The sequence below is a fragment of the Vipera berus genome (genome assembly GCF_964194415.1).
Source record: "Vipera berus genome assembly, chromosome: 9".
Taxonomy (NCBI): domain Eukaryota; kingdom Metazoa; phylum Chordata; class Lepidosauria; order Squamata; family Viperidae; genus Vipera; species Vipera berus.
The window spans coordinates 1050063-1119328 of NC_138212.1; the positions used below are offsets into that span (position 1 = coordinate 1050063).

Sequence of the window (69266 nt, forward strand, 5' to 3'; positions counted from 1 at the left end):
TGAAGCTAAACTTAGCCTCCCAATTAAGTGGCTGTGGGAACACAACCGCAGCCTGCTGGTCAACAAGACGTGTCTTTGTGCAGCAGGGAAAACTCGGAAACGTGACGCCTTCGGAAAGTCCCGGGTGTCCAGGGATTACGGGTAGGGAAAGGGGGCGAGGGGAGCCAAACGGGCAGAATTTCCCGGCTGGGTCGGGAGGAGGCAGATGCGGCTGCTTTCAATGGCCTCTCCCTCCTCATCCCGTCAGAATTTGGGGGGAGGGGGTGGTTTTGGGGCGGGGTTGTCTTTGGCTGCATATTTCCCCCTTGGCTGCAGCAGAAAGCCTTTTCCACGGGGACCCCTGCTCCCTGGCCAATTTGGGGAGAGGGCGAGACCTTTACAGGATCGATAGCCGCTGCCTCCAAAGGAGGGTCTGGGGGCTTGGCTTTGGCGGAGGGGCAGAGCTGAGCCCTCCCAGGGCTGGAAGACCCCCGGGGCGGCGTCCCGTTGACGGGCTGCTCTCCCGCCTGGCTAGAGCCGCCTGCCCCTCCCGCGGGGGACCAAGCCAGCAGGGCAAATTGGGGAGGGGGAGGCAAGGATGGGCGCCTGCGTGTCAGGGAGGAGCCCCCTCTTCGGTTAGCTCGCGTCCTTCTGGGCTCTTCACACGTGTCCCGAGCCGAGGCTGCGCTGCCGGGCGAGGCCGGCGGGGGAGCCCCTCCTTCGGGGCGGGGGGCGCAGCTTGGGCCGAGGTCACCGCCGAAGAGCCCCGCGTCTCCCGGCACCGAGCGGCGAGCCTTCCCCGCCTGCACGAGGCGGGCCCTCCTCCCGGCCTCCCGTTCGGACGACCCGGCCTTCCAGAGCCACCAGCCCGAGTGCCTCTCAGCGCCCACAGCAGCCGTCGTTTATTGGGTTTGCGTGCCGCGCGGCTCCCAGGGAGAGCTGGAGGGGCTGCGAAGGGCGGCGGGTCCCTTTTTGCCCTCCGGAGAAGGAGAGAAGAGGCGGCCTTCGCCTTCCAGCGTCGCCCTTTGCTGGCTCCGTTTCCTGTGGATGAGGGAATTGAATTCCGAATTTCCACTTCTTGTTCTCCTTCCGTTTTAATTCTCCCGCTTGAGCAGAGGCTGGACTAGAAGACCTCCAAGGTCCCTTCCGACTCAGCCGCTCTTTTAAAAACCGGATCCGTGCCTCACGTGGCATCACAAAGCCGACCCCGAAGCACGGTCGCAACTCCTGTTGGCATCTGGAGCCTCTGCCTTCTCCCTGTGGAGCTTCCCGGGCCTTTGTCCAGCAGCCAGTCTTCACAACAATCTTGTACGGTAGGTCAAAGCAAGGCTGACTTAACTTCCCCTGCCCAGGTCCAGCTGCAGCCCCTCCCCCGCCCGGCAGACACGTCCAGCGGCCTGTGGCCGGGCCTGGAGAACAGGAGCTGGCAGGAGCAGGCGGCATACGAGGCCGGGCACTGCCAGGCGCTCCCTCGCTTTCCCGCCCGGCGCGCTGCGGTCAGTCGTGGGTCAGCTCGAACTTGGGGAGGGGGCGCTGCTTGGGTTTCCAGACCGGGCCCAGGCGCAGGCGCAGGGTGGGGGCGACGACCAGCCTCTCGAGCAGGAGGGCCCCCACGAACCAGAGCAGGCCGTGCTCCAGGGCCACCAGGCCCATGAAGTTGTAGCGCAGGTGGCCGTGGTCCCAGGGACAGGCGCCCAGGCAGCAGCGCAGCAGGTAGCCGGTGGCGAACTGCCAGAGGTAGATGCAGCCGGTGTAGAGGACACAGCGGGTCAGCAGGCAGCAGTCCCCCCGCAGCTGCAGGTAGATGGCCTCCATGCCCAGCCCGCAGCTCCCGTAGGCCAGGAGGGAGCAGGCGCTGAGGGGCCCCCGGAAGACCCAGTCCTGGTCCAGGATAAGCACCACGAAAAGGATCTCGCACAGGTAGCCATGGATGGCGTAGATGTAGGAGCGGCAGAGCAGGCTCAGCGGTTCCCCGGCGCCCTCCATGGCGGGTGAGCTGCAGGCCGGGAGAAAAGAGCAGGTGGGAATTGGCACCTCCAGGGGAAAAACACACACACACACACACACACACACACACACACACAAACACAAACACACACACAAACACACACACAGTCTGCCAAGTTGGCTGGGGAATTCTGGGAGTTGAAGTCCAGTGGTCTTAAAGTAGCCACAGTTGGACAGCCCTGCACCGAATGCTTAGCCGATGTTCCTAACTTTGGACAGGGAGATGGGCGACATGTCAATGTGAGGGCCACAGTTCTCTGGTCTGCTGAGGTTCACCAGCCTTCATGAGGACTAGGCGCTTACCCTTATTTTTCCTTCTGGTGAAAAACAGGTCTTGCCAGCAGAAGGAAGGGAGAGAAGACCAGGCAAATATATTGTCCCCGCCCCCGTAACCTTCTCTTCCTTCCCTTTACTCCTTGCATGCTTTCAAATTCACGTTTGTTTGCATCTTGAGGGCTAGAAGCGTGGATCTTTTTTTGTTTTGAAACCATGACAAAATTCTTGGGAGGTGAGGTGAAGGAGCGAGATAAGAGGTCTGCAGATCCCCTGTGGGTTGGTTTTACCAGCTAAGGCTGCGGTGCAGCTCAGACCGCTCAGACCGGTTCCTCCACCTTCTGCAGCGAAGCAAAAGATTGCAAGCTTAATCTGGCCCCAAATTTGCCTTTTGCAATTTTGTTCCTCACAACAGCCCATTTGGACCCCGCAGGGCAGTATTCCCCCTGCGGGAAGAAAGGTCTCATGGTAGAGAGCCCCTGTACACAGAGGCTCCACCAGCTCCTTTAAAACCCCTTACAGTGGCAGCAAAGTTATTACTATCCCATTACTTCTGGTGGTATCTCTGTCCACCACTGCCTTTTCTCCAGCTGTTGAAGGTGGCATGCAGGGGTTAGGCTGGGTTGAGGGAGAGTGACCGGATCCAATGTCATCACTAAGGGGGTGGGGGGGCTTGAACCCAGTAGAGCGCTGCCACCCCCCACACTGTCCCCATTGTCGAAATGACCTCCTTGCCCAGATTTACAACTGCCTTAAAAACAGGCAGAGGACTTTGCGTTTCCATATCTGATGCTTTGATGCTTATATTGTAAACCTTCGGAGCGATAAGTGGCCGGAGCCTCCGGGATTCAGAAGGGGGGGCTCTGCGTGGGCAGCACAATCATTCCATCATCCTCAGCCGGGATGGGATGGCCATAGGAAAGGGAGAGCCTGGGGAACTGCAGCTGAACCCTACCAGCACCCCCCCCCCTGCCCCTGTGCTTCCCCTGCCCTCCAGCCTCTCCCTCCCTCTCTATTCTCTCCCTCCCCTTTCCTTTCCTTTCCTTTCCTTTCCTTTCCTTTCCTTTCCTTTCCTTTCCTTTCCTTTCCTTTCCTTCCCTTCCCTTCCCTTCCCTCTCTCTCTCTCTTCTAGGCCTGCCAGTGGCACCCAGCAGCCTGGCACCTAAACTGCCTTTCTAAGGGGAAAGCTGGGGGGCTGAGTCAGGTGCCAGGCTTGCTCCCCCCCCCCGTGTCAGCAGCAGTGTGAGCGACTTACCCTCCTAACGGTGCCTGTTCGGTGCCCAGGCTGCCCTCCACGGCTGGCGCTTTGGAAAGATTGGGCCAGCAAGCCGGGAAGCACCTCCAGCAGCCTCTATCCCCATCGGGAGGGGAAGGATGCCTAGTGGTTGGAGCCACAAACAAGGGAACTCCTATTTACACCCCCAGCTTAGTAGGTGAGTCACTTCCTCTTGCTGAGGCCTCAGTTTCTCCATTGTTGTGGCAGGTTAGTTAGAGCCGTGGCTCTCCTTTGAAGTCAAGCGGAAGAGGAGGAGGAGGAGGAGGGGGTCTCCTTGCGCAGTTTGGATCCACAGCGTCCTCCAGAAATACAGGTGGTCCTCAACGTACCACCACAATTGAGCCCAAAATGTATGTGGCTAAGTGAGACATTACGACCTTTCTTACCACGGTTGCTAACTGAATCACTTCAGCTGTTAAATTAGGAAGTCAGTTGTTAAGCACCGGGCCCGTTTACATGACCTTCAACACGGACAAAAGTGCCAGGAATGTAGCCCTCTTCCCCGCTGGATCCCATCTCTCCCAACCTAGCTTGTCCATCTGCCCTTCCCACACCGGCTCCCCCTTCCCGGCCAGTTTCCCCTTCCTGGCAGTGGCTCTCCTGCCATCTGGCATGCAGTGCCCCGGAGGGGCCAGGAATAAAGAGGCTTGGAGCATGTGCAGAGTAGATTCCTCTCCATTCCATGCACAATCACTCTGAGCAAGGAGGTTTTTGGGGGAGGTCAGGCTGAAAGCAGCCCCCACCCCAGGAGGAATTGAGCCAACTCAAACTGTCCACCGAGGAGGAGGAGGGGGGGAACGCCCCCACGTTAAACTGTGGATCCCTTCTCTGGATGCCTCTTGGCCAGCACTCCCACAGAGAGATCGCTCCATCCTTCTTTGCAGATCGCCCACACATCTGGGTCAGGCTCAAGTGAGCCAATTGAAGGCTTTATGATTATCCACGGCTGACACCCACTGGAACGTCCGGTTAATACAGCAGCTTCCAATCTGATTTCATCCAATCAAAGTTTTATTACAGGGCTGCAGTCTGCTTCCCCCCCCCCACACACACACACACTGTGTCCAGAAGAGATAAAGGTGAAAAGCTAAGACGCTAAAAGAGAACCAGGACAACTTTTCAGAAGCAAGGAGAGGGAATGTTGAGAAGCACAGAATTGTGCAGTCCAGAAAGATCTACAGATAGTCCTCGAGTTACAGCAGTTTGTTTAGCGACCATTGGTAGTTACAACAGCACTGAAAAAGGTGACTTATGACTGCTTTTCACACTTACGACTGTTGCAGCATCCTTGTGGTCACGTGATCAAAATTCAGACATGTGGCGACTGACTCATATTTATGACGGTCGCAGTGTCCCAGGGTGAGGTGATCCCCTTTTGCGACCTTCTGACTAGCAAAGTCAATGGGGAAGCCGGATTCACTTAACGACCATGTTACCAGGTGCCTTTCTCCTGTTCCATGGAAGGGGGGGAGGCTCCGCGGGTCTCTTGGGCAGGGATGGGGGGTTCTTTCCTGGATAGGAAGAGGACGTGGGTCTTCTGGGAAGAAATGGGGTGGTGTCCCCCAGGCAGAAACAGGGAGGGTCTCCTGGGCAGGAGCAAAGATTGGGTCCCCCAGGCAGAAACGGGGAGGGGTCTCTTGGGCAGAAATTTATTTAGTTTTGGGACTTATATGCCGCCCTATCTCCCGAAGGACTCAGGGTGGCTGACAACAATAAAATACAATAATACGAATGTTAAAAAAGATTAAACTAACAAGCCCCAATGATAAAATGATAAAATATTAAAAATATTCTACTTAAAAATCCCTATCGTCAGTCTAGGTCAGCCTGATGGAAGAGAAATGTTCTAAGGCCGCGGCGAAAGGACCGGAGATCCGGGGCCATCCGGAGCTCAAGGGGAAGTTGATTCCACAGGGCCGGCGCTCCCACAGAGAAGGCCCTCCCCCTGGGGGTCGCCAGCCGACATTGTCTGGCGGACGGCACCCTGAGGAGGCCCTCTCTGTGTGAGCGCACCGGGCGATGGGAGGTCGTTCCTGGCAGCAGACGGTCCTGCAAATATCCCGGGCCTAGGCCATGTAGGGCTTTGAAGGTAAGTACCAACACCTTAAATCTCACCCAGAGGACAACTGGTAACCAATGCAGCTCAATGGGGTGCAACTGGTGCACCAGGCGAACCTGGGCAAATGCCCCCCTGGCCACAACTCCTATATGATCTTCAAAACTGAGTCGTGTTTCCAGGAGGACGCCTAAGTTGCGCGCCCTATCAACGGGAGGTAACACCTCTCCTCCCATAACCAAAGATGGAACCTCTTGGACTAAACGAGATGCCGGTACGTAAAGCCACTCTTGGCCGGGTTGAGCTGGAGACTGTTCTTCCCCATCCAGATTCGTACTGCTTCCAGGCAGCGGGACATCACATCGAGGGCATCACTGGGTTGGTTCGGGGTGGAGATGAAAAGCTGGGTATCATCAGCATATTGATGATACCTCACCCCGAAACCACGGATGATCTCACCCAGCGGCTTCACATAGATGTTGAACAGGAGGGGGCGAGGGTACCGACCCCTGAGGCACCCCACAACTAAGGGGCCTAGGGGCTGACCTCTGCCCCCCTGCTAACACCGTCTGCGAACGAACGGCCCAAGAGGTAGGAGGAGAACCACCGTAAAACGGTGCCTCCCACTCCCAACCCCCCAAGATGTCGCAGCAAGATACCATGGTCGATGGTATCAAAAGCCGCTGAGAGATCTAATAGGACCAGGACAGAGGAATAACCCCTATCCTGGGCCCGCCAGAGATCATCCACCAGTGCGACCAATGCCGTCTCCGTGCTGTACCCGGGCCTGAAACCCAATTGGTACGGATCCAGATACTCAGTTTCCTCCAGGACCAAAGGGAGCTGCCGTGCCACCACACTCTCAACAACCTTCGCAAGAAAGCGAAGGTTGGAGACAGGACGAAAATTATTTAAAATAGCTGGATCCAAGGCAGGTTTCTTGAGGAGGGGCCTCACCACCGCCTCCTTCAAGGCGGCAGGGAAGCACCCCTCACTCAAGGAAGCATTGATAACTGCCAGGCTCTCCCCCCTCCTCATCTCAGTCCTCTTTAAGCGCAAAGGCGGGGCGGACCCAGTGGGGCTTCCCCGCACCCTCCACCCGGAGCCGGAGCACGTTGCGGATGACGAGGGTCTCCAGCAGTATCGAGCCCAGGTACCAGAAGCCCCCGTACTCCAGCGTGACCAGCCCCAGCAGGTTGTAGCGGAAGTGGCTGTAGTCCCAGGGACAGGCGCCCGCCCGGTGCAGCAGGTAGCCCGTGGCGAACTCCCACAGGTAGATGATGGCGGTGTAGAGGGCGGCGCGGGCGGGCAGGCGGCAGCGGTCCCGCAGGCGCAGGTAGAGGCGCTCCAGGGCCAGCCCGCAAGTGCCATAGATGAGGGGCGCCCACAGGCTGCTCCCCCCACGGAGGCGCCAGTCCTGGGCCAGCGCAAAGTCCCAGGCGGCCGTGAACAGCATCTCCGCCAGGTAGCCGTGCAGCGCGTACAGGTACCAGCGGCCCAGCCCGCTCAGCGGCTCCGCGGGGCTCCCCATGGCTCCTGCAGAGGGGGGAGGGGAGAAGAAGGACAGGGGTGAGGCGTTTCCGCAACTTCCCACCATACAGGGAGACCTCGAGGTACGACCACAACTGAACAAAGGAATTCTGTCGTTAAGCCAGGCGGCTTTTAAGCAAGTTTTGCCTCATTTTACGACCTTTCTCGCCTTACTGGTTAAAGTTGCAGTTACTGCAGTTGGGAACGTGGCTGTTAAGTGAATCCGGCTTCCCTGTTGAGTTGGCTTGTCGGAGGGTCGCGAAAGGGGATCACATGACCCCAGGAGACGCTGTGACCGTCATAAGTAGGAGTCCGCTGCCAACCGTCTAAATTTTGATCACGTGACCGTGGGGAGGCTGCAGTGGTCGTAAGTGTGAGAAAAACAGCCATAAGTCACGTTTTTCTGGGCCGTTGTAATTTTGAACGGTCACTAAGCAAACTGTTGTAAGTCGAGGACTCATTTGTTTAGTGGCCAAAGTTACAACCGCATTGAAAAAGTGATTAATGACCCTTTTCACATTTTGCATAGTCAGAATTCAGGCACTTGGCAACTGGCTCGTATTTGCGACCTTCCCAGCTGGCTTCCGACGAGCAAAGTCAGTGAGGGAAGATGGGTTCACTTAATGACCATGAGGCTCAGTGGACAACTGGAGTGATTCGCTTAACAACTGTGGCAAAAATGGAGCAAAACTCATTCAGCAACCGCCTGGCTTAGCAACAGAATTTTGGGGTTCAGTTCTGGTCATAAGTTGAGGACTGCTGTAGTTCATTAATCAGACCCGCTCAGGGGTGCCGAGCGACGGACCAGGTTTGCCCTTTCGCCCCTTTCTTTTCACCTGCACAACAACACAGCAAGGTAGGCTCAGCTCAGAGTGCTGGTTGGACCCCTGCCCTGTTTGTGAGCTGGGATTCATTTTTTTGGGGGGGCTGCTTCTAAACCACCCCAAACCTTTGTAGAGAGGGCAGGATTCAGCAGGGACTGTCCGTCAGCTGTGCTTTTTTATTATTTATTTAGATAATCTTTATTGTCATTTTTTACTGTGGGACAATGGCACAGATTAAAAATGAAATGTAGTTGCTTGCTCTCAAAAGTGTATTCATACATAACACACATTTATACATACTACATACAACATATGTATAGACCTACACCCTTCCATATTTATTAAATTTATATGTCGCTCATGGCTGTATCGGGGACCCTGGGAGACTTACAGCGTGATAAAAACAAGACTATAAAACGGGGTGTCCAACCTCGCCCCCTTTAAGATCTGTGGACCAGCTCCCAGAATTCCCCAGTCCACAGAGACCGCCCGTTACAAAACATTGAAACGATAAGTACAACATTAGAATTAACAGAAAATTAGCTGAGATGGAGCCAGTACACAACGGGGTGGGCCATAAACACCGCCAGAATGGTGCTTCCCCAATCCCCATCTGGGCCCCAGACTGCTTCTTCAGACCTTCCTGGGAGGGTCTCCATCATCCTGCCCCCTCCCACCCACCCCTCCTCAGGAGTTAGCATCTGGAGACTCGGCCTTCAGCAGGTTTTTTCCCCCCGGAAATTGTTCTCACCCTTCACAAACCACCTGAGCCAGGCCTGTTCAGGCATCTTGTGGCAGGGAGTTCCATCTGCCCACTAGGGCTCCTGGTCAGCTTCTTCCCAGGAGCAGCCAAAGAGCCAAACAGCCTCCAGCCCCACAACCTGCTCTCTCTTCTGCGCCTCCAACCGTACAAATTCCTTACCTCCCAGGGATGCTACAGTCTCTGGTTGTGTTGACAGACCCGCAAACGACTCAGGAGTCTGAAAAGGAGGACCGCCACACTGCCACCGCCCTGGAATGAGAGGTCTTCCTGTGAGTAAAGCAGCAACCAGCTTTGTTTTGGGGCGGAGAGGTCTCCGGAGCCTCCCTGGTCCCACAGAGCCGGTCCTATACCCTGCTTGGTGGGTGAGTCATCTCGTTGGGGCCTCCGTTTCTCCATCCCTGAAGACACGACAGTCACCTGAAGCTCACCTGGTGAGGCTGGGCTGGCTCAGCCGGATGCAGGAAGCATCCGTCTTGCCTTTCATCTCAGGCTGGTAACCTCCAGGGATGGAGCACCCACAAATAGTTGTAGACCGATTTGCAAATAATTTGGCAAAGCCACCGAGTGTCCTGCTTAAAGCCCAGCTCGCCGAGCACGGTGCCACAGAAGTCCTGGTGCTATTTGGCATGTCCTGGCGGGGTGAGCACCCGCCTGGTCCGCTGCCCTCCCCTGCCTCGGGCCTCTGACTTTCTGTGCCAGCCCTCCAGGCTTCTCTGGGGCAGCTGGCCGGGCACCCGCTCGGCTTTTGGATCTCCCCAGCCAGGCTGGTAAACAGGAAGGCGAACCCCAATCCTAACCCTAACCTTTACCCCGGCCACTCTGTGGGCTTCCTGCTTATAGGCAGTCCTCGACTTATGACACAATTCAGCCCAAACTTTCTGTTGCTAAGCGAGACTCTTGTTAAGTGAGTTTTGCTCCGTTTTACGACCTTCCTTGCTCCAGCTGTTAAGTGAATCACTGACGTTGTGAAGGTAGGAAGATGGTTGCTAAGTGAATCTGCCTTCCCCATTGACTTTGCTTGTCAGAAGGTCAAAAGGGGATCAGGTGACAACCCCCCCCCCCGATACTGCGACCATTATAAATACGAGTCAGTTGCCAAGCGGGCCAATTTTGATCATGTGACCGTGGGCGTGCTGCAACGGTCATAAGTGTAAAAAGTGGTCATAAGTCATTTTTTTCAGTGCCATTGTAACTTTAAATGGTCACTAAATGAACTTTTGTTAAGTTGAGGACTCTGGAGAGCTAGATGTCTAAGTTGCGAGGTGTAGATGTGGAGGGGCGGGAGGAGCAGTTGGGCAGGTGTGACTGGTCAAAGCGGGCTGGAGAGGACAGGTAAGCCTGGGGGCAGATGAGGAAGACTTCCTCACCTGGCAGCTTGCTAGTTTGGCATGTGCAGTGCTGGATTTTGTTTCACAAAAGGCCCAGAGGAGAGGCTGGGAGGTGCGGGGAACGTGGCCTGTGGGAAACGTGGCCGATGGGGATCAGCTGCCTCCTTTTGAAATTTCACATTTTTCCCTTCTCTATGCAATCACGCCTAAGGGAAGGGGATCCCCATAAGGGCTGGGGGTGTCTTTTAGGGCCCTGTGGTCAGGGAGAGAAAAGGGGGCTTTGGGACCCTTGTCAGCCCTTCGAGGTAGGCCAAGGCCGGAAATGCTGGCTCTGAAGCAGCCAGCCCAGATTTCTCCCTCCAGGCAGAAATGGCCGGGCTCACCTCGTCCTCCTTCCGACACGTGATGTGAAGACACGTCTCTCTGGAGGAGGCTGTGACGGAAGGATGGAGGCGGAGGAGGAGGAGGCTAGAATTGCTGAAGGATCCATCAAACATGAGTCAGTTGCCCAGCACCTGAATTTTAATCTCGTGACCGTGGGGACGCAGCAACAGTCAGAAGCCGGAGAACCAGTCATTTTTTTGGGTGCTATTTGAACGGTCACTAAACAAACTGTTATAAGTCGAGGATTATAAGTCGATGTATGACTTTAACGCTAATATCACCCGTCCCAACCAATTTCCAATTCATCTGCAGTCCTTTTAAATTGACTCAACCAGGCGCCACCCTCAACCGTCAAATAGTTTTCGGGTTATTAAACAGACATTTCATTGTCAAAGTATTAACCTACTTGGGTCCTCTCTCGTCGGTGCAGCCTCTTTTTAGGGTGTGTGTGTGTGTGTGTGTGCGTTACTCTTTATTAAGAAAATTTATATTTATCTGAAATGGTCCAGGGTTTCCGGCCTGAGCAGGAGGTTGGACTAGAAGACCTCCAAGGTCCCTTCCAACTCCATTATTGTTGTTGTTAGGGTTATTATATGGCTGTCCAACTCACGGTGACTTCAGGCAGTTTACAGAAATAAACCCCCAAAGACACGGAATCCATGGATTTGCTAACTGCATCCTGATCCCAAGCTCTTTTGCAGTGTCTGTTGGTTTAGATATGCATCAGAAGGTGTTTTACTTTGGACATCTTGAGTCATATAAATGGGATTATTGGGTAAGATTTCCCTATTGGCTGTGTTAATCATCTTGAGCTGGACACACTCCAAATTATAGGGCAGGGATCCCCAAGCTTGGCAACTTGAAGACTTGTGGACTTCAACTCCCAGAATTCCGCAGCCAGCTGTGGACCCGCTTCTCATGACCCTCTGCACCTGACGGTCACAAAAACCGTGCCTGAAATCGGCCTGAGGCTGAGGGAGGAGGAGGAATCTCTTGCACCACAAACTTTCCATCCTGGCTTGGCAAGAAACCCCAGATCCTTAGCCACAAAGCCGTTCAGGCACTTGAGTGGGAGGGTTGAAGGAGGGATGGAGAGCCCTAAGCCCGTCCTCCGAGCTCTTCTCTGCAACCTCCAATTCTTGGTTTCGAAACCCACTCAAGAACGGATCCGGTTTCCTAGATCATGATCAGCGGCTCACCGGTAGGGGCAATAATATTGTGGCATTGCACGGTGCATGCTTTGCACCCAAGCCAAGGAACTGCGTTTGGGCTTCCCACGAGATGCTGGCTCACACTCTGCCAACGCCAGGGTCCCGATTGCGATTCCTGCGGTGCATCCTGGCTTTGCTGCCTGGAACTGCAGGGAATTTTGCCCCTCTTGGCTCTGAGCGGCGGGTGGGGAGCACTCCCAAAAGTCGGGGGAAGGGGTGGGAAAAACCCATCAATGTCATGGGATTTAGTTTACCTCCCCCCCAATTGGCATTGCTTTGCCGTGCATTGCATTATTAGTGCTGGGGTTTCTGTTCGTTATTCTTTTGTGTGTGTGTTTTTTATTGCTTGGAGGCTGCCTGGAGTCCGTGGGAGCAGGTGGCCGTATAAACCTTCTAAATAAAATAAATAGAATAAATGGTGTTACATTGCGCTGCAGCTTAGGACAAAGATTTTGAGGAGCATCTGGGGCTACTCCTGAGCCTGGGGAGGGCCCCACCTGAGGGGCCTCAAAGTTTCCCCCTCTCTGATTTATACAGACCCCCCCACCCCCAGCAGCTCTCAGCTTTGAGGGTGAGAACTTTCTCCCCTGCTTGGGACCTGCATCAAGCCCCAAATAGCACATCTGGACCTCTCCCCCTGGGTAGCCCTGCCCCCCCCGGGCTCCTTCCCTCGCCCCAGCCAAGGTGCCAGCTGGGTCTCGGGCAAGGGGCATCCGCTGAAATGCCCCTGGCACGCAGGGTGGCTGCATCGGCCCTTTGCCCTGCTTCCCTCCCTGATCCAGTTGGCATAGACCCCCCCCCCGAAGCCCTCCAGCCCTTCCTCGATTTGTGCCAACCTGCCTGGGCACAGCTGCTCTGCCCGTTTACCTGGCACCTGGGAGAGGCGAAGGGCGAGGAAGACAGGCGCTGCTGAAAGATGCGTTGCCTCGGAGCGCCTGGTGTGAGGCTGGCCCTCGCCTGCCACACTTGAACCTGGAGGGCAGAGGCGTTCCCGGGTGGCAGGTGCGGTTTGGCAGCCCCAAAGGTGAGGGAGGGAAGGGCTGGGCACAAGCCATATTATCCTGTGCCCAGCTGGAGCCCAGACCGACTCCTTTGGAAAGCCCCCTTACAGTTTCAGCAGGCTTGACTTGAGGACTAGCAGCTTGGTTCTATAAAAAAGAAGAAACAAGCCCAGTTAATCCTCAACTGCTAACCCAGATCCTTTAGGAGAGAGGAAAGCTAACAATCACACTTTGCCTTCTGGTAATCCAGTAATCCATTAAAGGGAGTCCACAGTTTACAACTACTCTTAACAACTTAACAACTGTAGCAAGAAAGGTCGTAAAATGGGGCAAAATTCACTTAATGACTCTCCTGCTTAGCCATGGAAATTCTGGGCAGAGTTATCATTGTAACTCAAGGACTCCCTGTAGTTTTTAGCTCCTTTGGAAACTGAGCAAAGCTTTGCAAGGAGAATGAAGGGACTGGGGGTGGGATTGTAACTGGAGACCCTCTTTTCCTGAGCAGGGGCTCCCTCACGTGGGCTCCTGCCACTCCTGCGATGGTGCGTCCCCCCACAAGCAAAGCTAATAAGGCAGGAAGAAGGCGTCCTTAGAAGCGGCAGAAGTGTTCCTTTGGAACTCATTCATTTCAACTCATTTCACTTCACAAAAACCTTAATCTCGACTAAAACCAGAATAAACACACATTCTCGCCTTACAAACTGCTCCTTCCAATCTCCAGAGCCCAGGTTGCTCACTCGTCTGGTGTGGAAACCCGGGCATATTCCTAATTATGTTTATTTAATACAATCTGGGCTCTCCGCTCACTATTGAGATACTCAGAGCGGCCGGCAGCCCCTGAAAATGGTGGAATTCTCGCCAAATCAGCATCAGATAGAAAAGGACAAGCAGAACGAGAGAAAAGGCGCAGGCTAAATTTATTACTTTTGTCCTGGGCTTTCCAAATTTGGCAATTTTAAGACCTGTGGACTTCAATTCCCAGAATTCATCAGCCAGCCTTGCTACTCCCATCCAGCCATGTTATTTTCCTAAGCTGGCTGGGGAATTCTGGGAATTGAAGTCCACAGGGTTAGGGTTAGTTGCCAAGTTTGGAGACCCCTGCTTTAATCGCTTGACAGGGAGATGGTGGCATATAAATTTAATTTAAAAAATAAATAGAAACTATCACTTTAAGCAATTTCAGCATTTGGGAATTCGGGAGGCATGCAAATAGGGCTTCCTTCTGGGGCCGTGCACAGAGAGGTTGTTGAGTTTGGGAACAGGGAGCTGAGTTACTGCCCATTATAAAGTGCTCTGTAAAATAATTTTGGTTTATTTAACCACCTCTTCTTGAATTGTGTGCCTAGCTGAGTTCCCACCATGGCCCCTGACGGCTTGCCGGATGCTGAAAGAGCCCTTGATTCGGCCCTGGAGATGGAAAATTTTCTCCCTTGAACGCTGAGATGTGTCAGGTGTGACCAAGAGGCTTAAACGCTCCAGTGGCAAAGCAATCACAGCCAGCCACTTAGGAGCAGGTGAACAAGGTGTGATTCCTCCCAGATTGTGCAATGCAAAATCTCGAGTTGGCCAACTGAGCAGCTTCTCTTTATTAATTCTGCTTTTTATGTGTGGTGCAGATGCTACCTTGATTTTTTTTTTTTTTGCATCATAACAGAATAACAGAGTTGGTAAGGACCTCGGAGGTCTTCTAGTCCAACCCCCCACTCAAGTAGGAGACCCTAGACCATTTCAGACAGATGGTTGTCCAATCTCTTCTTGGGAGCCTCCAGTGATGCAGCACCCACAACTTCTGGAGGGAAGCCATCCCACTGATTTAATTGTCAGCAAGTTCCTCCTTTGTTCCAGGTTGCTTCTCTCCTTGATGAGTTTCCGTCAGTTGCTTCTTGTCCTGCCTTCGGGCACTTTAGCGAATAGGTGGACCCCCCCTTGTCATTGTGGCAACTCCTCAAATACTGCTATCAAGTTCCCCCCTAGTCCTTCTTTTCTGTAGACCGGCCATACCCAAATCCTGCAACTGTTCCTTGTGTTTTAGCTTCCAATCCCCTAATCATCATCATCATCATCATCATCATCATCATCATCATCATCACCATAATAATAATAAGTTGGAAGGGACCTTGGAGGTCATCTAGTCCAACCCCCTGCCAAGGCAGGAAACCCTATACCATTTCAGACAAATGGCTGTCCAGTCTCTTCTTAAAAACTTCCAGTGTTGGAGCATTCACCACTTCTGGAGGCAGGTAGTTCCACTGGTTAGTTGTTCTAACTGTCAGGACGTTTCTCCTTAGTTCTAGGTTGCTTCTCTCCTTGACTAGTTTCCATCCATTGCTCCTTGTCCTGCTTTCAGGTGCTCTGGAGAATAGCTTGGCTCCCTCTTCTTTGTGGCAGCCCCTGAGATATTGGAACACTGCTATCGTCACCCCTCACCCTTCTCTTCATTAAACTACACATACCCAATTCCAGCAACCGTTCCCTATATGTTTTAGCCTCCAGTCCCCCAATCATCTTTGTTGCTCTTCTCTGCACTCTTTCTAGAGTCTCGACATCTTTTTTACATCGTGGTGACCAAAACTGGATGCAGTATTGCAGGTGTGGCTTTACCAAGGCATTGTAAAGTGGTATTAGTACTTCACGTGATCTTGATTCTATCCCTCTGTTAATGCAGCCTAGCACTGTGTTGGCTTTTTTGGCAGCTGCAGCACACTGCTGGCTCCTATTGAGGTGATTGTCCACTAGGACTCCGAGATCTCTCTCACAGTTACTACTATTGAGCAAGGTACCACCTATACTATACCTGTGCGTTTGATTTTTCCTGCCTAAATGTAGAACCTTACTTTTTTCACTATTGAATTTCATTTTGTTAGATAGTGCCCAGTGTTCGAGTCTGTCCAGAGCCTCCTGTATCTTAAGCCTATCTTCTGGAGTATTGGCTATTCCTGCCAGCTTGGTGTCATCTGCAAATTTGATGAGTTCCCCATCTATCCCCTCATCCAAATCGTTGATGAAGATGTTGAAGAGCACTGGGCTAGAACAGAGCCCTGGGGCACCCCACTACACACTTCCTTCCATGTAGATGCAGTTCCATTGAGGACCACACACTGAGTACATCCGGTCAGCCAGCTACGAATCCATCTGGTGGTGAATTCGTTGTTGCTCTTTTCTGCACTCTTTCCCCAATTCTCAACATCTTTTCACACACACACACACACACACACACACACACACACACACACACACACACACACACACACACTTTGCCCTGGAGCAAAGAATTTAAAAGGGGGACCCTCCTAGATGTCCCTCAAAAGACCTGCAGTGGCCGATAAGGAAAAAGCCCATCCTAACATTTGCTCTCTCGCACCCCCCCCCTCCACTAAAAATGGTATTTGGAGAAGTTGGACAGTTTAAACTTGGACAAATTCAGATGGTGTGAAGTTTCCCCAGGGCTCTTGGGAACTGTAGTTCTGCCAGGGAGCACGGCCTCCTGAAGCTCCTCCCTCTGAAGTTTGGAGAGAGGTGACCTTGCTCGCCACTGGAGGGCGCTGCAGACTATGATTGGCTGGGTGCTCTAAGGTGACTCCACTCCCATTGCTCACCTGGTAAGGATCCTGGGGGTTTTTTGGTGGGGGGGGGAGGAAACATTTCTTTTTCAAACTGAGATGAGGTGTATTTTGGGGGAAGCTAACCTGGTTTTTCCAACCTGCTGATTTAACCATTCCTGTAGATCGGGGTGTCCAACCTTGGCAACTAAGACGTGTGGACTTGAACGTGTGGAGTTGAAGTCCACAAGGTTGTAGATCTCCTGTTGTAGATAGTTGTTTGGTAAAAGTTTTAAAAAAATCTTTTTAAGAGAGAAGAACACTCAGCCATTCCATGGATTATGCGATGCCTTTTTGACAAAGTTTAAAAAATGCAACTTGATTTTAAAAGGATTTATTTTATTTATTTATTTATTTATTATTTATTTTAATTCCATTTATATCCCGCCCTTCTCCGAAGACTCAGGGCGGCTTACAAGCTTAGCAGTAGCCTTCATTCTATGTATATGCCTGCTTATTAGGGCTTTCACACACACCCCAAGCGGCATTATTACAAAGTCAGCTTAATTGCCCCCAACAATCTGGGTCCTCATTTTACCTACCTCGGAAGGATGGAAGGCTGAGTCAACCTTGAGCATTTAGTTTTTGTTCCTAAAATTATTTGCTTGGGTTTTTTGTTTTGTTTTGTTTTTTGACAGATTTGCAGGAGAGGCACAGATGGAAGGAGAGCCGAAACGCCGGCTTCCTTTCGGGGAGCAGATGGGCGCCTGGCTGGCTGGGGGGGATTTTGACAGCAGCTTCGGGCTTAGGTGGGGAGACTCAGCCCAGCGGCTCTGCCTCTTTTTTTGTACTTTCCTTTCTCTCTCCCCCCCCCTTCCTTCCTTCCTTCCTTTCTTTCCATAGCCATTGTACAAATTGGGGAAAGTAAAATATTGGCCCTATGCTGGAAGTCCCCCTAAATCCCTCCCCCCTTTCTTCCAACCTTCCTTCTCTTTCTTCGTAATCTGCCTTCTATTTTCCTCCTTTCCTTCCTTCCTCCCCTCCCTCCCATTTCTCTATTCCCCCTCCCCTCCCCTCCTCTTTCTTTCTTTCTTTCTTTCTTTCTTTCTTTCTTTCTTTCTTTCTTTCTTTCTTTCTTTCTTTCTTTCTTTCTTTCTCTCTCTCTCTCTTTCTTTCTTTCTTTCTTTCTTTCTTTCTTTCTTTCTTTCTTTCTTTCTTTCTCCTTTCCTTTCCTTTCCTTTCCTTTCCTTTCCTTTCCTTTCCTTTCCTTTCCTTTCCTTTCCTTTCCTTTCTCTCCTCTAATGCTCTGTGTGGGGTGTGTGGGGAGTGTGTGTCTGTGTGTCCTGCTCCTGCCATGGGCCTGATGAGCCACTGCTTCCCAGGGGGCTCTCGCTCCCTCCTGATCCTGCCCGTCTTTCTTTTCCCCCCCTCGAGGCGTGGGGTGTGCGTGATTGACCAGCTACGCAGCAGATCTCCACTGTGGATGCTGTATGATTGTGCTTGTTGTTCCTCGTTGCCATGGTGATGATGTTGGTTTAGCAATAAAACTTAGGATATTTCCCCTGGATCTTGGCTCATGAGATTCACAAGGCTGGGCCTTCCTGCATTCCCACTGCCTTTTTCCCTGTGGAATTTCCCACGGCTTTCTCCCCACCCCAGAGTCGGTGCCCTCCAGATCTCTCAGTCCTCCGGATGACTTCGGCTGCATCCACCCCTTGGCTTTCAGATGCTGCCATGGTTCTCCGAGGGCAGCTGCCTGGGGTCAGACTAAATGACCTCCGGGCATACTTTGGTGAGACTTGCAAACTCTGAAGAGCACAGAGCCCTCCTGTCGTCTAGGCTCCTTCCTTATTCCAGCCCCTGTTGTGGGTCAGCACGTCCGAGCCAAGTCTCGGACCAAAATAATCCCTTTTATTTATATTCTTCTTTGAGGTCTTCTCATTTCTTGGCTTGTAAACTGTTTTTTTTTTCCAGACCAAACTTGGAAATGGCGAGCCGACCTTGAGAGAGACATTTGCTCTGCCGTCTCCCAGCTTTTCTCAGGCCAGCCGGCTTGACCCTGTCAGAGGAAGAAGCAGGTAATGGTGGGGGCGGGGGTGGGGGGAGATAATTTAAATGACCAAGTTCTGTCTCCGTTGTTATCTGCTGTAATAATTCATCGCCTTCAAAAGGAAGTTGCTTTTTAGCCACATAGCTAAAGTTCCTCCATCTAAGTTTGTGTGTTTTTTTTTAAAAAGTATTTATTCAATTTTTAGAGCCAATCATCTCATATATGTTGGCTCTGGGCAGCTCACAAAGTGAAAAACCTCAGCAAAATACAATAAACGGAATACAACCAGTCCATAAAACCATATTAAATGAAGATTATCAAAGCCTTAAAAAACACAAACCATTTAAAATCCAAACACCACGAGCAGCACAACTGTCTAGTAAGCTCCACATACCCAGGAGGAAAGGAATGGCAGAAAATAAAATAAAAGTTATTTTAATTTGCCTTTATTTGGAAGTGCTACCTCACATAAGAAGAATTACTAGGCAGAATTCCACCTCCCATCTGTTTTTTCCATTTTCTGCTTATGGACTAGAAACTTGATTCTGGCCCTAACAGAGTCCAACAGGATCCTACAATCTGTAGGTGGATCAGGTTGGGCAAAACTACTCTTAATTTATGTGCAAGGAAGGAAGGAGAGAGAGAGGGGGGGGGAGAAAAAAAAGAAAAGAAAAAGGTGATGTCTACAGCAACTGCATTATGAGGTGAGGGAACAGAGGAGTCGCCTCAGGTGGGATTAAAATGTCACTTTGCAAAACTTTTGATCCTGCTGCAGTTTTAGATTTTGTTTATTCATTTGTTTGTCTTTATTAGATTTCTGATTGTAAGTTGAGGACTTCCTGTATAAGGTAGCTCCTTCGTGTCGTGAAGGCGGTCCTCGACTTAATGACAGTTCGTTTAGTGATCAAAGATACAACAGCACAGAAATAAGTGATTTATGACCATTTTTCACACTTATGCCCGTGGCAGCATCCCCTCCAGGGTCACATGACTTGCGTCTGGATGCCGGACAACCGTTTCCTGTTTACGACGGTCGCAGAGTCCCGGGATCAAGTGATCCCCTTTTGCGACCTTCTGACAAGCAAAGTGAATGGGGAAGAAGCCAGATTCACTTAACGACTATGTTGCTATCTTAAAAAATGCAGCGATTCACTTAACAACCGTGGCAAGCAAGGTCTTAAAACGGGGCAAAACCCCCTTAACAAATTTCTCACTTAGCAACGGAAATTTCGGGCTCAGTCGTGCTGGTGAGTCAAGGACTCTTGGTATTAAATGAGCTGAACGTATCTGGGGGGGCAATATGAGCCCCCCCCCCGGTGGGGAAGGCTGGGCCTCATTACGGGGAGCGAGTGCCGAGTCTTGCCCCAGATTTGTGCAAAACCCCCCCCCCGCTGCCCCCCTCCAGGAAAAGGAGGCTCCTGAGAGGGTGAGCGGAGCGCCTCCACCGCCACCACTGTGGTTCCCACGACACCGGGGGGGGGGGGGGGGCAGGAGTGAGTCATCTGACCGCCAGCCGCCTCTGGGAGCCCTGCCTTTAAAAGGCAAAAAGGGCCTTTTTTCCTCCAGGGGAAAAAGAGAGAGAAAAAGATCAGTGGCAACATGAGCAGAATCCTCTTTGCTGAGGGAGGGTCCCCTGGCCGGATGTGGGGCCCCCGAGGCCTTTTCCCCCCTAACTTGGGGCAAAGAGAAGGGGGCAAAAGGGGACAGGGTGGCCAGGAGGGGGCCATCTGGCTCCAGGCTATCGTTATTGTCATTGTCATTACTGCATTGGGCCAGGTGCACAGGAGCCAGTTTGGGGTCATTAGCAAAGGGGGTGGCATGTCTGACCCCAGGAGACCCACGTCCCCCCCCCCCCCGTCCTTCCATCCTTCTCTCCAGCGGCTGCTATTCCCCACCCCCACCCCGTTCGGCTCCTGAGGATTTAGCCAACACGGGTTTTCTTTCCAAAGCGTCATTGCTTCAGAAAACCAGGCCCAGCGCATTCCTGGGGCGTGACTTCACAGTGACACACCAGGGGAGTGTGCAAGACAGGCTGCTGCCTCTGGTTTTGGAGGTGCCGGCCTTCTGTTCTCTGCGTCATGCCTCCTGAACCCCCAAACTCGGCTGGCCCTCCTTGGAAGTCGTTTTGCTCCCCAATGATCCCAGAGTAGCAGAGTCGGAAGGGACCTTGGAGGCCTTCTAGACCAACCTCCTATGCCTTTTCAGACTGTGTCCAATCTCTTCTTGAAAACCTCCAGTGTTGGGGCACCCACAACCTCTGGTGGCCAGCTGTTCCACTGGTTAATTGTTTTCACTGTCAGGAAATTCCTCCTTAGTTCTAGGGTTGCTTCTCTCCTTGACGAGTTTCCATCCGTTGCTTCTTCTCCTGCCTTCAGCTGCTTTGGAGAATAGCTTGACCCCCTCTTCTCTGGGGCAGCCCCTCAAATAGTGGAAGCACATGGCTGGCTGAGGAATTCTGGGAGTTGAAGTCCACAAGTCTTAAAGGTAGCCAAGATTGGAGACCCCTGCCCTAGATGAATGGAGTCTTGCTCTGTTTCCCAGAGAGACCCCAAAAGGGACAGCAAGAGGTTGGAGGAGAAATCACACCTTTCATTCCCCCCCCCTTCAGCCCTCCCAACACCCCTCCCCATCATTCCTCCCCCCAGACTTGGGTTGCTGGTTGTGGATTCTGATCCAACCTTCTTGCCCATTGTCTTCCTTCCTGCTTAGGACTCATTGCTCTAACCACTGGCCAGCCCCGTCCTGTCCTTCGGGCAAGGAAAGGTGAATCGGCCCTTTGTGCTGGGTGGGGAGAGGCTGTGCCAGCCAGGATGCCCTGGCGACGCTCGGCTGGCTGGCAAAGTGCGGCTTTTCCCAGCTCACCACAAAGAGGCTGTTCTCTGCCTGGTTCGGCATCTGGGGGGAGGGGAGGGGGGGCTGCCTGCTCACCCACCCCGTTGCACTTTGCAGCTGATCGACAGAGAGGGCATCATGGGAGAGGCGAAGCCCCTATCCCGCCTTTCGTTTCCCAGAATCCCCCTCTGGAGGGAGATGGGCAGAATCGCAGCCTCCCCTCCGTGGCTCCGGTTTCTGTGCCTTCGCTTTGAGGCCTGCTGAGTTTTCATTGTGTGCCTGTGTGTTGCACAAGCGAGTGGAGGACTGGGCTGTGCATTCCCCCCTCATCTGGATCCTATTTATTTTCCTTTCCTCTGAGCGGGCTGGGAACTCCTCTTGCCTGGCTGGTGCAGGCCTGAGCTGGTAAAATATTACTTTGAATGCCCAAGCGGGCAGGGTGTGTGTGTGTGTTTGTGTGTCAGTTTCTCCAAACGTGCCCCCCCAAGACATTCAGGGGGTTGCAAAGAGCTCTGTTTGAATTGCTCCTCCTCTCTTTCCTCTGTCTAAATTACCTGTGTGGGGGTGGGGGGCTGACCCCCTGATTTTGTTTCCACAAGAGCCTTGCGAAGGTTTCCTCACTGCATCACAGCCAGACCCCAGCCTCCCCCTTGGAGGGAGTTGGGGGCTCAGGGAAGTCTCCTGTTAATCATTAAAGCCACCTGAAAGACCACCCTTTCGGCCCCTCCCCCAGCTCAGCCAAGAAACCCAGGACCCCTCCCCCGCCCCTCCCTGCCCTCTCTCCCCCTTCCTGCCCTCGGAACCCAGAGAGCACCTGGTGGGGGCTTGCCTAGGCCGGAAGCCAAGCCGGGGAGGGTCCTGGGGTCTGCGGGGTGGGGTGGGGTGGCCCCCAGGATAGCCTTCCCAAGGCTGCAGAGGGAAGTGGGAAAGGAAGAATCCCAGAAAGCAGCAAACCGGGACCAGGACAGGAGAAGGACTGGACGGAGAAATTTCCGTGAAATTCCCAATTCTCTTCAAATTCTCCCAATGTGGCACGGAAGGCCTCCACTTACGACCACAGTTAGCCCCCAAATTTCTGTTGCTAACTGGGACAGTTGTTAAATGGATTTTGCCCCATTTTATGACCTTTCTTGCCACAGTTGTTAACTGAATCACTGCAGCTGTGAAGTTAGTGACATGGTCGTTAAGTGAATCTGGCTTCCCCCCCCCCCCCCCGTTGACTTTGCTTGTCAGAAGGTCACAAAAGGGGATCACAAGAACCCCGGAACTCTGCAACCGTCATAAATGTGAGTCAGTTGCCCAGGGTTTGAATTTTGATCACGTGACCCTGGGGATGCTGCAAGTCGCAAGTGTGAAAAATGGTCGTAAGTCACTTTTTTCAGTGCCGTCTTAACGGTATTTTTGCAACTGCCCCCCTCCTTTTTCTGCAGATGGTTGGGAACTGGGGAAGATGCCCTCTGCACATGCTCAGCTGCTCCATTCCGGCTTCTCCCACCCAGGCTCTCTTGGGGTGCCAAACACACCCACCAACCACCCTCACCCCACACGATTAACCTGGGATTAACCCGGCTTTCTGCCTCGGCACCAAACAGCGGAGGCCAAGCAACCCAACAGGCTGAGTTGCCCCAACAGGTCAGGCTTTTCCCGAAGCTGAGCCAGGAAGCTGCACAGATTGCGATTGCAGGATTGCGATTGCAGGTGTTTCATGTTTCAACCATCCTACACAGAAGCCTGCATTTGGGACGGGTGTGTGTGTGAAGACTTTGGTCCCCATCCCAGCCAGGTTCCAGGTGACTTGTGAGAGACAGTGCTTTGTGTGTGTGTGTGTGTGTGTGTGTGGCTTGTAGAGCTTGCCCAGCACTGCCTCTCCTCTAAGCCAGAGGACCATTTGGGGGAGGGGGGACAGTGTCTTCCTCCTCCCCCCCCCCCCCCGCTCTGTTCTGGGGCTGTCTAGAGAAAGTCTAGAGCAGGGGTCTAGAGCAGCCCATCCTCCACCGCCTTAGCCCTTCCGGTCTTCGTTTCTACCTGCGAACAAAGGAGGGTTATAAACCTGGTTCTCGGTGATGCCTCTCGGGGACCGGGAGCCCAGAGCTGGGGAGGAAGGAGTTAAAGCCTCCCCCCCCGCCACCCACCCACAGGAAACTGTCTGGCAGAAGGGAGTGTGAGAGAATCCCTCTGCCCTCCCCCTCCCCGCTCGCAGCGCTTCCCTTTCAACCCATTTGCCTGCGCCTACCTCCGCCCGCCCCCTCGCCCGCCCCGCCTGCCTGCATCGCCCACCCTCCAGCTGGAATCTGTTGCTCGCCTTGTCTAGGCGGCAGCCGTCGGGAAGATCCTCGGGACCCCTCCTTCCCCCCCACCCCAAAATCTCTCCCGGCTCCCCAGTCTGTCTTCTCCCTCTCCAGCCCCCCACCCCGACCTCGGGAAGAAAGGGGGCAAACTCCGCAAGATGTGAGCCCGGCAGAGGCGGAGGAAGGCGGCGGGGGGGTCTCCCTTCGCCCCTTCCCCACCCAGGCTTCGGCTGGGAACGGCGGAGGAGGGGAGCCTGCCTCGGGGGTCGGCACCCCCGAGCCCCCTCCCCGGGCTTTGCTAACCCCCCGATCGGGGCTGCTCTACGCGGACGCCTCCGGGGATGCGTGTGACCGAGAAGCCGCGAGGCGAATTCTTCTGATTGCCGCCCCCACCCCACCCCACCCCCCACTTCTTTGCTCAGGATTGCCCGGAGGCACCGATCCCTTTCCAAGCCCGCTCCGGACGGTGAGTAATTTCCCTTAGAAGCCCGCCCCCCTCCGCGCAGGGATTTTCCACGGGCCCGATCCGCGCGCGAGCTTTGCTCCTGCTGGGGGAGTAAGTTGGCCGGACTTCTGTGAAGGTTTGGGGAGGGTCCACTTGGATGCGTGGTGCAGAGAAGGGATGGGAGAAGTTTCAAAGCGATCTCTTCCCCCGGAATCCCTTCCCGGGGGGGGGGGGGAATAGTTTGGGACCTTCCCAGGGGGCTGCTTCCCTTCCTTTGTGGATCCAGGACTGGGGGGGGGGCGCTTACTAAGAGGAGAGATCTTCTTCCCCTTCAAGATGGGTGGCATTTGATTGTAAGGCTAGCTGAGGTGGTAGACTTTGGTCCCTCCAGGGAACTGCCTGCCCTAGATGGACCTGCCTGGGCCTCTGGGGGAAGGAAGAGGTGTTTATGGGTGCTCCAAGAAACACCCCACATTCTGGGCCCTTGGCTGGGTGTCTCTGCTCCTGGACGGCCAAGAAGGAGGAGGTTAGGATGGGTTTTGCCCCTCAGGAAAGAAGGTTCGCTGGGCGGGGATGGAGAACTTTCTCCGTGTGGCCTTTGAGCGGAGGGGATTCCTCCCGAATCAGGATTCCCAAGAACTGACTCCCATCCACAACATGTCCTGGCCCGGCATCCTACCCTTCTAGGCTCTGCGGGCCTAGTTTTTGGAAACCCTCCTGAAGATTTACACCCAGTCAAGAGCACAGTGTTGGCAGCTGCTACAAGTGGACTTCGGGGCTGAAAATACAGGCAGTCCTCGGCTTATGGCCACAAATGAGCCCAAAATTTCTGTTGCCAAGTGAGACAGTTGTTAAGTGAGGTTTGTCCCATTTTACGACCTTGCTGGCCACTGTTGCCAAGTGAATCGCTGCAGTTAGTTTAGTCACACTGTTGCTAAGTGAATCTACCTTCCCCATTGACTTTATTTATTTATTTATTTATTTATTTATTTGCATTTATATACCGCCCTATTCCCTGAGGACTCAGGGCGGTTTACAGGGAATTAAAAATCCACCATACAAAAGTTAAAAAACCAATTAAAAGATATTAAATTACCCTGTATACATTAAAACCCGAATTAAAAATTTCTCCTCAGCCTGGGCCTGAGAGCTCAAAGAGCCAGGTCTTCAGGCCCCGGCGGAATGATCGGAGGTCGGGGGCAGTCCTCAGCTCCACCGGCAGCTGGTTCCAGAGGGCAGGCGCTCCCACAGAGAAGGCCCTATCCCTGGGTGTCACCCGCCGGCAATCTCTCACCGGCGGCACCCTGAGCAGACCCTCCCTGTGGGAGCGCACTGGGCGAAGGGCGTTTGATGCCGGCAGCAGGTGTTCCCTCAAATAGCCCGGACCCAGGCCATGTAGGGCTTTATAGGTAATAACCAGCACCTTGAATTTCACCCGGAGGGCAACCGGAAGCCAATGCAGCTCGCGGAGTAGAGGTGTTACATGGGAGTATCGGGAAACCCCCATTACAACTCGCGCGGCCGCATTCTGCACCAGTTGAAGCCTCCGAGTGGTCTTCAAGGGCAGCCCCATGTAGAGAGCGTTACAGTAGTCCAAACGGGAGGTCACAAGCGCATGAGTAACTGTGCGTAGGGCGTCTCGGTCCAGATAGGGACGCAACTGGCGCACCAGGCGAACCTGTGCAAAAGCCCCCCTGGTCACGGCTCCTATGTGGTCTTCAAAATTGAGCCGTGAATCCAGGAGGACGCCCAAGTTGCGAGCCCTATCAACGGGGGGTAACACCTCACCCCCCATCGTTAGAGGTGGAATAACTTGGTTAACCCGAGATGCCGATATGCACAGCCACTCAGTCTTGGCGGGATTTTGCTTGTCAGAAGGTCGCAAAAGGGGGCACGTGACCCCAGGGGACACGGCGACCGTCATAAATACATGCCAATGTCCAGATTTTGATCCCGTGACCCCAGGGATACTGCAGTGGTCATAAGTGTGAAAAATGGTTATAAAAGACACTTTTTCAGTGCCTTAACTTCTAACAGTCACTAAACGAATGATTATAAGTCGAGGACTATCTGTAGACCCTGGAGCTCAGGTGCAATCCTGCTGGTTCTGTTCTTGGGTTGTTGTTTGTTGTTTTTTTTGCAAAAAGTCTGCCTGCCATCCTATTTCTGCACAACTTCTTGGCTGCAGCCCCATCCAGGCTTTCTGTAAATCAGCTTTGTGTAACTCACTTGGGGCTTGCTTGGGAGAAGGGGGGGGGCTCTGAATCAGGCTCTTGCCCTGGGGAGGGGGAGGAAGGCAGGTCTTGACCGTCCCTGCTGCAGACGCCCTGCTTGGGAAGGTTGCTGCTGGTGAATCCAGAGTGAGAAAGTTGGGCCCAGTTTTGCAAGAATGGGAATGAAAGGATCCTGGTTAAAGGCATGACCCTTCCTTCCCCCCCCCTTCCTCCCCCAGCCATTGTTCCAAGAAACAACCATGAGGGGGATTCAGGCTACGAAAATTAAAGGAAAAGGAGGCACTTTGCTGGAGTTGCAATCTTTGCTGGAGTTGCAATCCTTGGGGAGCTAACCGTGATCGTGCCCTGGTTTCCCTCCTCCAGCAAAGATTCTTTCTTCCTGGGATTTAAGAAGAGTTTCTGGGGAAGGGATCGCTTTTAGGACAGGTCCTGGGGAATTGCTGCTTCGTTGCATGGATTGGTTTGTTGTTTTTTTGGGGGGGGGGGCTTGAGTGGCCCTGAAGACTGGGGGGGGGAATCTCTCTCTGCCTTAAGTCCACGGGTTGCTTGTTGCATGGCTTCCTTCACTTTTGCCAGTGGACAGGATTTGATTTTCAGTGGGGAGGGAAAGAGGGGGCACGCGGTGCCTGAGAACAGGCTGACCCTTTCTGGGCTTCTTGGGGTGCCGGCTGATGGGGGTGAGGGGGACTGGGAAACAAAGAGACCCAACTGACTGGCAGGAAGAGGCGTGGAGAGTGGCGAAGGGGGCTGAAGGGGTGTGGCGAAACCTGGAATTTGGAAGAGGGGGTGGCGGCTGCTGCCAGGTGGGCTCCACAGAAGCCGAAAGGGGGCAGGACCACCAGGCAGCCCACCCCCTTCGGGCAAGCGCTCCTTACTTTCCTCCTCCTCCTCCTCCTGACCACCCCCCCCTTTGGCACGCTTGATGCTGGGGGGCTGGCAAGGGGCTTGCTTGCAACTCTGAAGCCTTTCTTGTCAAAGTTTCCCTAAAAGGCCCTGAAGTCTGCAGGGACTCAGAGGTAGAGGCAGTCCTCACCTTACAACCACAACTGTCTTCTCTCTTTTCTAACTTTTCCCTGTGCTGGCTGGGGAATTCTGGGAGTTGAAGTCCACAAGTCTTAAAAGTTCCCAAGGTTGAACACCCTCACCGTATCCCATTCTAGACAAATGGTTGTTCAGTCTGTTTTGGAAAGCACCCGTGTTTCTGGTGGCAAGCAGTTCCACTGGTTAATTGTTCTCACTGCCAGAAAATTCTTCCTTAGTTCCCGGTGGCTTCTCTCCTTGATTGGTTTCCATTTGTTGCTTCTTGTCCGGCCTTCAGGGGCTTTGGAGAATAGCTTGATCCCCTCTCTCTTCTTTGGGGCAGCCCCACAAATACTGGAACACACCACTCTGTTCCAAAACAGGCTGTGGAACTGGAGCTTGCTCCCAGTTAGAGATTGGATTTGGGGTGCTCATATCTTTTCCGTTCCATATCAACTGAAGGTCCATTCATCCCAGGTCATGCTGCCTGTGGAACAACTGGCCACTGGGACAAGGAGCAAGGCTTTGGACAGGGATCTTCCAAAACCTTCTTTCAAAAATTGTTTGGTTCTCTTGTGTTGTTCAATTGATTCTCAAAATAAAGGAGAATATTTGTAGCTTCTGGTTAAAATGAGGAGTCCTTGGTGCTCTCTGAGCTTGGTGGTTTTCTTGCAGACGTTTCATCACCCAGCTAGGTAACACCGTCAGTGCTAGAAGGAGGAGAGTTTGCAGGGAGGAGGAGGAGGAGGAGAGGACTGGACTGTGGGCTCCTTGATGCTTTCTGAGCTTGGTTGTTTTCTTGCAGACGTTTCATGACCCAGCTAGGTAACATCATCAGTGCTGCAGTAGAAATTCTGTGACTGGCTTGAAAGGGTGGTAGGGAAAATGTCGGAGGTGCCCCTTTTATTGTCCCACTTGGGGGGGAAAATAGGAATGCAGCAGCTGCATTTGGATCCTGAGTGGAGTCTTGGCAGCTCCTGGATTCCAAAGGCAGAAATTCCTGTGAGATTCCTGTCTTTCCACTTGATCCCAGCTAACATGGGAGATATTTTTTTTTGTTTCTCAACTAATCCAGGCCCGTCTTTCTCCTCCTTCCACAGCGGGTTTTTCTTCCTTTGTTACTGCCCCCCCTCCCTCTTCCTCTTCCTTCTCGAAAAGCTGGAAAGTCCCAGGTTCAAATTTCACCCTGAATGGTCCAGCCTGGGAATTCTGGAAGAGGAACAGCAACACCTCGGGGGGGGGGGGGACCGAAATGGGGAAAGAATGGGGTCCTTTTTAAATCAGGACCTCTTCCATGGAGCGGGAATTTCTTCTGGCTCCTGCAGAGCCCTGAATTCCACATCTGCTCCATGCAGGAATCCAGATGGAAAATTCTGCTTGAAGGCGGTCAGCGAAGGGAGCCCATCACCTCTGGCGGTCACACATCCCACTGTCCGGTGGCTTTTCCTACTAGGATAAGAACAGAACCTGCCTTTGTTTCCATTAATTCCACTCTCCCCCTTCTCCGGAATTGGAGAGAGCAACTTTTCACCCTGTAGGTCCCAAAGATGCTGATTCTGTTATTGTTTCCCCCCCCCAAAAGGCAACCAGGGTTTTTTCTTCGAATGGAGGAAGCTACTTGGATGAGAAGCAAAAAGTTTTCGAAACCCCCCCCCCAAGAAAGTCCAGTTGCCTTTTGGGGAAAAAAGTACGGGGAGTCATCAAGTCATGACCTCAGCTAAGCCCAAAATTTATGTGGCTAAGTGAGACCTTTTAAGTGGGGCTTGCCCCATTTTATGACTTTTCTTGACACATCTGTTGACCAGTGAATCACTGCAGTTCTTAAATTAGTAGCACGGTCGTTAAGTGAATCTGGCTTCCCCATGGATGTTGCTTGTCAGAAGATCACAAAAGGGGATCACGCGACCCCCAGGACATGGCGACCGTCATAAATGTGAGTCAGTTGTCAAGCATCTGAATGCAAATTACGTGACCGTGGGGACGCTGCAACGGTCGGAAGTATGAAAAACGGTCATAAATCATTTTTTTCCAGTTCTGTTGTAACTTTGAACAGTTACGAAGTGGACTGTCGTAAGTCAAGGAGTGCCTGCACATTTGGGACAACCGTGGCCTGGAGGATTGAGAATCTCCACTGGCATTTTTTCACCCTTGCACCTTTTATTTTCAAAATTGTATTGGTTTATCAAGATGTAAAATACAAAGAGAAACTCAAGAAGGTAATAGAAAGGTAGGAGGGGGGGAAGGAAAAAAAATAACGTGAAGAGGGAAAAGGGGGGGAAGGCAGTTGGCGCCTTTTTCTTTCATTCTTCCCCCCTTGTTTTGTGCGCAACGTTTGCAGAGGGTTGAAAGGAGCCTGTTCTATTCCTCCTGGGCCTGCTCTTCTCCCAGCACCGTCTTTCAGTCGCTGTTCTTCTTTCCCGGCCCCTAATTCTCCCCCCTGTCCTCCTCCGACCCCCTTCCTGGGATTCCTCCTGGAAGCGTGGCACCCCAAACCAGACTCCAGATGGGGTCTGGCCCACGCAAAGGAAAAAGGAGGAGAGAATTCCCAGGACTTACATTCTACTTCTGTTGAGGCAGCTGAAAAAAAGAGCTGCCTTCGCGTTTTGCAGCCCCCTCGTGCCAGGCCCCTGACTCACGGTTTCCCTGCAGCCCTCTGCACGAGTCCCTGAGCCCCGGGGACGAGGGAGGGCGGCACCTTTCCAACTCTGGGATTCCTGGGATAAATGCAGTGGTCAAAGTCTCTTCCCCAGCAGGGCCCCCATGTCGGCCCAGGTAGGAGCCCTTGGGTAGCTGAGGGATTTTTTAAAATTAGATTTTTATCCTGCCTTTATTACTCATTCAAGTAATAAAGGTGATGAACATGCATAATATTCCTTCCTCCTGCTGTCTTCCCAATAACAACAACCCTGTGAGGTGGGTTGGGCTAAGAAAGAGTGACTGGCCCAAGGCCACCCAGCTGGCTTTCGTTCCTAAGGTAGGACTAGAACTCACCGTCTCCTGGTGATTAGTCCAGAGTTGCCCAGCCTGCTTTCATGCCTTATGTGGGACTAGAAGTCACCATCACCTGATGATTGGCCCAAAGGCACCCAGCTAGTTTTCATGCTGTGGTGATACTAGAACTCATAGTCTCCTGGTTTCTAGGCCAGAAGCAGATGTGTCCAACCTGTGGCCCGTGGACTGCATGTGGTCCTGGACATCCAGTAATGCAGCCCCCCAAAATATAATAAACCTAAAAAAATAAAGTAACATTATTTATATACACTAACTGGAGTGTGGCCCAGGGAAGTCAAAGGTTTGGACAGCCAGGCACCGCATTCTGGATGTTAGCGTACACATGACTTACTTCTAGCTGAAGGAGATCTCTGCTTCCTGCTCCTGTTTGGAGAGGTTAAGCCACCGAAGGCATCTGTCACGCAGAAGATAATTTACACCACTGGAGGAGTCTCCAGCTTGGAGGCTTCAGGAGTCCAACAGATGTGGGACAGGGCCATCTTCTGGAAGAAACATTGCTGAAGCTCTACCAAAGCAAGCTGCTTTCCACCCTCAACTGTGGACTTCAACTCCCAGAATTCCTTGACACGAATGCGGACCCCCCTGGTGGCTTACTTATTCTCTCACGATCCCTTCCTCTACAATCTCTCCTCTCTAGTGGGCAGGACAAAAGAAACAGAAATGGCCGGCTGGAGAATTCTGGGAATTGAAGCCCACAAGTCTTAAAGTTGCCACGTTTGGAGATCCCGGCTCTAGAGCAAGGATTAGACCGCCCTGCATGTTCTGAAGAGCAAATCCTGGCAAAGGATTCCCTGGATGAGGCCCCCAAAGCAGAGAAACTCAAGAGGACATTGTCCAGAAGGAAAATGATCCTCTTTCCTTCCCAACAGAGCTGGTGTCTTCCGGAAGTTAGGGGAGGACGTTGCCCAGCCCAGTCGCCAAGGAGGCAAAGGACAGTCGGGGGGGGGCACTTCCAGCTTGACCAGAAAGGCCCCCTTCCTTTGCAAACGCACGGCCTTTAAATCGGAGGGAAAGGACCACAATGCATCTTAATTTCCACCCCACCCACCTCACCCTCAGCCTTTGCTCTCCTTGGCTCCGTCTTCCCAAGAGAGTCCTCCTGACTCCCTCCTTTCTCTGAGTTGGCCAAGGCTTCCCCCACCAGCTGCTGGTCAGAGGAATGTCGGAATGTCCCCTTTGCCCAGCTCAACGCCAAATTCGATTTGGAAAAGCAAACTAACAGCTTTTTCTCAAGCATTTCACACACGATGGTGTTCCTCCTCCTCCTCCTCGTCTCCTCTTCTCTCTCAGCTGCCTTTGAGGAGCTTTTTCATGTAGCTTCTTGCAAGCAAGGCCCAGGGTGAAGGGGGCTTCCTTGCCCCCTCCTCCAATGCTAACGTTTGGACAGAGCCTTGAGCCAGATGCCTGGCCAAGGTTGCAAAAGTCTCATGGGTTTTTTTCCCCCCTTCGAACCTTCCTTTCTTCTTTGGGGTCCCAGCCACAGACACACACACACACACACACACACACACACACACACACACACACACACACACACACACCCTTTTAAGGATCCTGCACTTCTTTGCTTCATTTCTTCATCTTTCCCCACTTAGGGTTTGGTTGCTGCGATATTAAAAAGATGTTGAGACTCTAGAAAGGGTGCAGAGAAGAGCAACAAAGATGATCAGGGGGCTGGAGGCTAAAACATATAAGGGACTGGAATTGGGGATGTCTAGTTTAATGAAAAGAAGGACTAGGAGAGACATGATAGCATTTTACAATATTTGAGGGGTTGCCACAAAGAGGGGGTGGGGGGCTCAACTTATTCTCCAAAGCATCTGAAGGCAGGAGAAGAAGCAATGGATGGAAACTAATCAACCTTGAACTAAGGAGAAATTTCCTGACAGTGAGAACAGTTAACCAGTGGAACAATTTGCCTCCAGAAGTTGTGGGTACTCCAACACTGGAAGCTTTCAAGAAGAGATTGGACAACCATTTGTCTAGAATGGTATAAGGTTTCCTGCTTGAGCAGGGGGCTGGACTAGAAGACCTCTAAGGTCCCTTCCAACTCTGTAATTCTGTTTTTCAGTGCTCCTTTGGCCGGCTGGGTTTATTTCTCAGACGTTCAGGGCACTCATCTGCAGGCAATTAAACTCCGCTGAAAAGTTGACTGCCATCTTGGCTTGTTTTGAACCCACCCGTTTATACACAACTGACCTGCCTAGCCAGGATTGGTGGAGGTGTGATTTTCGCTTTGATTAATCTGGGCGTGGGCTGCTGGAGAGGATGTGTTCTGGTCTTTTTATTTCCTTCTGAGCTTTTAAAATATCTCTTTAGAATGGTGTGTAAATGTGATTTATCTCTATGCGGCTATTGATGGCAGATTTGTCTGAATGCCAAGCTTCCAGCCCTTCCCTGTGTATGTTTTGGATTTAGCTTAGTCTAGGATGCTCACGGTTTCCCAGGGGAAACTATGGTCAAGTCTGTCCATGGGTTGTGAGATTGCAACATATGGACAGACCCCCAAGGAGCAAGCCCTCTCTCCCTTGCACTGATGATGTTCCCTAGTTGGATGATGAAACGCCTGTGAGAAGACCATCAAGGACCCAACATTCCTCCTCCTCCTCCTCGCAAACCCCATTCTCTCCTAGCACTGATGCTGTTACCTAGTTGGGTCATGAAATGTCTGCAAGGAAACTGCTAAGCTCAGAGGGCACCAAGGACCCCAAAATTCAATCCTGGGCCACAGAGACTCTCTTCTACTGGAACCCTAGCAGGGTGTAGTAGTGAAGGTCCAGGAAGGTCCAGTTTGGCTGGTAAGAAAAGTTTGGGGGGCTGAGGATGCTGAGATGTGAGCTATCCTGTCCCACTTTTGGAAGACGGCTGCAGGAGGAGGAGGGGAAGAGCTGAGGAAGAGGGTTTGTGTAGCAAAGAGACTAATGTCTTTTTTGTTTTGGCTTATTTTTAATGTTGGGAAATGGGAAAAAAAACACTTGTGCCTGGGGGTACAATTTATTTCATGTAAATCAGTAGCCTGATCCTTTTCCCACACTCCGGCCAGCTGAGAGCAAGATGAGACAATATTAAAACACAAACACAACTCAGACATCCCTCGAAGCCAACCCCCTGGCTGACGAGGGTATTTTTGGCCCGGGCTGATGAATCAGGAAGTTGGTATCTGGTCTGGAGGGCCACCGAGGGGGCCTGCATTTTAGCCAGGATTCCACCCCGAAGCTTTTGTAAGATAAGATAAATGAAGGGGAAACCGTTGAGAACTGCGAGGTACAAGACAGGTACAACCGGAAATGAGCCCAAAATTTTCGTTGCTAAGTGAGACATTTCTTAAGTGAGTTTTGTCCCATCTTATGACCTTCTTTGCTACAGTTGTTAAGTGAATCACTGCAGTCGTTACATTTGCAGCATGGTTGTTAAGCGAATCTGGCTTCCCATTGACTTGGCTTGTCAGCTGGTTTGCCTGCACACCTGGCACCAAGCCGGTTTGCCTGCACAGCTGGCACCAAGGTGGTTTGTCTGCACATCTGGCACCAAGCCGGTTTGCCTGCACAGCTGGCACCAAGGTGGTTTGTCTGCACAACTGGCAGCAGTGGGTCCTCACTGAAAAGATGTGCAGGGCTGGGACCCAGACATTCAGGTGCCGATAGCACAAGGGCTAACCAGCCACTCACTGCTGTCCTTTCAGTGGCCCTTTGGCCAGTCTGGGGAGCAGGAGGGTCTTCTAGGCCTCCAGGGTTGGCGGGAGGGTGGGCAAAGCTGCCCCTGACTCCTCCTGGAGGCTGGTGGGCATGTGGCGGCTCTCCTGCCCCTTCGTGCCTGAGCTGGTCCTCGGCTGCTCAGCCAGGGGTGCCAGCAGACCCAACCAGGAGATCCGATGCCCAGCAGTCTTTCTCTCTTCCATTCAGAGCCTGCCTTCAATGGATTCTTTTGTTGCACACCGTCCAGAAAACTCTAGTTGCCACAAGTGTGAGTGTATGTGTGCCTCTCTGTATACACAATTGGAGCAACACAACGTTTATTTATTTATTGTGTGGCACATTCGCAGCCTATTTCAGTAAAAAAAGGAACACTGGGTAAAATGCCAAACATAGACTATAAAATCTGAACTCTTATCAGGAAGATTGCAAATGTACGTCTAAGGTGCAAATATAATGTTTTACTTCGTTCATCACAGCTAGGAAATCTCCGTGACAGGTTCTCTTTGTGCTGTACAACACAGCAACACGTTTGTATTTCTCCTTCCCAGGAGAAGAGCCCAGGGACCCCAGCCTCACCATGCCCGAAGGAGCCCACTGGGGCAGCACCAAGGAAAGAGGCAGCCCAGGTGAGTCCACGCCCCTGTTGCATTCACCCAGACACCTGGAAAAGGGAGAAGACCCTTGGGTGTCCCCATGGGAGGGGGGAAGAGAACCCCTCCCCAAATCTGGGCTGAGATTCCAGGGTTTGTGGATTGCTATTGTGGCCGTTGCAAACCCTACTTTCCTCCCCCCCCAATTACAAAGCTTTGACGGGAGGGAGGTGGAGAGCAGAGAAAGGGCAGGGTGGGTGGGGGGGTCCCTTTCTTTGCACACTGTGCCTCCCAGCAGGCCTTGCGAGAGAAACCACAGCTTTGAAAGGTGAGAAAAACCCACAAAGGGTGTGCAGAGGCAGGAAGCAGATTTTTTTTTATTGTTTTAAGAGTAAAAAGAGCCGAGGAGGGGGAACCAGCTGCCCTCCCCACCTCCAAGGGGGCCCCTTGCACTAGTGGCTGAAAGGTTGGGGGTCTTTTGGGGAAGCGACTGCAGACCCTGTTGCTTCCTCTCCTGCCCAGCAGCCCCCAGGCCCTCCTCCACCTCCTCGCTGGCGGGAATCGGGACCAAGATGGCGTCGGACCCCATTCTGGGCAGCTGCACCTCCGTGAACACGGTCTGCTCGGACAGTGACCGCCCCGTCAGCCTCAGCTCTTCGGCGTCCTCCGCCTCTTTGCAGGACGGCTCCAGTGCTTTCGGCAGCAGTGTGGCGCTGGGGGGCTGCCCTTCAGGCCCTTACTCCCAGCAAAACGGCAGCGACATCAGCCTGGACCTGACCCCCGTAGCGCTGCTGGACCGGCTGGCTGACACCCCAGGAGACGGGCAGCAATGCTGCGGCTGGGCTCCAGGGCCCGGCCGGGCCAAAGAACGCCGGATCAAGCTGTCCCATCTGGACCGGGTGGTGCTGGAGATTGTGGAAACCGAGCAAGCTTACGTCCGGGATCTCAGGAGCATTGTGGAGGTAAGAGGGGGAGGGGAGAGGGCGGGGGGGGAGGGGAGAGGGCAGGGGGGGAACTTTGTGGCTCACAAAGGAGCTTTGGAGCATACAAGCATGTATCTCCTGACTGCAACTCTTGAAAGCAGCCCCATCCTTTCTGGGCTTGGCTGCAGTGCCTCAGTTCCTGGAAATTGACAATCTGGGAGTTGAAGTCCGCCCATCTTAAAGCTGCCAAGGTTGAGCACCATTGGTCTAAAATGGCATAATGCTTTGTCTGCCCTTGCAACAGCCCTGTGAGGTGGGCCAGGCGGGGGGAGAAAGAACAGCTTACAAAAACTGTGCTGTTCCACCAGCCCCACCCCCTCCATTCAGAAACCCAGCCTTTGTCTGTGTGTGTGTGTGTGTGTGTGTGTGTGTGTGTGCGTGCGCATCTGCCTTTCCTCCCAGACCGCCCAAGAACTCTTGTAGAATTTGCAGGTTGCTGTGCCTTAATGGGGAGATGCCCCCCCCTTTTCTTCCTGCACAGAATTACCTGGGCTGCATTTTCGACTGCAGACAGGTGTCTCTGAAACCGGATCAAGTCGGTGCTTTGTTTTGCAACATCGAGGACATTTACGAGTTCAACAGGTGAGGCGAGTTCCAGAGGTGCAGTGGGACATCTCTCGGCTCCTCCGGCTGGGGAGGGGGGGGCCAGTTGGTCTTGTGGTTCAGAGCAGGGCAAAAGGTGTGCTTGCGTGTTTGTTCATGTTTCCAGTTTATTGGCCACCCATCTCGCGCAAGTCAGCTCTGGGCAGCCCACGATACGGGCGGTCCCTGTTTTGAGAGAGATGGTCGTAAACTGAGTTTTGCCCCATTTTGCGATCTTTTTTACCACTGTTGTTAATTGAACCACTTGCCCTTGCTACACTAGTCACACGGTCGTTAAGTGAATCCGGCTTCTTGCCCCTTGATTTTGCTTGTCAGAAGGTTGCAAAAGGGGAATCGTTTGACCCCGGGACGCTGCGACCGTCGTAAATATGAGTCAGTTGTATTTTGATCAGGTGACCCTGGGGTGCTGCAACGGTCGTAAGTGGGGAAAACGGCCCTAAGCCTCTTTTTTCAGTGCCGCTGTGATCACTAAACTGGCTGTTGTAAGTTGAGGACCACCTGCGTTTAAAAAATAAGGCTGTATACATAAAATGTTCATGGTGATGGTCCTGGGCCAGAGGGGGGAGGCCTGGCCCCAGCCTTATTTTCCTTTGCCTGCCAGACAAGCCCCCTCCTCACCCCTCCCAAGTTTTCAATATCCCCCCAGGATCTCATCTGAGTTCCTGGCAGCCTTCCTTGTTTTCCTGTCGGGGTGTGTTTTTTTTTGTTTTTTTTTGCTGGTGGCCCTGAATTCTGCAGACTTCTGCTTTTGATTTTTGGTGAAGGGCCTGGAATTCAGCAAGGAAGGGCCGGGCATAAATATTTAAAAGGATGTCTCATAAAACGGGATCTGGAGTAAGTCGGCCTAATAACTTCTGGGGGATTTACGACCATGTGAATCGGCTTAGGAGCAGCGCCAAGACTTTTCTGGGACAAGACTTTTCTGGGACGGGAGGTGGGGGGAAGAGGGGCGCCTGGATCCTGGGGAGGGTCATCGCAGAGCTTTTCTTAGAAGCGTTTGTGGGTCCTGGGTCACCTGGAGCAGAAGACAGCAGGACGGTGTGGCCGAGCAGAGAAGTAAATGCTGCGGCCCAGAGGAAAAATAACGTCTCCAGAAAGAGAAATAATTTCCCTTCCAAAAGGATTCTAAGCGACACATGGAGGCTAGAAGAAGCCTGGCGACTTGCCAAGCCAGGCGCCTCTGATGCCAGCCTTGACCAAAACCCGGCAACCCGAGTCCCACCTGGAGCCCGTTCTATTCCCCACAGAGGGGGTCACAGTTGATTTTTGCAGGGCCTTCAGAAGACCTTGGAAAGCCTCTCCCAGCATCGCCAGCTTCTGCCCTACCCCCGGGGGGGTCTCTAGTCCTTCTTTTGATTCTTGGGGTCTCCGAGGAAAGTCGGCCAAAGACCCTGCCCACATTTTGCCCATCTTCTGCAGCAACTGGGGAAACGCCTGCGCAAGATGGACACCAGTTAGGTGGCCCAAAACATACGAAGAACGATTGCAGGAATTAGGTGTGTCTAAATTAATGAAAAGAAGGGTTCGAAGTGACGGGATAGCCATCTTCCACAGAGAGGAGGGGGCCAACCTGTTCTCCATCACACCTGAAGGCAGGACAAGAAGCAATGAATGGAAACTAATCAAGGAGAGAACCAACCTAGAACTAAGGAGGAATTTCCTGACAGTGAGAACAATTAGCCAGTGGAACTGCTTGCCACCAGAAGTTATGGGTGCTCCATCACTGCAGGTTTTTAAGAAGAGACTGAACAGCCACTTGTCTGAAATGGTATAGGGTCTCCTGCCTAAGCAGGGGGTTGGACTAGAAGGCCTCAAAGGTCCCTTCCTATTCTGTTATTTTGTCTCCAGCTGCTTCTAGAGTTCCTTCTGGTGTTCCCTCACTTTCAAAGTGCTACAAATCCATGCACCATCCTTAACCTGGGAGAAAAGTCCAGACGTGCATCTCTCCCCACCTGCTTGCTGACCCGGCCGGCCCCCTCCCCATTTTGTCCAAGGACAGGGATGGCAAAACCCAACCTTCTCGGCATCTGACCTTGAACCAGGAGGATGAGGTCATTTTGAGACTGAACAGCTCAGGAGGACTTCAGCTTGTCTCGCTCCTTTCTGGCTGGGGAGGAGACGAGGGTCCTGCTAAAGGACCATGGCTGGACCCAGAGTTGGCCAGGGCTGCCTTGGTTAGCTGCAAATGGCGAAAAATAGTGGAGGAACATGAACCGATCCTGGGTTAATTCTCCATCCCTTTTTAGTTCCTTACTGTATTCTCACAAGTAGAATAAACTGGAGAGCAATGCTGAATCCAGAGACTCCCCCCCACTTCACCCACACCCTCCCTGCCTGAAGATGGTGTATTTAATTTCTCTCACTGCATTGTCCTGCCTTTGCGGAAAAATCTCTATTTTCCTTGCTTCAGCATCTTGCTTTCCGGTTCATGGAAATACACCCCCTGACTCAAAGCCGGCTGGTGCCAGACTCTGAAATGGCATCTTCCTTTCCAAAGGGGGGGGGGGGAAGGAAAGGAAAGGAAAGGAGGCAAAAACTAGATGACAGAAGGAAAAAATAGGAAGAAAAGAAAGAAAGAGAAAGAAAGGAAAGAAAGAAAGAAAGAAAGAAAGAAAGAAAGAAAGAAAGAAAGAAAGAAAGAAAAAGAAAATCCGCAGATCAAATTGGGCCCAGGAGATGCAGCCCCCACCTGCCAAGGTGTTCCCCCCCCCAAGTTCCTTTTTGCAGCAGGCTGGGTCTGATCCGTCACCTGCTTTTGCAGCAGTGAACCAGGAGAGCAGGACTGGGGGGCGGGGTTCTTGTCAACTTGAAATTCGCTGAGCCTGTAATTTGAGAAGGACTGGGGGGGATTGAGGGGCTGAGAAAGGGGAGCAGGGGGTGGGGAGATGGGGGAGAAGAGGGAGGCTGGGAAGGACACCAAATGAAGCCAGAGGGGGGGAGGGGGGGTTAGAGCAGCATCTTCCTGGCAGGAAAAGTGCTTGGCTCCAGACTCTGGTGAGCCGAAGGGGGTGGGCAGGTTTATTTAAAATGGGGAGGGGGGGTCTCTGTCCTTGCTACAGTAATCTCAGACTGACCTAGGAAGGAAGGAGTGACAGAGAGCAGGACGGGGCGGAGGAAGAGAGAACATCTGCTTAAACTTGGCAGATCTCAAATTCTCTCCCCGGTCCCATTCTTGGGACGAGGGATGCTTTAGCCCCGTCCCGCTGGAAGTGCTGGGAATTAGAATTTGGTTCGCTCCGAGGAGTGAAGAGTGCCTCTGAGCATGCACTGAGGTTCCCCCCCCACACACACACTTCTTTAGCTTCTAGGCTGGCGATGGTGTCATCTTAAGGGCAGGCCGGCAACTGACCCTCCCTAGATGAGGTCACAGTGGGGATTCCCTTCTTTCACTTTGCAAATGAGCCCAGACCAAAATCTGGGAAAGGAAAAGATCCCCCCCTCCCAGATCTTTCCCTCCAAATTCCCTGCAAGCCCCCCCCCTCTCCCTCTCTTCCCTCCTTCCCCTTCAGGTAAGGGAAATCTCTGGGATATTGGAGACGGAGAAGGCTCCCCAAGGAGACTTTTTAGCTCATTGCCAGCAGCTTGGTTTATTTTTAGTTGCCCCCCTGCCCCTCTCTTCTCTCCCCCCCCCAGGCCTCCTGCTGAGTTTTTGCCTTTTAAAAACTGGCCGGTGGCCAAAAGCTCCATCAATGTTCCTGATTTCCCCATCTGGGGGAGTTTTGATGGGGAGGCACCGAGGGGATAGGCAGGGGAAGTGGGCGGGGGGGGGAGCCATTTGGGGAGTCCCTCTCCCTCCGCTGAAGCCCCCTTCCCGCTAATGCTTCAGCCCAGACACACACACACACACACACACACACACACACACACACACACACCATTCACAGGAAGCCACTGGCTGCCCTGCCTCAAAGCACAATTATTCTCAAATTGGTGTTTGCAAGGAATTCAGTAGTGGGCAAAAGGCCCGGTGGGTCCGGTCTGGTTGCAGGCATAAGGGGCCTTCAGGAAGTGTGTGTGTGTGGGGGGGGGGGAAGCTGCAACTTGTGCAAATCTCCTTTACACCCGTTTTGCAATTCTTTTCAGCGAGCTGCTGGAAGATCTGGAGAGGAACACCAGTGCCCATGCAATTGCTGACTGCTTTGTGCAAAGGGTAAGTGCCTGACTTCTCCTCCTCCTCCTCTTCCCTCGCTCCTCCCCTCCTCATTCCCTCTCCTTCCCTTCTCCTCTTCCCCTTCTCCTCTTTCCTCCTCCTCATGTTTTCATCCCATCTGTAATAATTACAATCAGAGTGTCACAACCTCAGTTAAGATGTAAACTCCCAGAATTTCCCAGCCACTATGCGATGCGTGGACTTTACTTCCCAGAATTCCCCAAGAACAATATGGCATGTGGAGTTTGCCTCCCAGAATTCCCCAACCCCGTGTGGATTTCAGCTCTGAATTCCCAAGCCGGCCTGGGTGGACTTCGCCTCCCTCCCAGAATTCCCCAATCACCGTGGCAGGGCTGACTGGAGAATTCTGGGTGATGAAGTCCCTACATCTTAAAGTTGCTGAAATTGAGAAACATCGGTTTAAACCATCTTGGGACCCCCAGATCCATTGGGGTCCTCATCTGCTTGGCAAAGCTGAACTAATCTCTTCCAATTTTGGGGCATCCCAGAGATGATGCTCTGACTTTGCAGATGTTCCAATAAAAAGGCAGGATGTGACTTCTGCTCAGAGACTGACACGGGAGTCGGTCCTGTGCAGATGGAGAATTACTGGAATTAAACATGGTTAGTGGGATTTGGGGGGGGGGAGATCCAGCCGCTCTCTCCCTGCCGCTTCTGGATCAAAACTCCTGCTTGGCCAGGGCAGATGCAATTTCAGAAGAGGGATGAAACCCTCATCAACGCGGGCAGAGAAATGGCTTCCCCTTGTGGATTGCAATGCATTTAATGTGGTTTCATTTAATTTTGCAGAGTGAAGAATTTGATATCTACACTTTGTACTGCATGAACTACCCCAAGTAAGTACACGGTGCTCAGCATGACTGGGGAATTCTGGGAGTTGAAGTCCTCAGGCTTTAAAGTGGCCGAGTTTGGAGACCCCCAGCTCTAGTCCCTCCAGCAGTGTTTCTCAGCCCTACTCGTTTGAAAAGTTTGGACTACAACTCCCAGGATGCCCCAGCCAGCTAGGCAAAGTTACCAGTGTTCGTCTGTCCTCTTTCTTCTCCTCTCCCCGTTACCAGCTCCGTCTCGGTGCTCCGGCAGTGCATGGAGGACGACTCCCTGGCGAAATTCTTCCGGGAGAGGCAGGCCACTCTCTCGCACTCGCTGCCATTGGAGACCTACCTTCTCAAGCCGGTCCAGCGAATTCTGAAGTACCATCTGCTGCTGCAGGTTCGTGGTGCCACTTCGGGCTGTTTGGCACTCTGAGCTGGGTTGGTTTTCTTGCAGACATTCCATGACCCAACTAGGTAATATCATCTGTTTTTTTCTGAGGATGGGGTTTGCTCTCTGTTTCCGTACAATACAGTATCTTGCCTTGCAGTCTGTGCAGCTGATACCCAGGTAAGCAGGGATTAATACCAGACAAACTAGAATAGAATAGAATAGAATAGAATAGAATAGAATAGAATAGAATAGAATAGAATAGAATAGAATAGAATAGAATAGAATAGAAATTAGAATAGAATAGAGCTGGAAGGGACCTTGGAGGTCTTCTAGTCCAGGGCTTTTCAACCTTATCACCCATTGTACCACTTTTAGGATCTGGCAACATCTGAGTACCACCAGTTGCCTAGCAAGGTGTCAAAAACTTGATGACCGAAAAAAAAGGAAAAAAAAGTCCTCAACTTACAACAGTTTGCTTAGTGACTGTTCGAAGTTACAATAGCACTGAAAAAAGTGCCCCCCAAGCCACAGCCGAGCAAGGCACCTGCCTGCCCACCCAGTGGCGCTCTTCCTCCTATTCGAGGTTTTCATTGTTCTGAGCATTTCTGAGCCTTGGTGGAGCAGTGGGCTAATGCCTCCTTAAGTAACACCAGCTGCCTGCAATTAGTGCAGGCTCGAGTCCCACCAGGCTCAAGGTTGACTCAGCCTTCCATCCTTCCCAGGTAGGTAAAATGAGGACCCAGATTGTTGGGGGCAATTAAGCTGACTTTGTAATAATGCCGCTTGGGTGTGTGTGTGAAAGCCCTAATAAGCAGGCATATACATAGAATGAAGGCTACTGCTAAGCTTGTAAGCCGCCCTGAGTCTTCGGAGAAGGGCGGGATATAAATGGGATTTTTTAAAAAAAATTGTTCTGAGCATACAACTTTTCTAGGATGGTCGTGTACCACCTGCCAGGTGCCAATGTACCACAGGTGGTACCCGTACCACTGGTTGAAAAACCCTGTTCTAGTCCAACCCCCTGCTCAGGCAGGAGACCCTATACCTTCTCAGACAAGTGACTGTCCAGTTTCTTCTTAAAAACCTCCAGCAATGGAGCGCCCAGGATTTCTGGTGGCCAGCTGTTCCACTGGTTGATTGTCCTCCCTGTCACTAACTTTCTCCTTACTTCCAGGTTGCTTCTCTCCTTGATCAGTTTCCATCCGTTGTTTCTCGTCCTTCCCTCTGGTGCTTTGGTGAACAGCCTGGCCCCCTCTGCCTTGTGGCAGCCCCTCAGACACTGGAACACTGCTATCGTGTCTCCCCTATTTCTTCTGTTCTTTAGACTAGCCAAACCCAAGTCCCGCAGCCGTTCTTCCTATGTTTTGGTCTCCAGGCCTTTGATCATCTTAGTTGCTCTTCTCTGAATCAAGCAGAAAACAATATCCTAATAAAGGAATGATGGATAAAACTCACACCAACCCTTGCCGGGCCTGTAATGCTCCTATATCTATGTATTTATTTATTTGTTACATTTATATACCTCTCATCTCACCAAGAGGTCGCTATATGATTTATGAATTTATTACATTGCAAATTATCCAGAGCCGCTTCCAAGTCAGAAATAACATCCTGTACAAAAAGTAAACCGGGTGCAGGATTTTAACTCTCCCTGGAAAGCATTCTTGAAAATTAAGGTTATGTTGGGCTCAGCGCCACATCTAAAGTGTGGATTCCCTTCTCCGGAGACCGATCCAGAATTACTAGTGTTGTTTCTCAGATTCCCACTGAATGAACGTCTCTCGTCTCTGACTCTTCCCCCCCAAACCTGCTTTCTCTACCCAGGAACTCGCCAAACATTATGACAAGAGCAGTCCTGGCTACGACTCGGTGGAAGAGGCTAGCATCACCATGACGGCGGTGGCTTGGTACATCAACGACATGAAGCGGAAACAGGAACATGCCAGCCGGCTGCAGGTCCGGAGCACCCTTCCTGGCAACGGAAAAGAATTCGGCCTTTGGGATTTGGGAAGGGCCCGTTCAGCTGGACGGCTTTAGCCCGTCTGTCAGGGCGGGCAAATTGGCATCCCGTGCTCAAGTCAGAACTCCTAGAGGGGAGTGGGAACCATTCATGCCTTTCTGGGGTCCTTGGGGGTTTCCTTGCAGATGTTTCATGACCCAACTAGGTGGCATCATCAGTGCTAGGAGTGGGGGGGGGGTGCTGCCTGCAAATAAGCTACTTGTGAATAAACAGGCAACATGGACCAATCCATAAAGTCTCCCAAACTCCATTTCCACCCCTTTGTAAGCTGAAATCTCTCCGCCTCCATCCCCCTTCTAGGAGATCCAGGGGCTGCTGGCTGGCTGGACGGGTCCAGAGCTGGGGGCCTTTGGGGAGCTGATCCTGGAGGGCCAATTCCGGGTGCCGCGAGCCCGCAAGGAGAGGCTCTTCTTCCTTCTCAGCAAGGTGCTGCTGATCGCCAAGCGGCGCGGAGAAGCCCTCGTCTACAAGAGCCACATCTTTGTAAGGGGAACCGGGGATTCGGGGCAGGGGCGGAGGATTGGGACCAGTCAGCTCTGCCTTTCTCAGTCTTGGCAATTTTAAACTGGGTGGACTTCAACTCCCAGAACGCTCCGGCCAGCCATGCTCGCTGGGGAATTCTGGCAGTTGAAGTTCTCCAAAGTTCCCGAGGCTGAGTTAGATTTCCGGGGCATCCTTTTCAGTGCTGCAACCTGGCGCTCCAGGAGAACACCAAGGACCCTCTGAGCTTCAAAATCTCCGACCTTTCCATTCCCAAACAGCAGCACACCGTCCAGGTGAGGCAACCGGCTCCTCCAGCAGCCGACTCGGGAACTCTTACCAGGCCGTGAACCTTTACAGGATGGTTACCCGCGGAAAGCGACCTCGGGAAGCGTCTGACCTCAGACGTTCGTCAAATGGGTGTGGAGTGTGTTTCTTCCTGGGAAATCGGAGGGTGGGGAAAATTCAGTTTTTTCCTCCTGGGCAGCTACGGGTCCTATAATTGTGGGGGAGAAAGACCTTGGAGATGGGTTGAAGAGATGCTGTTTAGGAACGGACAGATAACAGAGGACTTAGCCCTCAGCTGCATAACGGGTGAGAAAAAGGGACCAGAAGGCACCATTCCTAATTCTCAAGCTGTAAAGGAAACGGCACGAGTCATAAAAGAGCCAAGGTTGCCTACCCCTGCCCTAGTTGTTAAGCGAAACTTCAGCTGTTAAGGGAATCACGTGTTCATGAAGCGAACCTGGCTTCCCCATGGATTTTGGTTGTCAGAAGGTTGCAAAAGGGATCACGTGACCCCAGGACGCTGCAACCGTCATAAACACGAACTGTTTGCCAAACATCTCAGTTTTGATCCCAGGGAAGCTGCGACGGTCGTAAGTGTGGGAAACGACCATAAGTCCCTTTTTTCAGTGCTGTTGTAATCTTGAATGGTCATTCAGCGAATCATTGTAAGTCGAAGACTACCTGTAGATCTTTCTGGAATCCTGGGCTGTAGAAATGCCCTCCCCACCCTTCTTTCTGCACTGTTCCAGGTGAGGAACCAGGAAGAAAAGCGACTTTGGATTCATTATCTGAAACGTTTGATTGTGGAAAATCACCCAGCATCCATTCCCCAGAAGGTAAAGGGGTCAGGGGCGGGGGGCTCTTGATGGAGAGGGAAAGCCTGTATGGAGAGTCCTCAACTTACGACCATTATTTGGGATTGGAAATCTGGCTGTAAGTCATTGCCCTTATAAGTCAAGGCGGCCACGTGGTCGGACCTGTTTTTCAGCAGTTTTCATGGCGGTCATTAAGCGTATGGCGTGGTCATTAACTGGAACCCAAAACAGGGTCACGTGATGGGGCTACATGAGACTTTTGGATGGCTGGAAGAGCCTCACAGGCTGTAAATCACCCACTCCAAGGTTGTTGTAATTCGGAATAGTCGTGAAACAATTGGTCGTAAGTCGGGGACTACCAGTATTTTTCAAACCTGCAACTTTAAGATGCGTGGACTTCAACTCCCAGAATTCTTGCTCCTGACCATCTCTGGATGCTTTTCTTTCCCTTTCCAGGCCAAGCAGGTCCTCTTGGAGAACAGCTTCCAGGGTAAGATTTATTTATTTTTGGTGGGGGGGGGGTTCCGCCGGCCCCCAACATAGCTCCAGCCGTCTCCTCTGGAGTGGGAGGGCATTTGGCCACTCGCTGCCCGAGTGACGGGGTTCTCCGCCTCTCGCCAGGCTGCCCAGATGGGGTCTTCAGCCCTGAGACCCCCAAGAAGCCGCTGCCTTCTCCTCGGCTGGACGAGTCCAGGGCCTGCATCCGGGGCCGGCGGCAGTCAGGTGAGAGGGGGCCAGCGGCCCCTTCCGGGGGGTGTGTCAAGAATTCCTTCACACACACACACACACACACACACACACACACACCAGGGGATCGGTGGCTCCTGGGGGGCCTCCCAGGAGAGGAACCAGTGGTCCTCGGCTTACGACCACAATTGAGGCCAAGCTTTCTGTTGCTAAGTGAGATCTTTTAGGTGGGTTTTGCCCCCTTCTGCGACTTTCCTTGTCACAGCTGTTAAGCGAATCACTGCTGCTGTGAAGTTAGGAACACGGTTGTTAAGTTAATCTGGCTTCCCCTCTTGACTGTGCGTGTCAGAAGGTCGCAAAAGGGGATCGCGTGACACCACCCCCCCCACACACACACACGGGATGCTGCAAATGTCATAAATGCGAGTCAGTTGACAAGCGTCCGAATTTAGATCACATGTCCATGAGGATGCTGCAATGGTTGTGTGAAAAACAATCACCAGTCACTTTTTTCAGTGCTCTGTATTTCGAACGGTCACTAAATGAACCGTTGTAAATTGAGGACTACTTTTAGGAGACTTGGTGTAACAGTGGAGGTTGTAGGAACTTGGATGTTTTTCAGCTTCTCATTTTTAAGACGACCGGCCAAAGAGGGCCTCCCAAATCGGTCTTCTGAGTTCCAAAAAGCCCTGGACCATAATTCCCAGAATTCCCTTGAGCCTTCTTGGCTGGGAATGCTGGGAGCCGTAGTCCTGATACAGACCTCCAGTTGACCTAGAAGAGAGTTTCTCAGTTTTAGCAACTCTAATGAATCGTTGATTCGCTTAACAACTTTGTTTCTTGAGCGCTGCAAAAAGGATCAGAAAAATTGGGTCAGTCGGTTGGTGACCTGATTTACGACAGTCCCAATTTACAACCATGATAGGCAGGCTCTATTATGGTTGAATATTATAAATGCTGAGGAATACCTGTTAAATCGGGCAAGCCATTTGCATCGTTGTGTCGTATTCAGTAGGTGGGCTTAAAGTGGAGCTGGGTGCCCTAGGACCATGCAGGGCGGAGAGGGGAGGTCAGGATTTGAACTCAGACCTTTCTCTTTCAGAGCCTCCCGAGTCCATGTACAGTCCCGAGAGAGTCCGGCGGAGCTGCCCCATTTTACAGCTGGAGAAAAGTGGCTCTTATCGCCGGGGCCGCCGACGGTCAGGTGAGCTTACCTGGAGAAAGGGTCGTGCTCCACCAGGTGGGTGGGACTCGAGCATCCTCTGGCAGACCAGCTGTTCCCAAAGCGTGATGTGTGTTCTGCAGAAGGACACCAGGGGGCACCAGCGGGCCGTGACAGACCTGCTCATTTTCCATATTCAGAAGTCCCGAATGGTCACTTAGACCAAAGCCAGGGCAGCTGGTCAGTTGCGTGAGGCTACCAAATGGGCCTCCAAGAGGAAGCTGATCCACATAGCGTCTGCCTGATCCAGATAGCGTCACTGGAGAAGCATAAGCCTGGTGTTTCTGGAACATCTTTCTGGGTGGTGGTTCTCAACCCTGGTGCTTGAAGATGGGTGGACTTCAACTCCCAGAATTCCCCAGCCAGCTGTGCTTAGATCAGGGGTCTTCAAACCTGGTCCTTTTATGATTTATGGACTTCAACTCCCAGAATTCCTCAGCCAGGCAGACTGGCTGAGGAATTCTGGGAGTTGAAGTCTACGAGTCATAAAAGAGCCAAGGTTGCCTACCCCTGTACTATACAGTTAATCTCAATTTACAGCCATTTGTTTAGCAGACATTCGAAATTACAATGTCACTGAAAAAAGCCACTTATGACCGGTCCTCACCCTTATGTCCATTGCAGCGTCAGGTGTTCGCCATTGGCGACCTCCTCCTCCAGCTTCCCAATGGGGAAGCCAGATTTGCTGAACGACCACAATTCCCTTAAGAACGGAAACCTGAGTGCAACTCACTTAACGACTGCCTAGCTTAGCAATGGCGATTCTGGTCCAACCGTTGCATAGCTTGAGGACTAACTGTAGTTACAATACCCATTTATCCCTGCTGAGCCGATGCTGCCTTAACAATTCAGAAAAGTTTTATTCTTTTGTAAAATGAACGATTTTTAACGCAAATTTAGATACGAGTTGATTTAACCCTAACCCTGATGCTAACCGTCATACTAACTCTAACCTTGTTACCCCCTTACAGAACCAGCCAAGGAATCTCAGCTCATATTTCATCCATCGAGTAAGACCTTTCCCCCCTCCCTTAATTCTGGGTGATTATTTGGGGTGGGGGCATTTGCTGTCAGGTCCCCACGTTGTTGGCGTTTTGCATACTGTCGGTAAAGTCACACACCCAGGAGTCCTGTCGCATGGCTGTGCGGTCTGAATTGTGTCCTCTCGTCTAATTTTGTCCAGGCAGTCCTTGACTTAACGGTTCATTTAGTGACCATTCAGAGTTGTGACGGCACTGAAAAAAAGGACCTAGGACCACTTTTCAGAGTTGCAATCTTTGCAGCATTGCTGTGGTTCACTAATCAAAATATGGACGCCTGGCGACTGGTTCACGCTTATGATGGTTTGCCGTCTCCCGGGTCACGTGATTCCCCCTTTTGCGACTGTCGGACAAGGAAAGTCAGTGGGGAAGACGGACTCACTCAGCAACCGAGTTACTAACTTATCAATTGCGGTGATTCACTTAACAACTGCAGCAAGGAAGGTTGTAAAATGGGGCAAATATCACTCAACAAATGTCTCACCTAACAACGGAAACGTTGGGCTCAATTGTGGTCGTACATCGAGGACTACCTATAAAAGCTTTTGCACATACGGATAGTCCCCGGCTTACAGCCGCAGTTGCACCCGGAACTTCTGTCGCTAAGCGATGCAGCTGTTGAGTGACTCACGTCTGCTTTCGCTGCAGTCCTTACGTAAACTGCCTGTTCGTCAAGCTTCCCCCACTGGCCTCACTTATCGGAATCCAGGGAAGGTCACAAATGGAGATCAGATGAGCCCGGGAGACTGCAAGCGGTTGCCAACTGCCCGAATTTTGAAGGCCTAACTGCCGTGGTCGCAAGAGCGAGGACCAGCCATAAGTCATTTTTCCTTTGCTGAACTGTGAACGGTCGTTAAACAAATAGTCTTAAACTGAGGACCAGCTCTTTCTTCCAGGCCCGGTTCCCTTTTGCCTCTTCTGACCTCGTGCCACGATTTTCCAGAGAATTATAACCCCGTAATGATCTAGTAAATTGGGCTGCAACTCATAAAAAGATCTGCCAAAGTGGCATCACTCCAATGCATTGATGCAACAATTTCCTTCCTCCAATACTGAATTTCCCACGAAAAATGAAATGCCTCTGATGTGAATTTTTCTCTCTTTTCTCTTTCCTTTCGTTTTCTCCCCTGTCTTCCTTTTCTCCCTGCTGGGACCTTTTCAGATGTGGCCAGGTTAAAGGTGAGTTTCCCAGGTGTGACCTATGGCTGTTCCTGGGGGGGGGGGGAGGCAGGGACATTTCTTATAGGAAGTTACTTGATTTTATTCATTTTACGTTTATCTGTTTATCTGTTTATGTTTTTCCTTTTCTTTTCCTCCGTTCTGTCCTGAGAAAGTAACCTTCCGGAAATTGGTTCACATCAGGGAATAGAAAGCAATGTAGATAACATTTTTTTTAAAAAAAAATGGATGTTTATAATAGAATAAAACATGGCAATTCCAAAGATGAGCAGTTGAACTTCTAGCAAACAGTGAAGACCACGCTGACAACTTAATACCTTGATTTAGTTCTAAGTTCAGTGGCTTAGTCCTGGGAAGAAGAAGAAAAAGGAGACAAAAGAATAATGAGCATAGGCTATTGTAAAATTCATGGCATGAGGCAAGGGAATTACAGCGTAAAATTTTATCCTCTTTTCTCAGATGTTACTGTGTAACTGCGACTGTATCTCTTTGTTTGTGACTACGTAGGGATTCTAGGCTGATGCCTCTTTTCACTCCACCCCACCCCGGCTTTGCCATTCCTTCTGCTACACTGGGGCTCTGCAACCTTGACAACTTTAAGACTTGTGGACTTCAGCTCCCAGAATTCAGAATCCCATAGCTGGCTGAGGAATTCTGGGAGCTGAAGTCCACAAGTCTTAAAGTTGTCAAGGTTGCAGAGCCCTTTCTTACCCCCTCCTTCTTTGCAGCATGCGGACAGTGAGGGAGACCTCTTCCCTGCCAGCGAGCCCCTCCACTCCTCCAGCAGCTCCTGCACGCTGGCCTCAGCCAAACCGGAGGAGGACGCCGAACCCTCAGATCTGGAAGCAGAGGAGGCCGAATTCTCCCTGGCACAAGACCCGCTCACCACGAACCTCTCCATCACCGAGGAGATCCTGGAACTGCTTAGCCAGCGGGGCTTGGACAAGGAAACTGGAACGGAAGGGAGGTTTTGGAAAGAAAGTAGTTCCGAAGCCCCCAGCTCGGCTCTGCAGGTAACCTCTCGGAGGTGGTGATTATTATTATTATTATCTGTTCTTACTAAGCATGGTGCTGTGGTGGCGCCGTGGTTAGAATGCAGTATTGCAGGCTAATTCTGCTGACTGCCGACTGTCGGCAGTTCGATCCTCACCGGCTCAAGGTCAACTCAGACTTTCATCATTCCGAGGTTGGTAAAATGAGGACCCGGATTGTTGCGGGGGGGCAACAGGCTGACTGTAAACTGCTTAGAGATGGCTGTGAAGCACGGTGAAGAGGTAGATGTCTAAGTGCTATTGCTAAGTGCTATTAATAATTTATTATTATTATTAAATTATTATTTATTAAGTAATTTATTATTATTTATTCGATTTATATTTGAAGCATGTTCCTGATAAGGCACGGAAGAAAGGGTGACCATCATAGGGGCCTTTTAAGTGTTTTTCAACCTTGGCAACTTGAAGACGGGTGGACTTCAAATCCCAGAATTCCCCAGCCAGCTCTGCTTGCCCCCTTCCACTGCTTGCTCTGCTGGCTGGGGAATTCTGGGAATTGAAGTCCACCCATCTTCAACTTGCCAAGATTGAGAAGCACTGGCATAGAGTGTGACTTCCCGCTTCCGATACTGCAGAGCCACAAGGAGACCATTTGCAGGGACTTAGGGGAGAGGGGAAAGCTTTCTGTGTATGCTCAGAAACCCTGTTACATTCCCTTAAAGAAGACAATTGGCCACTGACTTCCCTCCAAGAATCCTGTTTGATGAAAGGGCTTCCTGAAGGAGAGGCAGCTGGCCCAAACAGATGTTCTCCAGATGGTCTGAGGCATCTCTCTGGTTATGTATCCTGAGGATATTTGGGAGTCGAAGCCCCTGGGGAGGATAACTCCGGGAAGCAGAAGCTTGTTTGAAGCCCCCCAGAGAGGGAATGGGGGTCCATCTTGTTCTCGGACTGTGTCAAGTCTGTCTTTGTCTTCTTCCCTATGTTCAGGATCAGCTCCTGCCCGACGATGGCGTAGAAGGACTGGAGGACAAAGGGGAAGAGGAGGAGGAGGAGAACGGGGTCTTCCAGGAGGAGGCCCCCTCTCTCCTTCCCCAAGGGAGCCCCCTCCAAGAACAGCTGCTCCCCACGCTCCCCCACCCCTTTGGCAGCGACTCTTCTGAAGAAGAGGACCTCCAGCGAACGCAGGAATCCGCCAGTCCATCTCCGCTACACGTGCTGGAAGATCTCCCCTGTGAGGAGACCAGCAGCTCTGCCTCCATAGGGCAGGAGACCCCCCAGGAGGGAAGCCAGACCCCCAGCTCTTCTACCCGGCCACACTCCTGCCCCATAACCTCCACGGGCGGCTTCGGCAGCGAGGAGAAAAACAGGGAGGCGGACCCCAACCCAACCAGGGACGACTGGGTTCTGCTGGAGAAGATCCAGAGCTACCACCAAAGTGTGGAAGGGGGCAAGAAGGGGCCGGAGGTCGCCAAGGAAGAGGGGCTCCCCCCTGTTCCCACCGGGGTGGTGCGAGAATCCGTCCTGCGGTTCAACAGCATCTTGAAGCAGCAGGAGGCTCTGGGAGAGGAAGAGGGAGGAGCCCAGCTCAGAAAGCTCCGCCCTCAGTCCGGCCAGCTGAGCCGCAGCCGGAGCCAGTCCTGCAACAGCCAACCTCTTTCCATCCCCCAGACCGCCTCTGGACGGAGTCGGACGCTGACAAGAGTCGAGCGGAACCATCCGGATGCGGGTGGCTTCCCTGCGCAGCCGGAGAGTCCCAAGGCCCAGGGGGCAGAGAAGGGGTGGCCCCAGGCCAAGGGGGAGCCCTCTGATGCTTTGGGGAGAGCAGGAAAGCAGCAGGAGCCCAGCAGTGGAGTGGAGGAGGGTCCCGCTGAGCCCGGGTTCCGATCATGTGCGGAGATCCGCCGGGTGTGGCAGGAGAAGGAGCGGAGTGCGAAGGACGCCCCCAAGAAGGGGGCTGCGGGTGTCAGTCGGAGAGTCTTCTGCTCCCCCGATCGGCCCCCCTACGCAGAGCCCCTCTGCATCGTGGAGGATTCGGACTTGGAGGAGCCTCTCCGGGGCCCTAGCAGGCAGCCGGACGGGAGTGCCCTCCCCGGGCGGCCGAGGGAAGGGTGGCCGAAGGACGGGGTCCCTGCCTCTGCGGACTTCCTCCCGGCCTTAGGACTCTACCAGGGCGACGGGGAGCCCTGCCTCCTGGAGAACTCCCAGCGGATCATCAGCAAGGTCCAGGCCCTGGCCAGGATGTACAGCGAGAAGATCGGCCGGCTGAAGGCCCAGAAGGGGGGCCTGGAGAGGCCTGGCGCATGGCCCCGGGGGCCCCGGCAGACAGTCTTGGGCAGGGGCCAGGTAGTCTTGCAAGAGAGCCGGGAAGGAGGAAGCCTGCCCCAGTGTGAGTCCAGCCTCCCAGCCCTCGGTGGGCGTTCGGCCTTGCCCTCCCCTCCCCTCCCCAGGGGCCCAGCCAGATATCTAGGGCCGGGTTCATACCAGAGACTGAACTGGGCAAACTGGCACAAAAGCTGCTGCCTACACAGGATGCTCCATGGTCATCTCAGATGTGGGCATTAAATAACCTACCTTCCTTCCTTCCTTCCTTCCTTCCTTCCTTCCTTCCTTCCTTCCTTCCTTCCTTCCTTCCTTCCTTCCTTCCTTCCTTCCTTCCTTTCTTTCTTTCTTTCTTTCTTTCTCTTTCCTTTCTTCCTCCCTCCCTCCTTCCTTCCTTTCCTTCTTTCATACCTCTCTCCCACCCACCCTCCCTCCCATTCCCATCTCCTTCCTTCCTGCCTTCACTCCTTCCCACCTTCCTTTATATTCTGTGTTTCTAAGCCACCCATCCCCCTCAAACAGACTCTCAAAAAATTCCCACATTGATTTGCTTAACAACTGCAGCTTTGGCTTAATGGCTGCTGCAGAAAAATTGTATATTCGGGTCTGGCCCTGTGGGTGCCTCAACCTCATGGAAATTCCATTCCAGTCGTAAGTCGACTCCGGGATTAACTAGATTCAATTCCCTGCCGCTGTTGATCTCCCCTGGAGGAAGCCGGGTGTTTCATTGTGCCTCTCTCTCCCCACAGGTGAGCCCCAAATCTACGGCCACGTCCTCGTCCACGAGTCCCTCCCGCACGTGATGGGCATCCAGGAAAACACGCCTCTTGTGGCCGCCACTCGTGAAATGGCCGTGGTGCTCCGCAGTGACCGTCCTTGCCGGCTTCTTTCTCCGGAGATCCTGGCCTCGCTACAGCACGACTCGCATGAATCGCTGCCCCCTCCTTCGGGGGTCCCCGTGGGAGGAGAGAAGACGCTCGCGGCCCCCACGGTGGGAGGAGGAAGCCCTGGGGGGGTCTCGTGGAAAGAGGGCCCTTCCCCCGCCCCGGCCCCCAGCCCACCGAAGGGCCCTCCCTCCTGTTCCAAAGCCCCACAACGGGCGGAGCACGGAGGGGAGAGCAACCAGCCGGGTTGGAATAGGGAGGGGGGCAGTCAGCCTCCCCAGCCCAGGCTGCACCCCGAGTTTTCTGTGGGTGCAGAGCAGCAACGTCTCGGTGACCGCCATTCTGACAATGCTTCCATCTCTTCGGAGCCCCCCGAGGAAGCAAAGCCCGTGACACCCCACTGCCCCATTTTCTGCCGGTTGGAGGGGCCTTCGGCCCTGGCACCGGAAAAGGGCCACCCCCCGACAAGCACTGGGGGGAGAAGCCACTTGCCCCCTTTTTCGGAGAGCAAGGGACCGGACCGAGAAGCAGCAGGACTCAGCCAGGAAACCTCTGGGACGCCGCTGGGGGGGCTCCAGCAGAGCCCCCCAAATCCTACTGCTGCTTCCGAACCTGCCAAGGCCACCCAGTCCCTGCCGCTGGACTCCCCACCCCAGGTAGCCCTCCCTGCTGCCCCTTCGGAATTCCCGGCCGGAGCAGAGCCCTCCGTGTGTATGGCGGGGCAATGCCCGGGGGTGCCGCTCGCCAAATTCCTCCCCTCGTCCCCCGTCCGCCGGTGCCTCTCCTCCAGCGCTGCCGCCATTTCTAGGTGCATCGCTGCCTCCTGCATCTCTCAAAGTTTGGCCAAGAGGAATGGCATCCCTCCCCCCGAGGACCCCCAGGGGCCCTGGCTGCCGGCCGACCCCCTGGCTTCGCTCCCCAAGTCAGCACCCAAGCGTCATCGGAACCTGGGAAGGCCAGAGACGCCCTCCTCCTCTCAGTGCATCGGCCCTGGGCCCCTCTCCCTGTCCCCATGCAGACCCTTCTTGTCAGGACCCCCGGCTCTTGAGCGCTGCCTCCCCTTCTCCTCTGCCTCAGCCCCCAACTCTCGTGTCCAGTCCCCCGTGAGGCCCAGGATGTGTTCTCCCCCTCCAGGAGAGGCCCAGTCCTGCACTTTCAGGCCTCTGGGGGTCCATCCGCAGAGGCAGCCCCCCGTCGCCATGGCCCACCCGGAGCCCTGGACACCAGGCCTCTCCTGTCCCACTGCCTGTTTGAGAACACAGAGGAGCTTCCTCCCCAGCCACAGGGCATCCAAAGAACCAGCCCCCAATGGGGAGCACCAGGAATTCTCAGGGGGGGCCCACAACGGCTCTGAGGCCTCATCCGGAAGTGCCCCCCACTCCCACGAACTGGGCAGCATCAGGTGGCCAAACGTGCCGAACCTCTGTTTGAAATATGTCAGCCAAGAGGGGTGGCCGGTCAACCCCCCAAGACTGCAGCTTGAGATGGGGGAGCACTGCCCCAAATGGGGACCCCCCTTGAACCTGGACACAGTTCGGTCCCCCGAGAAGTGTCCTCAGAAGGCCAGTTACTCCACCACTGTCAACATCCAGATTCGGGGCAGCGGAAGGATCTCCTCATTTAGTAACGCTCAGGTCAGCCTGACGCGTCCTCTGTCGGCCACGGAGGGTCAACAGTGGGGGGGCCGAGACCTCCCTGAAGTCGGGAACCTGAAACCATGAGGCTGGACCTGCCAGCGGAGCCTAACATCCTGAGAGTGCTGGCTGGAACCGGCCCTGACCACCCGGCCCAATGAGAGGGGCAAAGGGTCAACGGTTGGCGACCCCCAGCCAAGAGATTGTCTTCTGAGCATTGAGAAGACAGCGGCAACGTGCTGGACTCCAGGATCTCCTGAGAACGGATCTTGCCTCCTTCCTCCTCACCAGATCGAGCCTCCGTTGGCCTTGGCGACTTGAGAGGGAGAACCAGATGGCCGGGGATGGACTGAACTGGTTTCACTGGTAGTTGCAGGAAGGCCAGGCAAGGGTTAAGCGTGGCAAACACACTTGAGAAGGGGGAAGGTCACCAATTGGGAATTCTCGATTGTGTCGCTTCCCGTTTTGCTGGTTCCAAGTCCTTTGGAAAAGAGACAACTGTCACACAAACGCCTCTTGGTGCATTTGTGGGTGAATGGTGGGGAGGGCCCTCTGGGGACACGGCTTTGGACCTCCTCTGCCAAATATGGGGCACTCGGGGGCAGGGGGGATAACCACAATGCCCGGCATCTCTGCCAGCCAGACTGCAGGTTCAACAACTTCACATTTCCAAATGCAGAAAGGGGCAACTTTGGAAGTACAGACGCTCCTCCGTGTATGATCACAATGGAGCCCAAATTCTTTTCCTAATTGGGACAGTTGTTAAGTGAGCTTTGTCCCATTTTGCGACCCTGCTTGCCACAGTTGTTAAGTGAATCAGGCTTCCCCCATTGACTTTGCTTGTTGTGCCAGAATGATAGGGGTTACCTCTGAGTAGTTCCTTTACTGTTGCTCGCCCTCAGACAGAATCTTGCCGGACTAAAGCAATTATCTGCAATAACTATTGTAGATATATAACTGTTGTGGACTTACAACAGTTCCTCCAGTGGCTGTTTGAAGTTACAACAGCACTGAAGAAACGGACTTGGGACCATTGTAGCATCCCCAGAGTCACGTGATCCAAATTCGGATGCTTGGCAACTGACTCACATTTATGACGGTTGAAGTGTCCTTGGGTCACATGATCCCCTTTGGCAGCCTTCTGACAAGCAAAGTCAGTGGGAAAAGCCAGACTCGCTTAAAAACCGTTTTGCTAACTTCACAACTGCGGTGATTTTCTTAACAACTGTGGAAAGAAAGGCTGCAAAATGGGGCAAAGTTGCATTTAGTGTCTCACTTAGCAACAGATATTTTGGGCTCAGTGGTGGTCATAAGTTGAGGAGTACCTGTATTCCTCAGCCATGCAGGCAGATTGGTTTGGAGAAGGGGACTTTGCTCTGGAGCTCCCTGATCGCTTTCTGGATTGTATCCATAAAGTCGGGATTAAAACCAAATAAAACTTAGAGTAGAATAGAGCTGGAAGGGACCTCGGAGGTCTTCTAGTCCAGCCCCCTGCTCAAGCAGGAGAACCTATACCATCTCAGACAAGTGACTGCAGTCTCTTCTTAAAAACCTCCAGTGATGGAGCACCCACGATTTCTGAAGATTAATTAAAATTAATTAATTAAAATAGCACCCCGGGATCTGGCCCAGAAGAATCTCTTCCCGCCGAAGCATCCAAATTTGTGAATTGCAGCTGTTTTGCTCTGCAGCACAGCCAGGTTTCCCACCGAGCAATTGGATCCGTTTCCAGGAATAAGGTTGAAATCCGTTGTTAGGTCACCGGTTCAGCTTGGACTTTGTCCCAGAGACGTCTCGTGTCTTCATCCATAATCGTTTTCTGTCAAACTGAGACGCTCCTCCGGCCTTTACGCTGAGCGGTGGTGCTGCAGACGGCTATGGCCTCTGCCGAGGAAGCATTCCAGCATATCCCATCCAAAAGTGGACTGCATTTTTAAAAATCCTTTGGAACCAGCGGTGGGGCCATTTCTGAAGGGGAATCTCAAAGCTAGAATTGTTCTAGAACCCATTTTTACAGTGATCCAGACCCACTTCGGCAGCTGTAAATAACTAGATTATTTACGGGAGAAAACGGGCAGCACCAAGATGTATTTCTCTTGTAAGAATTTGGTTTGCAGAGGGGAGGAGTAGTTAAGCCTAACCTTACACATCCTTTTGTGAGGGTTCCTTGGTGCTCTCTGAGTTTGGTGGTTTCCTTGCAGACGTTTCACTACCCAACTAGGTAACATCATCAGCGAGAAGGGCAAGGGTTTGCGCTAGTGATGTTACCTAGTTGGATAATGAAACGTTTACAAGAAACATTCAACTCCCTCCTCCTCCTCTCTGCAAACCCCTCTCCCTCCTGGCACTGATGATGTTCCCTAGTCGGGTTGTAAAACGTCTGCAAGGAAACCACCAAGCTCAGAGATCACCAAGGACCCCACAGTCTCCTCCTCCTTGCAAACCCCAGTTTCTTTTAGCACTGATGATGTTCCCTAGTTGGGTCATGAAACGTCTGCAAGGAAACAACCAGCACAGAAAACATCAAGGGCCTCTCATTTCAGCCCTGAGATACAAAAATTCTACTCAATTGGTACATCTCCCAACCCCCCACCCGCCAAGCATGGTTTATATCAGGGAGACGCCACTTTTTTCGGATTCCAAAATCAGAAGCAATACACTGCCATAGTAATAAAAGGGCCAGCGTGGGCACATATTTATGGAAAAACAAATTCCAAAACAAGGTAACTTCCTTGGGCTGGTGCCTTATCTTTGCAGATCTGAAAGACTCAAAAAACGTCTTTGGACCCATACCAGGACTCTGGCAGCTGTGCAAAATCACAAGAAAAGAGGTTGCCTGCATCAAATATTTGGAAGCCTTGGCTTCTTTTGAGCACGCGTGTTTTCTCAAAGAAAAAATAAATGTGCAAAAATGTATGGAAAACGATGTATTGGGCTGAGGGATGGGGTTTAGTCACAGTAACAATCAGCACAATTTTCCCTCCTGGGGGAGAAGGAAAAATGACACAGCTGCTTACAAAGCCGATTAGCAAGAGGCTGGGGCATCTGACGGCCGGGGGTGTGATCTGCACAAATGGACCTGCAGGAATCCCCTCAAAGGGGATGCAGGAAAATGATATTTCGGGGAAAAGATATAATCTCATTTATCTGCAGCAAACGGTATTGATCTGTAGAACGATACGACTTTGGCCATTTTAAGATGTGTGGCCTCCCAAGATCTCCTAGCCGGGTTCGTGGGCTCCCCAGTTGTTCTGGCTCCAGCTGCTCGGTTCCTGAACCTCCCCTGACAGCCAAGGGAGCCCCTGGGGATCATAAAATAGGGGGACCCAAATGCCTGTCCTGTTTTTATGCAGCAGTTTAGACCCCCACCTCACTCACTAGCACTGATGATGTTGCCTAGTTGGGCCATAAACAAACAAGCTCAGAGAGCACCCAGGATCCCAGCAGTAATCCTCCTACTCTGGAAACCCCCCTCCCTTCTAGCACTGATGTTGTTGCCTAGTTGGATCATGAAACGTCTGTAAGAAAACAGAGAGCGCCCAGGACCCCACAGTCTTCGTGCTGCTTCTTTCTCCTCTCCACAATTCTGCTTTTTCTGCTGCGTTGTCTTCCGTGTGACGATGGGTCATGATAAGGAACCATGTGCCTGAGCTCAGCCCCTCTGTTCCCCACCCCCATCAGAGGCTTCCCTTCAGCCTGGGAGCAGCCCGAGGAGCAACCCCAGGGACTCTTCCCACCGGGGGGGGGGCCTTCCGGTGAGCTTCTTCTCCGAAGAGCAGGAGGTCGGGAGCAGCCCACAGGCGGCCTGGGAGCACTGGGCTCAGGGGCTTCTGGAAGTGGGTGCAGGGGAGGCTACGTGCTTCAAGACCATGGACAGTATTGGGGGGGTGGGGACTTGCGGCTTTTAAAAAATCGCTTGGTTGCTTTAAAGTGATTAGAGCCACTAAAGACAAAAGTAAGGCTCGCTCTTTCTTTCTTTCTTTCTTTCTTTCTTTCTTTCTTTCTTTCTTTCTTTCTTTCTTTCTTTCTTTCTTTCTTTCTTTCCTTCTTTCTTTCTTTCTTTCTTTCTTTCTCTGCCTGCCTGCCTTCTCCCCTTCTTTTTCTTTCTTCCACCCTCCCTCCCCCTCCACTTTCCTTCTTTCCTCTGCCTTCCTTCCCTTTTTCTCTTTTTCTTTTCTTCCTCCTCTCTACCTCCCTCCGTTCCTTCCCCCCTAGAAAGAGACAGAGACTGGCCCAAACTCACCCAGAACTCTACACCCAGCTCCTAGTCCAGCACCTTTAATTGCAGAACCAAACTGGCACACCAATCCTTCCAGTAAGCTGGAAAAACTAGAATTCCCCAGGCGCACCCTCTGCCAGCTTCTGCACAAGCTCCCGTTTGCTGTTCCAGCACTTTTGGGCAAACAGACATTGATCTCCCCGAGGCTGGAAAGCCAGCAGCAGAGGCAGCTCTGTTGCCCATTAACCCATGTGAGCTCGGATCCAAACCAGGCAGACTTTAGGATCCCGAGGATGCCTGCATGTTCTCCAACCCGTCTGGGATGCACCTGGCTGGGAATTGCAGCCGAGCCAAGAGTGTGAACGGGGGAGACCACAAGCTGAGCGTGAAAGCTTTGCTCTTCTCTCTCTGCGAAAGGAATCTTCTCGCACTCGGCTCTTCTGCCTGGACCGCCTAAGGAACGGACCCCTTGCGTTGGTAAGTAGGCACTAGTTGAACCTTCCTTCTTTCAGGCAGAGGAGCTTCCCCAGCTGAGGGGGGGGGGTTCTAAGCCTCTTTCGGGACCTCTTGCAAATCTTCCAGCCATCAAAGGGAGGTGAGAGGGAGAATATAGACTTGGAAGGGACCTTGGAGGGCTTCTAGTCCAGCCTGCTGCTCAGCAGGAGACCTAGAGCAGGGTGTCCAGTCTCGGAACTTGAAGCCTTGTGGATTTCAACTCCCAAAATTGCTGACTGGGGAAGACTGCTATCACGTCTCCCCTCGTCCTTCTTTTCATTGAACTAGAGACATACCCAGTTCCAGCAGCCGTTCCGCATGTGGTCGATGGCAAAGAGCTGCTAGCCAAGTCAAACCTGCACTGACCGCTGGAGAGAAGCAGAACAGCCTCGCCTGGAGATGCCCCACCTGAGATGGTTAAAGGTGGCATGGCTCAGGCTCTCCTGCTCAGCGTTCCTGATCTGCTTGTTTCCACTGATCAACAAAGGACCGAGCTTGGTGGTTTTCTTGCAGACCTGTCATGATCCAAGCTAGATAACATCCTCAGTGCTAGAAGGAGCTATGTAAAAACAGAGGGGACCCCACAACACTCTTCCTCCTCCTCCTCCTCTCCCTCTCCCTTCTAGCACTGATGATGTTACCTACTTGGGTCATGAAATATCTCTAAGGAAACAACCCAGCCCAGAGAGCACCAAAGACCCCATACATAGTCTTCCTCTTTTTACTTCCTCCACCTCCCCCTTTCTTCTGCCTCTTCCTCCTCCTCCTCTTTTCCGTGATTGCCCAAAACCCTCGGCGCTTGCCGTGTTATTTTGTGGCGGCTTTGCTGGGTTCAGATATTCACCGGCTGCGCTGCCGGCAGCTGGATTTTCCAGCAAGGTGACACCCGGCCTGCTTAAAATAAAACAGACCCACGATAAAAAAATTGAAAAAGGGAAACAAGATGCTACTGAGATTGAACAACTGGGGAAAACCACGAGGTTCTCTTTCAGGGTGGAATGAAGGCCATGTTGACCTCACCTCTTTTGGGGGGGGGGGAAAACTAGGGTTAATTTAATGAAGCGTATAGGGAGTCCTCAATTTAGAACCACAATTGAGCCCAAAATTTCTATTGTTAAGTGAGACATTTGTTAAGCAAATTTTGCCCCGTTTTAGAACCTTTCCTGCCTCAGTTGTTAAGTGAATCACTGCAACTGATAAGTTAGTAACCCGGTTGTTAAGTGAATCCGGCTTCCCCATTGGCTTGTCAGAAGGTCGCAAAAGGGGATCACGTGACCAGGGACACTGCGACTGTCACAACTGTGAGTCAGTTGCTGAGGGCCTGAATTTTGATCACATGATTATGGGGAATGCTGCGAAGGTCATAGTTGTGAAAAACGTCCCTAAGTCATTTTTTCCAGTGCTGTCTGTCGTAACTTTGAATGGTCACTAAATGAAATGTTGTAAATCAAAGACTCCCTGCAGTTGAATTCGCATTTTGAAGTGAGTCGCTCTGTGCCAATGTTTCTCAACCTTGACCACTTTAAGACGTGTGGACTTCAACCCCCAGAATTCCTAAGAGCCGGCTGGGGGATGCTGGGAGTTGAAGTCCACACATCTTAAAGTGGCCCAGGTTGACAAACCCCATTGCCCACAGTCCAGCAATAGCTGTATCTCTCCCCCCACCCCTCCCAAGCTGAGGGTTGAAGAACTACCTGCCTGGCCCTGGTTTATCCCGTCTCTGGATTGGCACCTGTCTGTCTTGGTTGTTCAAGGGTAGGAAAGCTTGTGGTGCAGATGGGATGCGCCTTATCCAGCACGGGGGACGCAGCGGATCCAGCCGGCTCCGAAGACTGGAGGGGCTCAGCCCTGGGCCTTGACGAGGAAGGGGCTGATGGCAGCAAAGGGGAGGGGGAGGAGGCATTCCCCCTCTCCCAGGCCCAGAAAGAGCGGATTCGGGAGTCCTGGAACATCCTCCATAAGAACATCGCCCGAGTGGGGATCATTGTCTTTATCGGGTAAGGCGCATTTTCTCTCTTTGCAAGGGGAGCATCCCGGTCAATGCAACACAAGCCACAAAAGTGCAACTGAGGAGCTGGTTGGGGAAGGCCGGTCTTTGATCCCGTGACCATGAGGAGGCTGCAACGGTCACAAGTGTCTGTGGAGATGCTCTGTCATCCAGGTCAGGGCTGTCCTGAAGGTGCTTTTCCAAAAGGAACTGGGCTTTGTTTTTCCGTGAAGATATTTTACTTCTCATCCGAGGAGCTTCTTCAATTCTGAGTGAATCAGTCAGAAGATTCAGTCAGAACCGAAGAAGCTTCCTGGGTGAGAAGCAAAAATTCTTCAAGGAAAAACAAACTCCGGTTGCCTTTTGAAAAAACACCTTTGGGACAACAGTCAAAAGTGGGGAAATCGGTCATAACACCATTTTCAGTGTTGTTGCAACCTCGAACCATCATTAAACAACTGCTTGTAAGTTGAGCACTAGCAGTAAAACTCTGGGGGATGTCTCCTCTGTTGCTGCATCTGCCTCTCCCCCAGAGATCTGGGGGGCTTCCCCTGTACCCCAGAAGATGTCCCCAGAAAATCTGGCTGTCCCCCCCAGGCCTCAGGCGGGGGCCAAGGTTTGTCCCTCCCTCATGTCTGGGGTTCATTCTTCTGCATCATCCGGTTTCTCTTCCTTTATAAACACTCAGCCACCCACGGAGGTCGGCAGCCCAAGGGAGGGAGCTTCTAAATCAAATTTAATGAAATAAAATAAAATAGTGTTTGTCCAGCGGAGGGGGCGGGGGGGGAGAAGAGAACTGCAAGATGAGTCATCCCAAAGTTGCATCTCTTGGGATCTGCAGTCTGCTCCCACGCTTCGGCTTTCATCTTGATTTAGCTTGGGTGACCACCCCACCCCCCACCCTGGGCTTCCCAACCAAGGACGTTCAATGCGCCAGGACTGGCTTCCATTGCAGGGAGATGCTCCCGATCAACCCCAATGCCCCTTTGAAGACACCCCCCCCCCTTGATGCTGAGACTTCCTTCTTGGTCTGCCACACCTGTCCCAACTTCCAAGGCTGTGAAGTCACCAATGGTGATCGTGTAACACATGCCAGTTTCCAAGCACCCGAATTTTGGGGAGGCTGTGGTGCTGTAAGTGTGAGGACTGGTCACAAGTCACATTTTTCAGTCCCGTTGTAACTTGGAATGGTCGCTAAATGAATGATTGTAAATCACGGACTATCTATACTTACCAATGCCCAGGGACACCACATCGCAGCCATTTCGTGGCAACGTGCCCTTTGAACATGCTCAGAGGTATTTTTTTCAAGGCAGCAGGTGGTGTGGGGTCTGTCCTGCCTGGTGCTCGGAGACTGCACACCTGCACCTCTACAGGTACGCAGGCAGACCTGCCCTTTCTCTCCTGGCCCTGTCTCTGCCCCAGGAATCTCTCACAAAACACACAACCGATGCCTTTGAGAGTCTGTTTTCTGTCCGGCAAACTCATGGGGGCTTCGAGGAGGGAGGGAGGGAGGGAGAAAACGGGAGGCAGGAGCACCAGACAGGCCTAAAAGGAACAGCGGGCGGACGGATGCCGGCTGCAATGAGAGACAGTCCAGAAGCTTCCAAATTCCAAGAAGAAGGCAGTTTGGAGAGCAGGTTTGGGACCGAGTGCCCAGATCCAGCCTCGCCTGGCAGTGGTGGAAAACGGGTGGCGGGGGGGGGGGCTACAGCTTAGGGATCTGGCTTAGGCACCATCCCACGACTGGGTTTGGGGGCCCAACAGAAAAGAATGTGCGTAGCTCAGGGTTGAATTGTGGAGTCTTGGGTGCTCGCTGTGCTTGGTTGTTTTTTTTTGGAGACGTTTTGTTACCCAGCTAGGTAACATCATCAGTGCTAGAAGGGAGGAAGGTTTGCAGAGAGGAGGGGGAGGAGGAGGAGGATGCCATCCTGGCTGTTCTCTGTGCTTATTTATTTTTCCTTGCAGATGTTTCATGACCCAACCAGGTAACATCATCAGAGTTAGAAGGGAGAGAAGTTCCTAGCTGGCTTATGAAATGTCTGCAAGAAAACCACCCAGCTCAGAGAGCACCAAGGACCCCATAATCCTCTTCTTCTGCCTTTCCCCCCCCCTCCCTTCTCCTTCTCCTCCACTCCACAACCCCCCTCCCTTCAGTAACTGATGATGTTACTGAGCTGGGTTATGAAAAGGCTGCAAGAAAACCACCCAGCTCAGAGAGCACCAAGGACCCCATAATCCTCTTCTTCTGCCTTTCCCCCCCTCCCTTCTCCTTCTCCTCCACTCCACAACCCCCCTCCCTTCAGTAACTGATGATGTTACTGAGCTGGGTTATGAAAAGGCTGCAAGAAAACCACCCAACTCAGAGAGCACCAAGGACCCCGCGGTCCTCCTCCTGTTCTGGCCAGTCATACTGAAACGGCCACGGCTGCAGACAGTCAGTGTTTACTTCCCTAAGATGTATGCGAGTAATTCAATGAGGCAATAAATTCCACTCATGATTATCAGACTCACACCAAGCCAAAAAGCATTTTCCGCCCCAGGAAACCGTTTCACATCTGGAAATCGGGCAGCTGCAAGTCTCCCATCAGGGCTGACCCACGCTGACTTGCGAACGAGGGAAGCGTCTCTGCAAACTTGTTCGCGGGTCAGCGTGGGTCAAGCCTGGACGGGAATCTGCTGGGAGACTCTGCAGAGGCCCGATTCCCAGTGGTTGAATGGCCCTGCAACCTGTCGGGAAGGGGACCCCTGTTTGCCAAGAGCAAAGGCTGCCGTTGGAAGAGAGAGAAGGAAGGTGAGGGATCCCAGGCTGCTCCCCCTTCTACAGCCCCCTCTTGCTGGCTCTCCTTTTTTAAAGTAATTTTTATTTTATTTTATTATTTCCAAAGCTGGGGGACAAACTCCAAAAGGGAAAAAAAGAAGGAAACAAGAACAAAGCAAAACGAAAGAAGACAAGAAGAAAAATATGTATTAAAAACACACACACTTCTAACTAATATATTTCAACAATAATAGCTTCCCCCCCTCGCAAAACTCTCTTGTGCCCCTCGGGGGCTTCACCCCCTGGGGGTCCTGCTGGCTTAACGCCTCTCCTGCCCCCCCCAAGCTTAACAGAGGACCAGGCAGCCCCTCCCTCTCCTTCCTTGCAAGGCCTTTTGTGAAATCTCCCTGCCTCCTTCCCACCCCAGGTGCGCTCCTTGCTTGGCAGACCTAGGCACCCACCTGGTGGGCTTTGTTTAGAGCCAGAGGGGGCTGGCATCAGCTTTTCACGTGGCTGCCCCCTTCAAATGCTCCTCGCTAATTAAAGTGAGAGCAACATAGAGATTATGTTGATTAGATTACAAGAGATTCTTCCAAAGGAGAACCGCTGAAGGAGCCCGATTCTGCAAGTCCTTTGGGCTGTTATTCATTTGGCGTCCCTGCAAATCCAGTTTGTTCACGTTGGCAGCAGAAAGAGAGAGAACGTAGAATAAGCGAGTTGGAAGGGACCTTGGAGGTCTTCTAGTCCAGCCCCCTGCTTGAGCTGGGAGACCCTCTACCCTTTCAGACAAATGATTGTCCAGGTGGCAAAAGATGCCCAGGTAGAACTACACCCATCGTCTTTCGGCCAAACAGCCACAGAATGTTTAAGAGGGATTACAGGGTTGAAAAAAGGGAGTTTTTCAGGATTATAAAAAAGAGGTGTTTTTTTAATAAATTATTAAGTTTGTTGATAAGGGACAACAGAGTCTTTCAAAGGTTTGGTTGCCAAAAACCTTCGCCTTCTCATGACCATCAGCCTGCAAAATGCCCATAATGACAGCGAGGGTACAGATAGTCCTTGACTTACAACCACTTGTTTAGAGATGGTTCAGAATTATAACAGCTTTGAAAAAGCTGACTTATGACCGTTTTCACACTTATGACTGTTGCAGCATCCCCAGGGTGATAAAAATTCAGATGCTTGGCAACTGACTTGTACTTGTTGCGGTTGTTGTGTCCCAGAGTGGGGTGGTGGTCCTGTGATCCCCTTTTGTGAACCTTCTGACAAGCAAAGTCAATGGGGGGAGCCAGATTCATTTACTAACTTAACAACTGCAGCGATTCACTTAAGAGCTGTGACGAGAAAGGTGGTAAAATGCTGCAAAACACACTGAACAAATGTCTCACTTAGCCACAGAAATTTTGAGCTGAGTTCTGGTCGTAAGTGAAGGACTACCTGGATTTAAGAGTTACTTGGGGTAAATGTTTTGCAACCATTCGGATTCTGGATCCAGCTATTGCTTCCAAATTGGCCTTGGACAGTTAATTCAGTCCCACCGAGGCGGAGGGGTGAGTCATAAGTCCAGGACTGCCTGTATCCAATTCCTCATTTTTAACTCCCACTTCATCATGGCTGTTTCAATTGCAGCCGCTTCAGATTCTAAACCTGCAGAGTCACAAGAATAATTTATCACATTTATATGCCACCTGACGGCCGGCACCTCTGAATCTCCCAGCGATGACAGATCCACCTGTTTTCAATGCCAGCCTCTCCCTTATCCATCTTCCGTGCAATTTCTTCCCATGAAGAGAAGCGCAGACCCACCACACAGTGGTCCTCAAAGCGGTTTAATTAACTACATATTTTTAAGTGGCTACCTCCACTTCCCAAGACTGATCACGTGCTTCCATCCTGGAGCAGAGACAGCTGGATTCATCTTAAGTCCCTTTTAATGAAACCACAACATTCAAAGAATTTGATAGAAAGGGCCGATCTGTTTGTTATTTAGTTCGGGCCAAGTGCTTAGAGACAGAGAGCTAGGGAAGAGTCAACACCTCAACACATCCTTTTCAACATCTGAATTATGTGCCGCAAAGTTGCGTTGCTTTTGTTTGTTTTCGCTGGGGTAAGAGCAACAGAGAAAGCTCTCGGGAGCCCAGCCAGGTTGCCGTTCTGCAAAAAAGTTTCCAGTTTAACCTTTTTCACGTGAATTGTTTTAAAAGGCCTGTCATCAAAAAAAGCACAACCAAGAATGTTCTTCTTGCGCCAATTCAGAAAAGCTCAGACTGCCCAAGGAGCTGCTGATGCGGTTCTAGAGAGGAATTGTCGAGTCTCTCATTTGCACCTCTGTAACTGTCTGGTTTGGCACAGCAACCAAACAAGACAGACACAGACTCCAACGGATGGTTAGGACTGCAGAAAAAAACAATTGCAACCAGCCTGCCTTCCACTGAGGACCTGTACGCTGCACGGACCAGAAAGAGGGCTGAGAACATATCTACAATCTCCTCAGATGCAGGACATAAAATGCTTCAAGTTCCCTCCTCTGGACGGTGCTAGAGGGCAGGGGTCCTCAACCTTGGCAACTTGAAGACTTGTGGACTTCAGCTCGAGGAATTCTGGGAGTTGAAGTTCACACAAGTCTTCAAGTTGCCAAGGTTGAGGATCCCTGCTATAGGGCATTGCATGACAAAAGAATTAGACACAGAGACAGTTTTTTCCCCGTGCCATCACTCTGCTGAACACCTAATTCCCACAGCATTGTCCCCCGCTATGCACAGGGAGGTCAAACCATTAGTAGGGCTGTATTACTATTAGCCTTCTCCTTTTTCCTATTACCTGTGCCTTTAGCACCTTAGGACTTATGACTTATGTTGACTGCTTTTATTTAGCATCTCATGACTGTCACTGAGTGTTGTATCTTATGATTTACAGTGATTGTATTTTTATGATTATGATTTATCATTTGTTGCTTGAATGTACACTGAGTTTATTTTATTTATTTATTTTATTAAATTTATATGCCGCCCTTCTCCCTAAGGACTCAGGGCGGTGCACAACAATAAAAATTAGAAACATAAAATAGAAAATTTAAAAAAGAATTAAACAATAAATACAATAATTATATGACAATTTAAAAACCAGTAAAAAACTAATTAAAACCGTAGTCAGTCCAGGCCCGCTTGTTGGAACAACCACATCTTCAGGTCACGGCGGAAGGACCGAAGGTCAGGGGTCATCCGCAGCTCGGGGGCAATTCATTCCAGAGGGTCGGCACGCCCACAGAGAAGGCTCTCCCCCTGGGGGTCACCGACTCTGTGGGAGTGAACCGGGCAATGGGAGGTTGATAATGGCAGCAAGTGGTCTCGCAAGTACCCCGGGCCTAAGCCATGTAGGGCTTTAAAGGTTATAACCAGCACCTTGAATCGCACCCGGAGGGCAACCGGAAGCCAACGCAGCTCGCGCAGGAGTGGTGTAACATGGGAGTACCGAGATACTCCCATAAGCACCCGCACGGCCACATTCTGCACCAGTTGAAGCCTCCGGGTGCTCTTCAAACGAGAAGTGACGAGGGCATGGGTAACCGTGCATAGGGCATCTCGGTCCAAAAAGTTTGTTCTGTTCTGTTCTGTTCCAGTTTTCTGTTCTCCTGGATGGGTGGCAGTTGAGTTTTGAAACCTCGGGGGTGCAATCTGCCACAGAGGCACGCCTGGCATTAAAAAACATAATAAATAAAAGGAGCGATAGATCTTTATTGCCAAGTGACTTTCTCGGGGATCTTACGGGCACTTCCATCCGCAGGGAGCCGTTTCTTTTCCATGCAGTTTGACTGAGTTTGCTCTGCTGTTTTCACATGTGCTTTTCAGATGGCTTTTATAGATTGTGTTGGCATGGCTTTTGTTTGAAGAGAGTTTTAAACATCCTGGGATCACGATGACAAAGGCCAGGATAAACATTCCGATAAACGATAAACGATTCTTGTGTTTATCCCCTTTTGTTAGCCAAAGCAGATGCCATAAAACCAGTGGGGGAGGGGGAAGGGGAGGGGGCAGAGCCTCAAAGATAGGACGGGAAAATGGGTTCAAAAATGTCTCTGAACATGGGGGGGGGGGTTGCCTGTCGGGTCTGTGAGAAGAGAGGCAGGAGGAGGAGGAGGAGGAGGAGGAGGGGTTCCAGAATAGGCAATGTCCAGATTAGAGGTCTCGCAGCCCTCAGGAGGGCTTGTAATCTGGAAAGTTCATTTCTCCCCCCTCAACTTTACAATCCCAGAAAGTGGGGAGGGTCCTTGCAGAGATGTTTGCCAGGCCCCTTTTCCTCCTGAGCGCTGCGAGGTCTCTTATCTGACCATTGCCTATTCTGCAACTCCTCCTCCTACTCCTCCTCCTTCTGTCTTTTGAGGTCCTCACCAACCATTGCAGGTCGCAGGAAGAAGGTCCCATTTTCCCAAAGACCCCCACCCACCCTCCCCCCAAGGAAGCTGCTATCTGGACTGTCTCCTGTTTCTTCTCCAGACTTTTTGAGACCCACCCCGAGTGCAAGGATGTCTTTTTCCTCTTCCGTGGCGTAGACGATCTGCAACAGCTGAAGATGAGTAAGGAGCTTCAAGCCCACGGCCTCAGGTGGGTCTGGGGGTCCAATTTGGGCCAGGCTTCTGGGTCTCCTAGCTGGACAGAGCTTCCACCTTCTCCTGGGGTGATGGTTCTCAGGCGATTCCTGGATCCTTCATTGTGGCTGTGGGCCACACAAGGGGATTTGTATCCTTCCGTGACCTAGGAATAAGGAGAAATTTCCTAACAGTGAGAACCATCAACCAGTGGAACAACTTGCCACTAGAAGTTGCGGGCGCTCCATCATTGGAGGTTTTTAAGAAGAGACTGGACAGCCACTTGTCTGGAATGGCACAGGGGAAGGGTGTCCAACTATGGCCACTTTAGGTCTCGTGGACTTCAATTCCCAGAATTC

The 69266-nt window shown here is 52.1% G+C and overlaps 4 protein-coding genes across 4 annotated transcripts in view; 2 read left to right on the forward strand and 2 right to left on the reverse strand.

The window, feature by feature from the left end:
* Nucleotides 1–1476: 1476 nt before the first annotated feature.
* LOC308671972 (transmembrane protein 229B-like) lies at nucleotides 1477–1965 on the reverse strand (the record flags this gene model as incomplete). Its single annotated transcript, XM_081334509.1, has 1 exon — nucleotides 1477–1965. One exon carries the CDS (start codon nucleotides 1963–1965, stop codon nucleotides 1477–1479), a length of 489 nt encoding a protein of 162 aa, XP_081190635.1.
* A 4665-nt stretch (nucleotides 1966–6630) lies between these two features.
* On the reverse strand, nucleotides 6631–8950 carry LOC308672012 (transmembrane protein 229B-like; the record flags this gene model as incomplete). The annotated part of the gene is made up of 2 exons (XM_081334548.1): nucleotides 8868–8950; nucleotides 6631–7127 (listed from the first exon to the last, which is right to left on the reverse strand). Exon 2 carries the CDS (start codon nucleotides 7120–7122, stop codon nucleotides 6631–6633), a length of 492 nt encoding a protein of 163 aa, XP_081190674.1. The 5' UTR covers nucleotides 7123–7127; nucleotides 8868–8950.
* A 14781-nt stretch (nucleotides 8951–23731) lies between these two features.
* On the forward strand, nucleotides 23732–56241 carry PLEKHG2 (pleckstrin homology and RhoGEF domain containing G2). Its single transcript, XM_081334414.1, has 19 exons — nucleotides 23732–23807; nucleotides 34296–34373; nucleotides 34863–35299; nucleotides 35802–35902; nucleotides 40007–40073; nucleotides 40884–40930; nucleotides 41153–41303; nucleotides 43122–43253; nucleotides 43618–43800; nucleotides 44001–44093; nucleotides 44835–44921; nucleotides 45357–45390; nucleotides 45522–45623; nucleotides 46690–46791; nucleotides 47781–47819; nucleotides 49012–49028; nucleotides 49757–50041; nucleotides 51011–52409; nucleotides 53092–56241. The coding sequence occupies exons 2-19, from the start codon at nucleotides 34325–34327 to the stop codon at nucleotides 54945–54947; spliced, it is 5181 nt and encodes a 1726-aa protein (XP_081190540.1). The 5' UTR covers nucleotides 23732–23807; nucleotides 34296–34324; the 3' UTR covers nucleotides 54948–56241.
* A 5109-nt stretch (nucleotides 56242–61350) lies between these two features.
* Nucleotides 61351–69266, forward strand: part of LOC308671835 (neuroglobin-like) — a gene marked incomplete at its 5' end in the record, with an annotated part of 11481 nt that continues 3565 nt past the window's right edge. Inside the window, 2 exons of the mRNA XM_081334318.1 lie at nucleotides 61351–61571; nucleotides 68816–68923. Coding sequence (XP_081190444.1) covers nucleotides 61351–61571; nucleotides 68816–68923 — 329 coding nt within the window. The remainder of the gene's footprint in view (nucleotides 61572–68815; nucleotides 68924–69266) is intronic.

Coding starts and splice junctions, on each gene's coding strand:
- PLEKHG2 (XM_081334414.1), top strand. CDS start 34,325: ATGCCCGAAGGAGCCCACTGGGGCAGCACCAAGGAAAGAGGCAGCCCA. Junction 34,374..34,862: donor CAAGGAAAGAGGCAGCCCAG/GTGAGTCCACGC, acceptor CCTGCCCAGCAG/CCCCCAGGCCCTCCTCCACC. Junction 50,042..51,010: donor CCCCCAGCTCGGCTCTGCAG/GTAACCTCTCGG, acceptor CCCTATGTTCAG/GATCAGCTCCTGCCCGACGA.